General features: G+C 43.9%; 1 protein-coding gene across 6 annotated transcripts; it reads right to left on the bottom strand.

Moving 5' to 3' along the window:
* Positions 1–241: 241 nt before the first annotated feature.
* TPM1 (tropomyosin 1) lies at positions 242–21,650 on the bottom strand. 6 transcript variants are annotated; one of them, XM_032700714.1, is made up of 10 exons: positions 21,313–21,636; positions 20,249–20,374; positions 12,174–12,307; positions 10,870–10,987; positions 10,349–10,419; positions 9,479–9,554; positions 8,870–8,932; positions 8,551–8,620; positions 7,202–7,280; positions 5,629–5,847 (listed from the first exon to the last, which is right to left on the bottom strand). In XM_032700714.1, exons 1-10 carry the CDS (start codon positions 21,424–21,426, stop codon positions 5,844–5,846), a joined length of 855 nt encoding a protein of 284 aa, XP_032556605.1. In that variant the 5' UTR covers positions 21,427–21,636; the 3' UTR covers positions 5,629–5,843. The 6 variants fall into 6 exon arrangements, with proteins under 6 accessions (XP_032556606.1, XP_032556610.1, XP_032556605.1 ...); XM_032700716.1 differs by lacking the exon at positions 9,479–9,554 and adding an exon at positions 10,046–10,121 and having other exon boundaries at positions 5,665–5,847; XM_032700715.1 differs by lacking the exons at positions 5,629–5,847; positions 7,202–7,280 and adding an exon at positions 242–1,183 and having other exon boundaries at positions 21,313–21,650.
* Positions 21,651–70,041: the final 48,391 nt, after the last annotated feature.

Below are 70,041 nucleotides of genomic sequence, written 5' to 3' on the forward strand. Positions count from 1 at the left end.
GGGTAGTTCTTCCAAGAGCAAGGCCTTTAGGACTCATTTACACAGAGGTCTATGGGAGTTCTGCCATGGTCTTACCAAAACTAGTTTGGGTCAACAATGAATAATTTATAGCCTGCATTTTTATATAACCAGCACATCACAGGGTACCACACTGAGGGACACTGCACACGTGCAGACTTCACACACAGAAAGGTGACGTGATGAGAAACAAATCACAGGAGAGCAAAATTAAAAAAAAATGTCCGAAAATGTGCATTTTATTTCATATCATTATACAATGTTTACAATACAGGTATACTTTTAAAACTGCTCAAAGAAAGTGTGAAAAAAAAAAAAAAGTGAGGCGAATATCGGTTTCAGAATTCCTCCCCCTCCCCAAAATCCACACAAATAAAATACATTTTAAACAATCTCTTCCAAATTAATGTTTTGTCCTGAATTTATTGAATCTTTCATTTCAACATGAAAAATACAATCGAATGAATACTCAAGGTGAAATGCTGACCTACACTTCTGTATTGAGTTGCAAGAACACAATTTAAAACCTCCAGGAGCCTTCACTTGTCTCTGTTGCTCACACACCTTCGTTTTACTGAATTAGAAGGCACAGAAAGTCCAAATTCTCATAGATCAGTAAAATTCTGGTAAAAATAAATTACTGTGCTGGACAACTCCTGACTTGTCTGATATCAAACAAAAGACTTCAGTAGAACCTTTTGTTCAAAATAGCACCATTTCCAACTGATCTCTCCTGCACACCAATCATTCTTCTTGGGTCAAAACTGTAGTTGGCACTTGAGGTGGGACACTTTCTGCCACAGCCAGGATTCTTCAAAGACTAAGCACACTGAGTTGCTGAACTCTCTACAGAGTGTAGGTAACATTTTTGTTGGGAAATGGCACATTTAAACCATAATGTAACGTAGCTTAACCCGCATATGGCTTGCCCAGTTTGGTGTTTCCCTGACCCCTGCTTGGTACTTTAGCAGATGTTCTTGTGACTGTGGTGAAACTAAAATAAAGACACGTTTAATGGGGCTTCACGGCAAGCAGGTGTAAAAATAACAAAACAAACAATGTGGTTGCTGCTAAGAAGGTTTTCACATGTTGTTTAACTCCAGTAAAGTTTGATCCAGCATCTGATGCATATTAAGGTTTTCTTCTTTGGCATGTGCCACTTTCTCTGTTGTGGGATTAGAAAATTAAAACATGAATAGCAGTTCTTTGGAGGCACTGATTCTCAGAACATGAAGGCATGCAATCATCACTGCTCTCAGAGGGTTTAGAAAGTTAAGAAATGTGCATGCTCATAAATACCAATGTTCCCAGACAACACAACCAGAGAGAATTCCAAATTAATTAAACAAACAACAAGTAATGCAAGTTTAGCACTGTTTACAGCTGCATTTGTTAAGGAAATGCACTGCCACCAGAGATGCAATTCTTGCATGTTCTGGAAGCTCTCTGCTTATAGGAATGTGTAAATGGCTTTTTAAAATTATTATTTTTTAAAGTAGCAATAAAGAAAATAATTAAGTTCTTTGCAGATCCCTACTTTAAGTTTCATAGAATTCAGAAACGCAAAGAACGAAAAAAATAAAAATATTCTCTTCTTCAGTGAAGTGACCTTTAAGAAATTTATTTCTTCTAGAAAATAAATAAAATTGAAGTTAGTAGCTTTATGCTGCATGCACACTTTTATTGGACAGTCATTTAACACACTTATTTAATACAATAAATGAGCATAACGTTCTAGAGGTGCATCCTACCGGAGTCCAGTATAGTAATTTCACACTACTGCAAGCATACCTTCAAACTGATCAGGATTTTCAGGTGGAGCTCCCATGCTTTTTTATTTTTCCCCTCAAGTCAAATACAAGCCCAGTTCATAGAAATGCAAAGTTATGGCATCAAAGTCTCCAGACAACAAAACAGCTGTAAGGATCCTTTAAGTTGGTTTGGAAACACACAAATTTGAATCCTGGTATTTTTCTCTCATTCTAGTAAAAATCTCAGGGCCAATTCATGTTTTCTCAGGCAATCTGAGTGCCTGACTGAGGCTGTTAATTTTTGGATACTCTCAGGGAAATGCTGTTCACTGAAGTGGAAAGAAGCCACTGCCCAGCCAAGAGCTCAGTGCTCCTCCAGAGCAGGTGTGCACACACACAATAAACAGCCTCATCCAGGAGAAGCATTTTCATATTTTTCCCAAGAGAAACTGAGAATTTCATTTATCATTTTACCATATCATCAACAGCTCAAAAAAGAAAAATGAAAAAATCAATTTCTAGGTTTCTTGCTTATTTCTACTTTTAGTGATTGGTTCTTAAAGAAAATTTGGAAGAGGGTGTTTTTAAACAAGTTAACAATATGGTCACACTAAGGTTTAATCCTCATTCAAGGCCAGCTTTAGTTCATTAGTTAGGCGACTGTTTTGCTCAAGTTGCTGGTAGAGTTGGTCTGTACAGGCAGCAAGCAGGTTAGAAGGGAAAAAAAGAGGCAGAATGAAGACAGATTAGACAGAGAAAACAGTTAAATAAGAGTTAATAAAGAAACTGGTCACATGACAGACAGTTCAGTAACATACAGAGAAACATTTTACCTTTGTTTCTACAACTCTAGTAATTAAATAGCTACTCCAAGGAACTGGCTAAGAATCCTGCTGTGGGGAACAGCTGTGGGACACAAAAACTGGAACAGGAACAGAACTGCAGCCTTATTCCAACAGCTACCAAGTCCTGCTTTAGTCTTTTGTACAGTGTGTGGAAGATTTGTTTCATGAGTGCCATTTTTCTCTGCAAACTCTTTTAAGGTGTGGTGGAACCTCATCTGCCAGTGGAGGGAGAGCAACTGCATCACAACCAGCAGAAATAACAGCAGGAGATGCCAGGAGCCACCTACCACCGGGTCTGACTCAGCCCATACGCCCTTCCTAGGGAATCTGATGGCTGAAATGCTATTTTTGGTTAGGAAAATATACTTCTGTTACTGCTATCAGCACCTTTTGATAACTTTAAATTGCCCAGTTGTGCTCTGCAAGAAAACAGACCCACACATTTGGTGAAAATGAAATGGAGGGATGAAAACCTGTGTTGCTCAAATACAGCAAACAGAGTGGACGAGTCATGTTCACACAGAACAGCCAGGACTATGTTGTGACAGCACAGTTAGTGAGTTCTGCAGAGTGAAAGAACATTCCACAATGGCTTTTCACTGTCTTGTGTTCTCAAAGTGCCCATATTCTCCTCAATAGTCTAGATTCAAACTGCACTCCTGACCTCTTGATCCCAGATTATTCCCCTCCAGGAAATGACTGTTTCTGATTCTTTTCCACAAGCTTCCTAACAGCTTCCACAGAAATGCTCTTCCCCTGCAGGCACTGGACACAGCAAAGGCAAAGCTGTGCAATGAGCTGGGCTGCAGGACATGCTTGTGTGGTGAGTAACTCCTCCCAGCTTCCTCCCCAGCCCAAAGTCCAACAGCCAGCTCAGTAAAACCAGGGCACGTTTCACAGCTCTGATCCGGGACCAGTAACAACTGGGGCTTGTCTCTCTCATCAGGATAATGTCACATATATGTGGAAAAAACCATCAAAACCTCAGAGTAACTAAAATTTCACTTTGGCAAAGTGTATTTAGTTGTTATTCAAACACGACATTTGAACTGAGAACTTGATGCTTACCTCCACCACAGGAAACCCCTCCCTAACTGAGGCAGAGATTTACACTATTCCTCAATGTCCAAAATGAGACTAAAACCCCCAGGTAAAACAGGAAAGCATCTCCTGAGTGTAGAGCAAGCCCTGGATCCCCCCCAGTCTGTCTGGGCTGTCCTTTGGCACAGAGGCAGAGCCCTGTCAGCCAAGCCTGTGTTCAGGCTCAGCCTCAGCTCAGCAGAGCCCAGGCAAACCAGAGCCCACGTGGGAGGTGGAACATCACCACCAAGGGGGACAGGAGTGCTGGAACACCCTGCAGGGAGAAACCAGCAGTGCTCTGGGCAGTCAGGATCAGTGCAGCAGGACCAGGCAGGAACTCTGCACACAGCTACCTGGGTGCCTGCACTGCACTGCCCTTCCCAGCACTCTGCTCTCCTGCAGCACAGAGTTGGTCACATGTGACTGACAGAAAAGGGAAAAATTGAATACTGATGTCCAAAATTATTATGTTAAAAATTGCCAGGGTCCTACTGTGGGTTTTGGGCTTTTTTTTACTCTTCTTAAGAAACAAGAGTATTGCAAGGAACTGAGGGGGAAAACAACACTTACTGCATCTCAGCTGATGAGCAGTAACTTACTGAACTTTACTGCTTGAGCTACCTCTGACTGCTGACACACATCCTGCTCTTGGCCTCCTCCCCAGGGCCAGCAACAAAAGGATGTGTCGTGGGATAGAAAATTGGGATGCATCCATTTGCAAGCCTTATTTGGAAAACAAGTTTTGGGGAAGACAGAAAACCTAGTCTAGACTGCACTGCTGAATCATCTTGGAGCTGAACAAGAAAGACACATTTACAGTATTCTACAAGTTAAAAACTACGGTTCAGCTATAATAAGTTTATTTAGCTTTGGTGACTTAGGAACTTTAGCAGCTTATAGAGTGACCAGAAATCAATCCAGTTTAAACTGATTCACTTCAACATGAAATGGAAAATAACTCCTTTCACTGTAAAGAAAATGAAGTTAAAATAAGGCAATAAACTCCCTAATTGCAAATGAAAGTATATAAAAAAGCCAAGTGTCAGTATTTAATGCTTCATCCTAAATTAGGCACTGACAAATCAGCTGAAAGCCAATGTTCAGGCTTTCAAACTTGAAACCCATGATGTTCCACTTTGCAGCAGAATCATTACATCAATAGTATAATCCTGAGTTTTCCTACTCCAGTTTTGAAACACTTCTCATGAGTCTGCAATTCAAACTCACAAGTCTGAACTAAGCCCAGGAGTGGAAAACTACTGAAACCTCCCTGATGAACTTCCAATCCTATCATGCCACTCAAGAAAAATACATTGAACCCCCCCCAAAAGTTAGCAAGTAACATGTTTGCTGAATTAAGTAAGGGTGAAAGAGGGAAAATTTTTTTGCAAGACAATTCAAGGACTATTTTTGGATGAAAAAAAAATTTAAAATTTCTGATATTGTCCCTTTAAATCTGTCTCAAATATTTAAGTTAATGAACAAACACATCTATATAAAAGATTAGAAGTCTTCAGCACCAAGGAAGGAGCAAATTTCAGGCTTTAAAGTGAAAAATGTGGTGTCAAGGATGTAACTGTCCTCTCAGCCACGCTCCCACGACCAAGTGACCCCAAGGAAGAAGTGTCCTTGCAGATTTTGGCCTAACAATAACAACTCAAAAAATTCCCATTACATCTATTTGTCATTTTATCTGCCTCATATTTTGAGAAAAACTAAGATAATAACCAATAACTGGCCGCTTTTGACACCAAGAGTAGTACTCTCATCCCCCAGACTGCTCTCACTGGCTTGGCATTGTCAACCTTCAGGCAAAAGTGTTTGCAGATAAAAAAATGAAAACACGGGAAAAAAAATAAATCCCTGCAGGCAAAAAAGAGCATTTTTTTATTAATAACTTAAATAGTTACTTAAATAAATAAAAGGCAAGGGAATAGCAAAAGGGATACAGCTGGGATGTTTATTTTACATTGAGAAATGTAGTTTCTGTACAGCAGAGCACAAAGAGAGCATGTTCTGAGACAGGTGTAGAGGAGGAGAGTCAACTAAGCTAGAGGACAGGACAATGAACCCATGAAACATCCAAAGCTTGGGAAGATGTTTTATCCAACCCGATGGGGATGTCTTTGGAGAAGTGAAGCAAAGAAAATTATCTGCATGAAAAGAAAAAGTGAGATAAGGTAGAAAATGAAAAAAAGGTGCAGTAAAGACTTCCAAAAAAGCAGCAACTGCACAGCAGAGCCCAGCATGCTGAGAGACTATACTACAGAAACAGCACACCATGCTGGGACTGGAATGTCCTCATGTAGCAGCAGAGTATAATTTAAAGTCTGTTTTCCATTTAGGAATATCCCAAATTGAAGAAATACTGTAATCTCTGTACACAGAGGAGGAAAAGAGAAATCCATTTGCTTGATAAACCACAGAGCAAAAGCATAAGTTGGGAGGGAATTTAAAAACAAAAAACAAAACCAAAGCATACGAAGCAGACAACATCAGACCTCTACTGACATGTTGGTAGAGAGAGGGAGGAAAGCAGTGAACAGACACAGGGATGAAAAAATGCAAAGAAACAAACATCTAAAATATGGGTGCACACAAAACACACTTCAAGCTCTGAAAAAAACCTTATGCCTTGTGGAAAGCATGCCAGCCTCCAAAAAGAAGTGCTGGGACTAAACATGGCACCTCATAAGTACCTGAGAGCCACAGCCCCCTTCCCCTCTGTCACGTCAGCTGTGCAGGGCTCATGCAAGGGCAAGGTATGACCATGGGAAGGTGGATGTGTGCTTTCCTGTCATTATTTTTCTCCTTATGGCTCAAGTTGGTATTACCACATTTTTGGTATATGTAAGTTAAATTACTATTACTATCCAGAAAACATGCAGAAGAAACCTAAAAACAATTGTGACTTTTATGGGTTTAAATGACAAAGTATTTTAAATCAATTTCTGCACTTGTGATTTAGTGATAACAAGTGAAATTTTCAGAGCAGTTAAGGCAATTTAGATAAACACTTTCCACTGCCATTAAAATAGAGAATATGGCTAAATCTAAATTTCTTTGACATTTTTGTACAGAAATTTTACCAGAGCAAAAAATTGTGACAGCAGGCAGAAGAGTACACTCCAAATACAACACATACCAAGGCAATTTTCTCTGGTAAAATGAACAAGAGGGAGCTGGCAGACAATGCTTGAACAGAGGTGAACTGAAAGGACAGACGGAGCTACAAAGGAAAGGCAACCCCAGGACACACGGACTGCAGGCACCGAAGGAAGGAGTAACCATGAGCTTACAAAATCACCATGAGGATTTACCAGGCTAGGCACAACACTCACCCACACTTTGCCACGGTAAAGAAATTGTTCATGGTATTTTGTACACCTAAGTCTTGCTAAAGGAATGAGTCTCCCACTGCACAGGGGGGACCATTTCACAAGCCGGCACCGCGCAATCAGTGAGGGCAGGGAAGCGGCAGTGGGGACAAGCTGGGAGGACATTTACATGGAAGTCATATCATTGAGAGCGTGGTCCAGCTCCTCACTGATGGCTTTGTACTTCAGTTTCTGAGCATACAGCTCATCTAATGGTCCCCCAGGGAAGGCAGGTGTGCAAGGGAATGGAGCATGACCATGGGTGGAAGGTGAAGGTGGTGGCACGGGGACACCGTCCAGAAGCCGCAGGAAGAGGGGAGAGGGCACAGAAAGAGGTGTTGTGACAGACAACATGAAAGAAAATCACAAAGTTAGAGAATAAAAGAAAAAAAAAAATCAGGAGTGAACAGTCTTATGTGACAAGTTCATTAACTGCACTGCCAGTGGGGCAGCCTGTGATACAGAGAAAACCAAGGAAAAAAGGGGAAAAAATCCATGTTTTGCTGCCCTGGATTTTTGCTTTAATGCACGTTAGGAGGGTACACAGGAGGCAAGGGAGAAAAGAGCCAAAAATGGGGCTCAAGGAGGATGTTACCATTTCCCACCACTATTTTTCCAAACCACTCTGGTTTGTGTGCTGGCATAAACTCAGCTTCTTACAGCAATTTTTGTTCCTTCTAAACACTTATCCTCCTTCTCTGCTTCCTTTCTGAGTCAGTGATCACAAATTTTCAGCAGCTACCTACATATTCCACAGCCTTCATGCAGAATTCAGCCTGCCACACCAAGCAATTAAGCTTCTTAAAATCCTAGACTTGGTGTAAGGCATCTAAATAGCAACCTCCATGTAACTTCTAATTACAAAGCCCTGCTGAATTATTTTCTCTGGAGGCAGGAAGCACATTCTGCTATTCTGCTGCAGTTCTGATAGTTTTATCAAAACCTTAAAACAAACTCTCTGAAGTTAAACGAGCTGTCCTTCTGATGATGTATACAATCTATCAGCTTTACTGAAAACCAACAACTGGTCTGTGTCACTAAATGCCTGCCCTGACCCACACTTGGCACAGTATTAAATTAGGTTAGCTTGCTACATTCCTAATTATTGCAAACATAACACAGCTCTTTAGTAAGATGATAATAACACTTACCATCTGATCCTTCACCCTACACACTTATATACCTCCAAGTAGAAGAGTATAAAGCAAAAAAAATGAAAGGAGTCTTAAGAACATGAGAGAAAAAGGAACAGGCAAGAGCAAAACACTGTTCACCTGAAGCATTTAAGTTATCAATACATTTTAACTGGAAAATGTTTTGCCTATTTTGCTCTTTAGGCAGACCCATTTGTAAAAGCGGGACAAGCCAGGCCAGTAGAATTGGGTAATGAAAAAAAAACCAAACCAAATCCCCACCCCCCCCCAAGAGCAGAATAAGAGACATGTATTTCTACAGTAAGTAAAAACCAGAAGCCCATACCTTCTAGGTCATCAATGCTCTTCTCCAGCTTGGTTACTGACCTCTCAGCAAACTCAGCACGGGTCTCAGCCTGGGGTCAAGACAAACACAGACTGCTTTAGGAAACACACACTCAGTACTTAGGAACAGTGCAGCAACAGTTCACATGGGGAAAAAAGTACCATGAGAGGAGGCAAATATATACTAGTTTTTAGGAGGGACATTTAACACTAAACTCTTTCCAAAGTTATGTGTTCACTCTTAAGGCAAAGTAGTGTTTATACTAAAAGAATCAAATGTCCATTAGAAGACACATTGCAAAGAACAGCTCTAATTTTACCTCCTTCAGTTTGTCAGTCAGAACTTTAATCTCCTCTTCATATTTGTCTTCTTTCTGCGAGTACTGTAATTAGAAAGAGGATCACTGGTATTAGACCAGGTATTCTAAATACACCAGAAAACCCACATTTGAAACTCTCTTCTAATAGATCACGTGTACACAAGAATCTAATATGGGTAAAACTAAATTAATTCCAGTTGCAAGGCTGTGGTAATGCAGTTCATTACAAGAGTCAAACTTCCCTTGAGATGTATTCCAGTGTAATAAGGTGGGAACTCCAAGCAGAAACTAGTGCTACACTTTTTCTAAAGAGGAGTATTGTTTGGAGAAACTGAATATTAGTACACAATGCCAGCTGGAGGGTAATTCCATAAATAATATTTAATCCTGTCAGAGTACTTCAGAGAACGTGTGGCCAACTAATACTGACCTATTTGGAACTGGGAGATACGCTGTGAGAGCCAAATATGAATTGAGTAGTGAGTCCAAGTGCTCCTACAGCCAATGGCCCTGCTGAAATGCTGCAGTGACCAGCATTTCCATATAAAGGAAACCCCACAGGCCAGATGACAAGTAAGGGACACATTCTCACATAAGTCTCTATCCTACCTTCTCAGCCTGAGCCTCCAGCGACTTCAGGTTGTTGGTCACAGTTTTCAACTCCTCTTCAAGCTCAGCACATTTGCTGTTATTTCGGAGGGAAGGCAGGAAAGGGGCGGATGGAAGATTCAGTCAAGCAAAAGAAACAGGAGAAAATAGGGGGAAAAGATAGAGAAAAATGAAAACAATTACGGGGCAAAAGAACGGCCTCAAAAGCAGCTGATCCATCACAGATTGAAAGCGGCTCTTTGTGATGCCAAATATCACTTCAAGTGCACATTAAGACGATGACCAGACAGAAATTTCTCTACAGCCCTTGGCTTACACAGAAACATTTATGGAGCTTTTACACGTGAGACAGTTCAGCTTCTTTTGGCTGCACAGGAGATCAGTTTTAAAGGTAAAAATGAATAAATAAACAAAAAAGAGACCAAAGAAAACCACCAAAGCAAGATGCAAAGAGAGTGAAGAGCATAGCAAGGACTGATTTGTTACTACGGAGTGAGCTAACCAGCTATGGAAGCTGAAAGACTTGGGTTGCAGTTAAACCTAAGAACTGTTTATTAGTGTCAGTACCTTATCCTCTGCAGCCATTAATGCTTTCAAGGTTTGATCCATTATTCTTAACTGTTCTTCCAGCTGTCGGACTTGGCTGTTAGTGAACACATGAAATGCACAAAAGCCATTCACAAAATCAGTGTGCAGGTACAGCATGCAGTGACAAAACACAAACAACACATTTACTTCGTTTACTTCAACGATTACAGTAAATGAGCAAAACGGCAAAACATAGCTTGGAGCTGAACACAGTGTGCTGCCAACAGTCCATGCTGTTATAGTCATCCTGGGGCACCTCACAAGAGGCACTTCAGCACTTACCTTTCTGACAGCTCAGCACGCTCCTCAGCCCGCTCCAGGTCGCTCTCAATGATCACCAGCTTACGAGCCACCTACAAGAGAAGCCCCTGGACAGTCAGATATTATGCTGCTGCAGCACAGGTCACCTGCTTCTAGAACCTACTAAGCAGGGGGTTGGGCCTCTTCTCGGTTTTTTGGTCAACACATGAGTTTTGATTCTGTGACATCTTCATTATTCATCTGAGTCTCAGTTATCTGACATTTTTCAAGACCTCTCTTTCACCAAAAGGCAACTTCAAAACAGGTCTTTTTCTCCCTAAGAGCCTAGGGAACACTCTCAAACATTCTGGCACAAAGCTCGAAGCACAGATCTCCTGCCACCTTGCCCCCTGAGGTGTACAGGTGTCCATTTCTCCTTCCACAACAGCTGTGAAGAGTGGTGTTTGTGACCCTTTGAACTTAAAGGGCAAAGGAGGGAAAAATAAGGTACAGGCACAGCCTAATGGACTTTAGAAAGAGGTGAGCTGCCCTCAGGAACTGACCTCTTCATACTTGCGGTCGGCCTCTTCAGCAATGTGCTTGGCCTCTTTGAGCTGGATCTCTTGGATTTCCATCTTCTCTTCATCCTTCTGGGCTCTATTTTCAATGACCTTCATTCCTCTGAAAGATGTGAAAAACAAGAAATGCGAGGGTCAGGGCTTGCCAGTTTATCTCCAGCTCCACTGCTGGTGGAGTGAGACTTGCAGACAGCTGCATTAAGGTGAATGAAGAACATCACACAGTTGAGTCCTCACACCATAGATCTAGTCCTGTGCACTCCCACCCAGAAGTCCAAGGAACAAAACGTCTTAAGAGGAAAGAAAGTGTGATTTGTTTAGCTCTCAACCACAGTTCAGCTCTACTATCCTTTTTTCGTTTTAAACTGAATGAAAACTCATCTTACAGAAAGGTAAATAAAGGGTCTTGCTTCTCAAGACCTAATAGGATGACTGAAAACATCTGTGCTTTTACACTCACCATGAAACAGCATGCTACAACCCTTGCAGGACTGACAAGAACCATGTTTATGGGCCAGACTCCCCTGAGTTTTACCATGTCAGAGCTCTAGAACACTGGAGCTCTCTGTGTTCTGCATAAGCACAATTTTAACTCATAACATGTGTGTTGCACATCTGACCCAAATTCTCTAAGTGTTTCAAAACACACTGTGAGTCTCTGGTGTTTTTCTGTTCAACAGGCTGCACAGTTAGTGAGGCAGAAATACATATGCAGAATATGTAGGCTTCTTTCACAATGAAAGGTATTATCACAGATAAAAAATACAATCTATAGAAGAGAGATGATCTTCCAAAGTCACAAATCTTGAGTTCCTAACTCACATTATGGACTTCTGGAAAGCTGAAGGAATTATAAGCCTCTTTCCTTTGCTCACCTTCATGTACTAATCTTGCCAACAGGAGAATCAAAGCCTCTTCCAGCACTTTGCTATTCTCCAGGTGAGATTTTCTACCCACAATGAAATCCAGAGTCGCCCAACAGCACAAGAAGTTGTCATCCAAAGAGAGAAATCTGGGCTTGGTCAGCCAGTTTTCACAGGATGTGACATGATTCATCACAGGGCCCACCCCACTCAAACCTCATCTTTACAACTGAAAAGGAATTCAAGCCTACATATTTTGGACATTCCTCCAGACAAGCTGTAACTGAAGTCCACGCACCCAAAGGCAGAGTAGATTACACACGTTCAGAGACACAGGAGTGGTCTAATTTACTTCCCGACCCACACCCTGGCAATTAGGATCTTTGTCACGAGGGTAACGATCCATTCAGGAGTGGCCCCACCCACCTTTCACTCTCATCTGCAGCCTTCTCAGCCTCCTCCAGCTTCTGCAGGGCAGTGGCCAAGCGCTCCTGAGCCCGATCCAACTCTTCCTCAACCAGCTGGATGCGTCTGTTCAGAGAAGCCACCTCGCTCTCAGCCTAAGCACGGGAAGAACAGAAATTAGTTCACAATAAGGCACACATCATCTCTTGTAAGACTGTCCCATTCACCTGCTAGTGCCATTTAACAGCACTTCCCTAATGCCTGACTTCAGCCACTATGAAATCCCTACACATGGATGTACCTACTCTCATTGAATTGTGAAGTTATTGCTTAACAGAGGAAAAAGTGATTAATGCTTCCTTTCAATGAAGCACATCGAGGACTGTACAATTTGTACTAGAAAGAACTGCACTGGAAGAATTATGCACTGTTACCTGAATATTTTCTGTTATTGTATTTGCAGACATTAATCACAGACCTCTCCTTTTTTTTTTTGTTAAATCAACACAAACCAATTATGAGCCTTCTATTATCCCAAATCCTTTATTTGTGACCTTTCACCACATTTGGGTAAGAATTGTCCCAGTGTTTCCTGGAGTTCCACAAGAAGGGTTCAGCGTAAACACACAAAAATACACCTGGATCAGCTGCCACAGAGAGAGCAGGAGAACATTTAAGAAGTGTCTCAGTACCCTGAAGTTTTATGTACAGGCAAATTATGCAAGACATGCTAAAAAAGGCACCAGCAGAGGCTACATCTCAAGAAGGGCCCTGGTACAGGCAACAACCACTTAAAACACCTTCTCCTTTTGTTTTTTCCCCTATAGTGCCAACCTCAAAATTCCTCTAAATTTGCCTCTCTGGCATTATTATCTGTTCACTTAATCTTCTGTACAACCCTTGCAACTGATCTGCCTCTTACCACTACAAGCTCTTACTTCTGACATCTTCAAAACTATTCTTGTTTAAGTTGCAGACTAAGTTCTACAACAGCCTCCTCACGGTAATCTCATCATAAAACTTTCTTTCAAAACTATATTAAGCACAAAATATATATGAAAAGGTCATTATTTTAAAAAGTTAATAACTTCAAAGAATAACTGTCTTAATTAGTACTGAAAATTAACATAGATTATATATATATATATATGCTATATATGAACATACACACATCTGAATTTCCTGTGATGTCTAGTTGAGGAGGGAACCAACCCTCCAGCAAAAGCAGATACCAGAAGTATCAATTTGGTACTTTTTCTTTTCTAACCAGAGGTAGCTGGATACAGTTGGCTGCAGTGAAAATTTTGCTGTACATAACAGAAGGAAGAGTAACTTACAGACCAGACAAGTAAAACTACCTTTGACATAACAGTAACAATGCCCCGCTAGAATGACTGAAAGCAACACAGAAGCAAGGAAACAAATATGTCTTTGAACATTAATATGTATTGGCAGTGAACATGGAGAACCAGAAGAGACTTCATTCTTAGAGATCCATATTAATCCGAATATAGAATATTTTGCTGTGTGTAATCCAAGCCTGTCTTTTCAGATTTCTGGCTTTAAATAGCAAGAATTTGAACTTTCTGGTTTAAGAAAGAAAATAACCTTTCACAAACGTTACTCTTGGGAAATTTGTAATAATGTTACCAGTTAATTATTATCACGCCAAGACTCCTCACCACGATAAGAACATACAATGCGCCTGGAAAACACCGGGTGAGTAAAGTTCAAGTTTTTACTTCCTGCTCCAGTAACTCACTCAGGATTTACCAACCAGCCTTATATGGCCCAAGTTATTCTTCTGCAGAGCAGGACTTCTCTCCTTATATGGCAAGGCAGGAAAAAACCCCAGTGACATTCAGGGGCACTCCCACAGCTACCAGACAAACACAACCTCCTGTGTGTCTGCCACACCACTTACACACACCACATATTTCCACAGTGAGAGATGACATGGGTAAGGTACCACCGGGTGTTAATTATTACTATTGCAAGGGAGAGTCTGTTTTCCAGAAGAAGGAAGAAAAATGCATTTTGAAAATGCGATTTCCAACAGACCCTTGAAATGCCTGTACTGGAGACAGAACAGATTCTTTTTTAAGGCAATGGCTGCTAATCACAGTCTTGAAACTTTTAACAATCTGGTTTAACAATCAAGAGCTGTAGGCTGTGATGTGTTTTGGCCACAGCTTTAGCTTTTTCATTGTTTGCTATCTGTACCTTGCACAGGAAGAAAATAAAACCCACATAACAACCCAGGCTGGTCACATGTTGTACGCCTAAGGACTGCACTGAGGGAAGGGTCAGATTCACACCTCTGCTCTCTTCTGCAAAGCTCCCAAAGCCTCCCCTCCTCAAGCATACAAAAATACAGCTGCAACAATAAAAAACCCTACTGTAAAAAAGGCACACATCTACCTGTACCTGGGAGTTCAGTTTTCCACCTTTATCCACCCCAGCACTGACCCCTCCAAACAAAAACTTAAATACCATGCAAATGCACTCTGCAGAATTTCACATCATCCACAGGAACCAACTCCAGGGAAGACACAAACACCAACCTTTAGGGCCCTTTATAGCAATGTAGCTGAGCTCTTAAGGGAAGACTTCACCAGCGAGCTACCATCACTTCTCCAGCACTATTCCTTCTGCCACAAAGCTTCCCACTTCAATAGAAATCTCCTTATGTGTTGTTTAGAATAATATATGTTACTGAAAGTAGAATAACTGGTGTCCTTTACTCCACCAAACTTAGAAAATGAATACAAGTTTTTTTAAAGACAGAAAGTCTTATGAAACCAGTTAATGACTGTGACATGGTCCTTCACCAAAAAAAATGGATATGCCAAGTGAGCTGCAAGAATGCAGTAGTTACACAAGCATAGTAGCCGTATTTTGCTCCGTCAGGAAGATCACCTGCAAGTAATCTGCAGGCTCTTCCTCTGAACTTGCTGCCTGGAATGTGCAGGAAGCCCCATATTATAAGGAAATCTAATAATCGCCATTTTTTCTATTGCAATAAAAGACACAAGAAAGTTGTTCTTTTGCTTCCCTTTCATACAACCACAGAAGACACTCAAACTGCCTCGAAGGATACTGCACATTTTATAGCAGGAAACATTAAATTACAGCTGCTAGAATTCCCCAAGGTCAGTGGCAAGACAAACAACAGCCCTATCAGGTTTTTTTGCTGTGACTGCCACACATAACTACATCTCTCTGCTCTCTAAGTTGCTCACCCTTGATCTCATCTCTGCCTAAACCCAAGCCTGCTGTTCCTCTCCCATCCCAGCAAGCAGCTCTGAGGAGCAGCACCCAGCAGAGCTGTTCAGCCACCCGATCACACTGTTGTGCGTTCAGGTGCCGGGGCCATCTCAGGTTCAGCCCCAGGTACGTAACTTCCCAAGTGTCGCCATGCTGATTCCCAGATGAGCTCGCTTGGATGGCAAAAGAGAACTAGGACTTGTGGGGGAAAAAAAAAAAAAAATCACAAAAGCTTGCTCAGAACCTGACACAAAGCACCGAATCGCGAGCACCTCGCCTAAACTCAGGCTCGCAGCAGCCGGGCGCTGTGCTGCGGGTCCGCGGAGCGGGGCAGGCACCGCACCCCCGCCCGCCCCGCAGCCCCCGGGGCCGCCCGCGGCAGGAACGGCGGCGAAGGAAAGGTCGGGGAGCCCCGCGGAACGAGGGTCCCCCGCCCGCTCCCCCGGGCCGAGGGGCGGCCGTACCTCCTCCCGCAGCGCCCGCTCCTGGTCCACCTCCCGCTGCAGCCGTCCCGCCCGCTCCTCGGCCGCGTCCGCCTGCTCCTGCAGGCTGCGGATCTTCCTGCGCACGGCCTCGAGCGAGCTCATCGCCGCCATTCCCGCCGCGCCCTGCCCGTCCTGCCGCCCGCCCGGCCCGGCCCGGCCCTGCCCTGCCCGCCTCCCGCCGCGGCCCCGGAAGTCCCCCCGCGCCGAGCGCTCCGGGGCGGGGCCGGCACCGGCATCGGCATCGGCACGGGAGCGGGGCGGGACCGGGCACGGCCGGCGGGGAGGGGCCGGGCACGGCCGGGGATGGGCTGATCCTGCCTGGGGTCCTGCCAGGGATGGGCCGGAGATGGGCCGATCCAGCCGGGAATGGGCTGGTCCTGCCTAGGATCGTGCCGGGGATCGCCGGTGCCGCCGCTCCCGCTCGGGCCGGGGCTGGACCGGGGCTGTGCCGGGGCAGTGCCAGTCCCGCTGCGGGCCGGGGATGTGCCGAGGATGAACCAGGGCTGTGCCGGTCCCAGTCAGGGCTGTACTGGGGCTGTGCCGGGCATGGGTTTTGCCGATCCCGCCGATCCACTCGGGCCGGGGACGGGCCCTGCCGGGGATGGGCTGTACCGGGGCAGTGCCGCTCCCAGTTAGGGCCGTACCGGGGCTGTGCCGCTCCCGGTCGGGGCTGTGCCTATCCCGGACTGTGCCTATCCCGGACGGTGCCGATCCCAGGGCTGTGCCTATCCCGGACTGTGCCGCTCCCGGTCGGGGCCGTACCGGGGTTGTGCCGGGGCTGTACCGGGGCTGTGCCGCTCCCGGTTAGGGCCGTACCGGGGCTGTGCCGCTCCCGGTTAGGGCCGTGCCGGGGTTGTGCCTATCCCGGGCTGTGCCCATCCCGGGCTGTGTCTATCCTGGTCTGTGCCCATCCCGGGCTGTGCCCATCCCGGGCTGTGCCTATCCCGGTCTGTGTCTATCCCGGTCTGTGCCCATCCCGGTCTGTGCCTATCCCGGTCTGTGCCCATCTCGGTCTGTGCCCATCCCGGGCTGTGTCTATCCCGGTCTGTGCCCATCTCGGTCTGTGCCCATCCCGGGCTGTGTCTATCCCGGTCTGTGCCCATCCCGGTCTGTGCCTATCCCGGTCTGTGCCCATCCCGGTCTGTGCCTATCCCGGTCTGTGTCTATCCCGGTCCGTGCCCATCCCGGGCTGTGCCCATCCCGGTCTGTGTCTATCCCGGTCTGTGCCCATCCCGGTCTGTGTCTATCCCGGTCTGTGTCTATCCCGGTCTGTGTCTATCCCGGTCTGTGCCCATCCCGGGCTGTGCCCATCCCGGGCTGTGTCTATCCCGGTCTGTGCCTATCCCGGTCTGTGTCTATCCCGGTCTGTGTCTATCCCGGTCTGTGTCTATCCCGGTCTGTGCCCATCCCGGTCTGTGCCTATCCCGGTCTGTGTCTATCCCGGTCTGTGCCCATCCCGGGCTGTGCCCATCCCGGTCTGTGCCCATCCCGGTCTGTGCCTATCCCGGTCTGTGCCTATCCCGGTCTGTGTCTATCCCGGTCTGTGTCTATCCCGGTCTGTGCCCATCCCGGTCTGTGCCCATCCCGGTCTGTGCCCATCCCGGTCTGTGTCTATCCCGGTCTGTGTCTATCCCGGGCTGTGCCCATCCCGGGCTGTGCCCATCCCGGTCTGTGTCTATCCCGGTCTGTGCCTATCCCGGTCTGTGCCCATCCCGGGCTGTGCCCATCCCGGTCTGTGTCTATCCCGGTCTGTGTCTATCCCGGTCTGTGCCCATCCCGGGCTGTGCCCATCCCGGTCTGTGCCTATCCCGGTCTGTGCCCATCCCGGTCTGTGCCCATCCCGGTCTGTGCCTATCCCGGTCTGTGTCTATCCCGGTCTGTGTCTATCCCGGTCTGTGTCTATCCCGGGCTGTGTCTATCCCGGTCTGTGTCTATCCCGGTCTGTGCCCATCCCGGTCTGTGTCTATCCCGGGCTGTGCCCATCCCGGTCTGTGCCTATCCCGGTCTGTGTCTATCCCGGTCTGTGCCTATCCCGGTCTGTGCCCATCCCGGTCTGTGCCCATCCCGGTCTGTGCCCATCCCGGGCTGTGTCTATCCCGGTCTGTGTCTATCCCGGGCTGTGCCTATCCCGGTCTGTGTCTATCCCGGTCTGTGTCTATCCCGGTCTGTGCCCATCCCGGGCTGTGTCTATCCCGGTCTGTGTCTATCCCGGTCTGTGCCTATCCCGGTCTGTGTCTATCCCGGTCTGTGTCTATCCCGGTCTGTGCCCATCCCGGGCTGTGCCGTTCCCGCCGCTCCCGCTCCAGGTGGGTGCCCTGGGGCAGCAGCGCCCCCTGGCGGCGAGGCGCGGAGGGTCCCGCGGGCCCGATCCGGCCTCAGAGCCGAGGTCGGGACCTGGGTCGGGGCCGGGGTCAGAGCCGCCTTTCCCCCTCTAAACCGCCCCAGTACAAGCGTAGTAAAATGGCACTGAGCAACCCGCCGGATGGTGCACCCGGCCTGGCTCCTGAGACACCGGGATGGGAGAGGGGGCTGCAGCTGCCCCCTCCCAGGTGGGGTGGCTCCGGGGATGTGCCCGCTTTTGGGACGTGAGTCACACCGCTAGAGGAGATTTCCTCATCCCCTGTAAGGCGAGTCCAGCACAGGGAGCAGGCACTCCCGTGTCTTTTTCCCAAGGCTTGGAACTATCCAAACCAGTAGAGCAAACACTGGGTCAACTGCCCTAAAGATACTCTGCTTTGTCAAAAGATAAATACGTCCTTAAAATGTCAGACATATTCCATGCACACAAATAAATACAGCATTTACCTCGATGAAAACAAGCTAGACATCTCCTACCCTCCACCTGAGGGAAGACTGCAGATAAAATTGCCCTCAACTAGCTTCCAAATGCTGTTTTCTAGCAGGGGAAAACGGCATTGGGATGGGCTAGGAAGATCCTTAATTTCAAAATGGGAATCTAGTAGCATTTCTCCTGCCTTCATCCTAGGCAAGCTATTTCCAAATAGTCTGCATACTTTTCCTTATAAGGAATATCTCCCCTGGATCTATATGTGGTTCCTTTGAACAAGTTAAACAAACGTCCTGCTAGGGAGCTGCCTCCCCTCTATGGCAGCCGTGCACAGAACACAGACATCTGATCCACATTAGACAGAACCCCTCTCCCCCGTTCCTAGGCATGCTTCTGTTTGCTCAGTTCCTGAGTTCTCTTTCAAAGCCATACAACTTAATTGCCAATACTGAAGCTAAATTTTGTTTCTATCTTTTCCTCCTTTTAAAAGTAAAATGAGAGAAAAGGATGCTGCCTTTCATGCCAAGTTGTTGTTTGCAACATTTCCCCTTCTGAAAGTATCCTTCCTCCCCCTGAAATACTTTGCTTGCTTCGTCTGTGGCAACTCCTTTTTATTATGGCTTTGAGGTTGATTTTTAAAGCTGAGCTATAGGAGGAGAAGTGTCATGGCTTTGGATGTACTGTAGTTTCACCTATTCCTGTAATTCAGACCTGAGATTTACTCCGACAGAATCAAGCTGTCCAACAGCAGCGACAGTGACCAGGACCTTAACTGCAGAGAAATATACTCTTGTGGCTCCATGCATGCAATACATTAAATGCATGTCAGGGGCAGACAGGTGGGTGGGATGAGGGCCTGGGAGAGGCACAAGCTCTTGCCTTATTACCATATAAAGTGCTGAGCTATATATATCTCCCAGCTTGCTCCTAGGATTCCTGTCCTCTGAACTGCAAAACTACCAAGTGTCATCTTCCAGACAATTTTCTGTCACACAAGACTGAACTTTTCTTTAACAAGTGAAACAGTTCCACTGATTTCCAGGAAAGAAAAACAACAAGGAAAGGACCTTTCATCTCAGGGATGAGTGAGCCAAACTAGTATCTAGCAGCAGTTCTAACACATGCATGCCTAGGAACAGCTCTCTTTAAGACAGAACTAGCAGTCCTTGCTCTTCTGGATCTCCCTCTCCTGAATCTACTTGCTATTAACTCTCTGATTCTGTTTCACTATCAAGACAGTGTCATTCCAGCCTGAGCCATTTTCCCATCACCTGAACAGATAAACCACCCTTTCTTTACTTTCACGTCTACAGCAGCAAATACACATGAAAAGCACATGTCAAGTGAGCAGTAACCCAATCAAATGCCTCTGATAGTGTGCAAACCTCATGCAAGGAGGTAGTGCTGTGTTTCCCACCCCCCTGCCCAGGAGGTGCCCAGACCCTGCCATCAGCAAAGCTTTGGAGTGCTGCAGGCAGGAGTCCTGGCTGTCCTGTGCAGGGGGAGTGTGTGGGTTCTCTGCTGGGCTTGTGGTGAAAGGGATGGGGGTAACTTACATCTGTGGCCTTTTTGTCAGCCAGTTCCAACTTTTCCTGGGCATCTTTAAGGGACTCGGAGTATTTGTCCAGCTCGTCCTCAGTGCCCTTCAGCTTCTTTTGTAGAGCCACCAGCTCGTCCTCCAGCTGTGATACGGGTGAAGGTGGTGCAGAGGGGAGGGTGGGCAGGAAAAGGTGCAGCAGGCAACGTGATCGTGCAAAGGGAGAAGTGAGGGTGCAGAAGGGACAGAAAAGGACAGACGGACAGAGAGAGAGAGAGAGAGAAGGAGAGACAGTTATTCTCTTTGCTTGTGGCAAGGGCACGATACCTTGGCAGCATTCTCCTCTGCGGAGAGGAGGCTGTCCTCAGACTTGTGCAGCTCTTCCAGCACTTGGTCCCTTGAATCCTCCGTCACACGCAATTGCTTTTCCAATTGCACAATGTCATCCTCTAACTAGGTGCACAAGAGGAAATACAACGCACAAATATGTTTCTCCCTGGGCTTAGGAAAGTGGGAAATTAATTTATAATCTCCGTCCCTTCCTCCCTCCTCCTTCAGGATCTTCCAAAAACGTGCAAACAACGTGTCTCCCTCCCCCAGTCGAATAAAGCCCCAGGTGTAAAGGAGGGGGGTTGGGGAAGGACAGGAAAATGGGACGTGCATCCGGAGGAGGGTGGGGGGGCAGCTGGAATCGGACAAGTCTGCTGGGTGATGCTGTAGTGGGCGAACACAGCTTTAAGCGTCCTTTGCCAAGTGGCAGCCCGTCTGTCCAGTGCTAACGAGGTAGCCTTCCCCGGTGACAAAGGCACGGAGGCCACGCGGCTGTCCCAAGGCCCCGCTCCCCAGCGGGAATGGTGGGAACAGGGGGGACCAACTCCCACCGGGCACCCGGGGACCTCCAGCCAGGAGCTGCCAGGCTGAAGCTCTGCCTTAGGGAAAGTTCAACCAGTTCTGCAGGGGCGCGGGGGTGGAATACAATAAGGTACGGGGAGTGGGGGGGAAGAGGAGGAGGGGAAAAAAAAGAGAGGAGTCCGGAAAAACTTGCGCCCCGGCGCTGGCTGCGCCCAGGCCCCCGGTGCAGACCTGCTTGCTTCTCTCCTCCGCTGCCTTCTTGTCCGCCTCGGCTTGCTCGGCTCTGTCCAAGGCGTTCTCCTTGTCCAGCTTCAGCATCTGCATCTTCTTCTTGATGGCATCCATGGTGGCGGTGGGTTAGGGCGCGAACACGCGCGAACTGCTCCCGAAAGTCAAACTTGTAAAGCTGCGGGACAGCCCCGATCCGGACGCGGGCGCGGCCCCCGGGGGAGCGGAGCGGAGCTGCGGGGCTGGTCCGTGCGGGACGGGGCGCCGGCCGAGTGCAAGCGGCGGGCACGGAGCGCCTCACAGATATGTACTTTCCCAGGGGGCTGACTGCATTCCTCAAGACATCCAATACTTTTTTGGAAAGGGTTTTTTTTTTTTTTCTTCCCTCCCTCCCTCCTCCGTTCGTCCCTACCCCTTTCCCTCTCTCACTGCCCCCCGGCTTTTTTTGGGAAGCGCAGCCCTCCCATTCGCTGCCGCCTGCCATTTGACCGTAGATATGACTATATATGGGATGCGATGGGCGAGGTGAGGCGGAGGAGCAATTTGTTCCCATTTCCAAATAGGCAGGACGGGACGCTTCGCTGCTACTCCTGGGAGAGAAAAAAAAAACAAGAAAGGCAGCAAGCGGGAGCGCGGGGAGCGGAGGAGACGGGCCGCAGGGTGGGGGACACCAGCCCCGTGCTGGAGCCGTCCCCACCCCTGGAAATCAATGTTCTACAGCACCAGGGTGGCGGAGCCGACGGGGGAACGCGCGGTGCTGCGGGGCAGGGGGGCTGGCAGAAGGGCAGGAAGGGGTTAACCGCATGCACGTACGGAATGAACGCGTTCGGAGACCTTCCCCCGGCAGCTGGAGGAGGAGGAGGAGAGGAGGAGGAGGGGGCACCTCAGCCGTCTGGCTGCGGCAGATGCGGGCGGCGGGTGCTGGGCCGGCCCCACAGCGCCGAGCACGGAGCCCAGACTTCGCGGCGAGACCCCGGCGGGGCTGGGCAGGGGTTCGGCCGGGACCCCCAGCGAGGGGAGGGTGCCGAGGTGCGATCCTGACCCCCGGGGCAGGTGACCACCGAGGGCACGGCAGCGCTCTCCACTCCTGCCCCGGGGAGGGCAGAGCTGCCAGCAGCTCCCAGTGCTTCCCCAGTGCACCGCTGGCTCTGCAGGGAGAGATGCCTCGGTGCTGCCCATGGAAGGGTCGCCAACAGCGGACCGAAAGGAAAAGGCAGAGAACCACTGCAAGGCTCAACCGGGCCAGCGGCGGGGTGGCTGCGCTCCCGGAGGTAGCCAGAGCTGCGAGGGATGGAGCCCAGGAGCGGCTGGGGCACAGAAACTGGCTGCAGAGGTGACTTGCACCCTTCTGTAACACCAGCGAGAGACAGGCAGCAGAGACAATTAACGAAATAACATATAATTAAGTAGAGACCTATTTAATTCACTTCTGGCTGGTCTCTCACAGGTTCATCAGCAGAGCGAGCAAGACACAACACGTTGTCCTCAGGACACACGCTCCCCTGTGCAGGGTAGGGAGTACATGGATGTGCACAAGTCCCACAGGATCTGGGTTGCACAAAGTGAAAATTAAGTAGCTCTTTGTCTGTGCTTGGTACTTGCAGCAGGGAATTCCTCCCTGGTGCTGTCACTGGATCAGCTGAACTGATGTTACTTTGCAGGAGGAGGGAATGTCCTGCAGCTTCTGGCCCATGGTACGTGCCAGGGCAGTAAGGGCTGGATTTGCAAAGCAGGCCTTGGAGACCAACTCCTGGAGCGCTTAAACAAACTGCACCACGAAGCTTCAGCTCTACAAGATTGCAAAGCCCCCTGAACAGAGTTCAGACCTTCCCCTAACTCCCGAGAAAGGCCATGCTCTGAATCCAGCTATGAACTATCCCAAGTTCAGAGAGGCTCACAACCAGGCTCGGGGATTCACGTACAGTGCTACCAGAGAGCACGAGGCCACTGCTAACCTTATGCCTCCTTAAAGAAAAGATGATTTCTCACTGCATTCCTTTCTCATTGCATTGGTTTAATAACCAAACTACTATAACAATAATAGTAAAATAATAGAAAAAGTAGTCAAAATTATTAAGTGAAACATGGCACTGCCACAGAATGTTTTAAAACACCAAAGAACAGAATACGGAAAGAGTCTGCAGATTTAGTCACAACCAACCCCAAAGTGTAGTTTTTCTCTTTGTACTTACCTTGCTTTGACATTTTAGTCAATTAAAACATATTAGGGCCTTCCTGAGGTTATAGTGAATATTTAAAAGATGCCTAGTTACATATTGTTCAACAACCAGACTGCATTGTTAAACATATCAGTAGGTTTTGTTCCTAGTTTAGAACTTACTCCTCTCTCACAAAAAATTCCTTAAAAAGCATGGAGTATCATGGCTGGGAATTCACTGAGGTAGCTCTTCTCACTTTGGGGAAAGCAAAGACTTGCAAAATTAAACAAACAGTATCCTGTCTGGCTAATTTGGGAGTGGTGCTGATAGGCTCTTAAAATATTCCTGTGCAGCTCCATTTTTCTAAAAGAATGTTAGCCTTGACATGGGAGCCTCTGGGATACATGAGAAAGTATGAGATACGGGCAGAAGGAAAGGAACTCCAAGTTTTTTATAAAAAATACCTGGAGGATGCAATCACCTCCACAGAAAAACAAGATCTTGAGGTTCTACTTCCATGAAAATGTCCAGTTAATAAGCTTTGTTTATAGCAAGATGACCCTGTACCCATGGGGCTGAGCTGGCTGATGGTGATTTAATTTTTCTTTTCCTCAGAGGGAGAATATGAAAAATACAGACACGTGTAAACATGCCTGCTATATGTTTCATTAACAATTTCAATTACTTGGAAATTTCTGTTCCAGCTGGCTAAGAAAGATAGGCTTGGAAATCTAATAGCTTGTGTAGTCTCTCCCTCTTTAATTGACATGTGAAGACAGACTATACAAATTATTTTTTGCATACTGAAAAATGAAGGTAGCACAAACTTTGTTTTTCTGACATAATATCAATTCTCTACTGGTACTTGTTACCTTTCATTGTTTTTCACCACAATGGCTAATCTCATCTCCATCTCATCTCAATCTCATCTCATCTCATCTCATCTCAATCTCATCTCATCTCTCTCACTGAAAATGGTGCAGGAACTCCCTAACAGCAGATTCACTTGTTTCTGGGGAGTACCTGCTGCACTCGTCTTGAATTCTGTTAATCAGGCTCTTTAGAAAATCCAGACAGCCAACACAAAGAACCAGAGCGGGATATCTGGTTTTGAAGTTCACAGCTCCTCCTAAGAGTAGGTGATGTTGCCCTTCAGGCTTACTGACAGCACAGCACATTTTCCCAGAGTAAGGCTGGAACCTGTTTATGTCACGGTGTTTCTGCCACGTCATGTATCCCTTGACAAAGGCAGAAATTTGCCTTAAGGAGGATCTGGTTTTGGGCACAGATTGGGCTGGTCAAAGGGGGATCACACTGTTCATTCTTGGAACAGACAGAAGGGTAGGTGGACATCATCACTTGGAAAACTTCTAAGATGCACCTGGAGTTGATTTTTCTTCTCATTGGTCTTTTTTTTTCTTTTCTTTTTTTTTTTTTTTTTTTTTTTAAGGAATATGCAGGAAATGACACCTAACTTTATACTACAACTGGTTCTGCCAGTTCTATAAAAACCTGTTTCTTAAAAGATTATTAAGGATTCAAATTAGGTCAGTTAGAGTGAACTTGTAGGCCTGTATGTGCCATTTCAGAAGTGGAGTGTTCCCTCATAGGAAGGCAAATATAAATGAAAGACAAACTAATTTCTCAAAGGTCTCTCAGCTTCTGCAGCCTTTGTAAAACAGGAAGGTTCATTTTGAACAAAGGGAGCAGCAACAAGACTGTAGCATATCATCCAAAAATAGGAAATTGAAAACATCTGTATTCACCTAGAGAAAAACCAAAAAACCCAATAGGTACTGAGGAAATTAGGCAGCTTTTACTACTACGGTGAGTGTATTTTAACCTGTGAGGCTCTCCAAGAACTTTGCACTAAAGAAATTGAGGGACAATACTTCTAAAAGAAGCATAAAAGTGGCAAAACTTGCCCTGAGGGAATGGGTCATGTATTCTCCAGCCATAAGGCAGGAGAAGGCCCTAAAATAGAAGGTAGGAATCCTGACAGTTCTCTGCACAGCTCAGGAGGCAGCAAACAAGTACAGAAATACTCCTGAACATGCTCAACACATGCTGTAACTCTATAAAGGGTTTGCTGTAACATTTCCCGGGTAATGGTGAAGAGCAGTTCAGCTTTTGTCATTAAGAACTATGGGATGATTTGTTGGAAAATAAAGATTTAACTTCTTTTTAAATTATTTTGATAATTTTCCTCTTCAGAACTTATGTTTCTGTCTGGTTTGTCATTCAAGAAATTAGTGAACTCCTTAAGGAGAAAAGTATTTTTAGCACAGTCTTCTGCACCTGCCCTGATCTATAATCCAAGGGTCTACTCAGATACCACACCAAATGCTAAGAAGCTCATGACCTAACTCATGACCTAAGATCTTAAAATAGCTCTGAGGTATTTTTTTGTCCTAAGGCTCCTTTCACTCTAATTGCACTACTGTTATTCACTAGTTTTCAGCTGAGCAAACATGTCTCCCAAGGTTTTATACTATGCTTCCTTTTAAAATCAGATTTGCTTTAGCTGGTAGTTATGAATTACTAATGTAATTCTCTGAAAAAAATAAATAAAACCCAAAGATCACTCTTGGTAAGATACTTTCCTACATCCTTCTAGACCAAAAAAGATTAATAGATCATTTAAAACTGTTTGCCTGTATTGCTGGATTTACGTTCCACTCAGTGAAGTCTCTATTCAAGTCACTTACTTAAATTTAACTACAGTAATGTAGTGTTTTAAAAAGCAGTGTTTAAAAAAATCAGTCTTGAAAAAAAATACCCAGTTCCCTTTAATTCAAAGTATGGCATTGTGCAAGAGAAAAGAAGAACCATGAAGAGGACAAGTAACAGAAAAGGGCAAGTAGTATGTAATGAGGGGGAAAGAAAAAAGACTAAAATCAACTGTACCCAAACATCAAACTAAAGGAACTGTGAATCAACAAATCCAAAAAGAAGTGACTCTCTCCTGGTGAGAGTCCAGTCATAACCTTACACTGGTGCAGAAATTTCATTAAATTTTGTGATCTCCTCCTATGCCAAATGATATCAGACCCAGTTCTACTGAAAATAAATTGAGAAAATGTTGTAGAAAGACCCCGTGTCCTGTACAGGAAGGCCAACACCTTCAGAAGACAGAGTTCCATCCTTGTGAAGCAGCTCCTTTGCCAGTGCTTTGAGCTGTATATAGATAAACACATTATCACTGTAACATCTGCCACATCTGCAAGACCACGAGGTGTCCTGCAGTTTAACTTTGCAGTGTTGTTGGGGATTTTTTCCCCTGGCAGAACAAAGAACAATTACCATTACAAACCCCTAACAGATTTGTGTCACTGATCCTATTGGTACAGCAAGGTATGATGACAGTAAATAGTGGAACAGAGCAGGAATGGAAAACAGGAGATGAGAAACCCAATGGTATTTCTGAAGTCCACTCCTTCATCCAACAGCAGAGAGGGAGATGCTGTAGAGAAATATCAGGGCAGACAGCTATTTCCCTTCTCTTGGCTGCAGCTGGGAAACATTCAAGTGTTTCAGGAATGTCCTGAAATCATATCTCAGAGTTCAGAGCAGTTCATCCAGCAGCAGCACCTCCTGCAGCACACGAGGCCAGGAAAAACCAAAGCTGCTCCAGTAAGTGAATCAGCAGAAGCTGCTGGGCTGTGCATGTGAGGGCTCCTCTCCTGACAGGACTTAGTTTGTGTCTTGGGGAGGTTCTCAACTGTCACACATCCATCTGAATTTAGACAGGATGTAGGAAAATACATCCACATTCATGCAACCTTAATTTAACCTTTCTGCCTGTGACTGATGACCCAGGAATCTGGGCAGAAGTCTTAAGAGATTCCTAACCAAGAAGAAATAGCAGCATGGGGATTTTCTGCTCTGTGAATCTGGCTCTTGGAAAAGCAAATTTTCTGATAGCAAATAGACCCCACATTACACTTTATCTCCTGCAATTACTCCACTGCAATCAAACTGGGGGTAGACCTCAAGAAAATAAGCAAGTAATTAATTTGTGAAGATGTAAGACTAGAAGATAAAGAGATTACTTTTGGAAGACAGAAAACTTCTTACTTCATCTGAATATTTACCTTTCTGGTGGGAAGATCCTGAGAACCTAACTGACAGCGTAAATTTTTGTCAACAACCAACCCTGCCAGGTCTGGCCAAAGTTTTCCTATTGGCATAAAAAATACACTCACTGGGGAACAACAAAAAAACCCCAAACAAACAACAACTTAAAAAGAACAGAAAAAATTATCTACTGAAACCCAGAGAAGTTTTTTTTTTTCCTCTGATCTGAGTCTTTTTTTTTGAGAGGGGAGAAGGGGAAGAAAGATGTGTGCAGCTGTATTTTATAAACAATCATTAATCATGCATCAGAACAAATAATACTTCATCCCCTTCACTTCAGACCTTATATTTGTACAGCCTGAAACCTGCTGCCACAGCAAGAGAACTGTGCAAGTGTTTAGTCTCAGTTCCTGAAATAAGAGTGTAGCCCAGGTGCTGATTCTGTCCTTCTGACCTCTCTCTCTCCACGTATCCCACAACCTTATCTTGGTCTTTCCTACCCTCCCTGACAGCAAACATGCATTTCATATCACTGACATCTTTGCAACTTGGCATGTTATTAGCATGATGGATGAGATGCAGCAATGGTAAACACAATAAATCCAATCCACTGGAATAACAAATACATATTCATCTGTCCTCTCATTAGTTCCTTTTCCTGTCTCTGAAACATTTCACTAATTACTTGGCAGTTAATGTTTTTTATTGTTAAAGAAATTGGTGTTCCCACTAGTCTGCATGCTATTTTTGCTATGGAAAGCTGCTTGGACCAAACTCATGGGTCTGTACAGTTTATATTTATATACTGCTCCCTGCCCCAATGAAACAAAAAATAAATTCCCAGATTGTTCTGCTGGAATTAATCCTGATTTGAATGTAACTTCTTCAAAACACATATATTTTATGTTCCAATGTAAGAACCAAATTGCCAGATGCAAGGGAGGATAGGAAGCTGACAAATTTGATGAAGAATACTATTTTTCTTTAGAGAAAATGATCTTTGAGTTATTTAAAATTATCTCACATACCATGATGCCAAAATTAATGGCTTTCCATTTGCTTGGAGAAGATACTCAAGAAGATACAAGACTGCCAAGGGATTGCCCTACAGCAGCCCTTGGGTGAGAGCAGAGACAAGAGCACATCCATCACCAATGTCCCATAATGGTTAATCAGTGTATCACAACATACGTATTTCAGCATGCAGATGGCAGTTTCAAGCACTAAGATAATTTCAGATAATTAGAGCTCACAGCTCCTTTTCATTCTGAAGGTAAAATGGCCTCTGTACTCCGAATTTCCTGATCAGTTTTACTGAGTAGCACATGGGCCTGAAATCTGTGCAGAACCTGCTGTCCTGGCTCTCCCAGCCCATCACCGGCACAGGAACAGTGGGAGCAAAGCAGCAGTTTGCAAGTGTCAGCAATCAAATTCCCCCTTGGAAGTGGTAATCCTCTGTGTGTCAGTGTGTTTAACATCCATCTCAGCCCTGCCGTGGGCTGCAGGAATTGTTAATCAACCACAATTGAGAGCTGGCACTGCAGTGGCCCGGTTGCTACAGCTGGATGGCAGGCTGGGAGCCAGCCAGGAGCTAAAGTTTCATTAGGAGCTATTCTAACATTCATTTGTCTACAGGAACAACAAGCTTAGCAAACAATTGTCTGTAACTGGAGCCCTCTGCCAGAGGGACTGGAGAGCTCGTGGAGAAGTTCCCGTGTTACAGAGAACCAACTGCGCACTGCCCAGGGCAGCCAGCAGGGACCTTGGCCAGAGGCACAACTCCCCAGTGGCCTTTCTGCAGAGGTTTTACTTTGCTGATTACAATTTCAGTTCAGCAGTTTATGAGAGAGGATGATGATTTCTAACAGAGGCTTCACGTTCTGCCTCTGACACCGGCACATGACACGCAGATCCTGAGGAAACTGCTCACAACGTTTCTCCTTCAGCACACAGCTCTAGAGTAAGGGCTTGGAAAATACAACTGCTGAGAGTTAGTGAGGTTCAGCTCCTCTGGACTTGTTTATCCAGGCTCCAGAGGTGAGTGGGACTGTACATTCTGACTCATTTCATCACCGACAGGACGAGGTTCTGCCAACAGCTGCTCCTGCTGCAGACCTTGTTAAAGCTGACAACTACTGCAAGTCCAAGCTGTGTAAAACAGAGGCAGTCTTTGCATCCCTGACAAGTTGCCAGTTCAACTTTTGCACAGGCAGCTTTTGGTTCTTGCTGTTACCCCCAATAGACTGAAAGATTTTCAGGGCAAGATCCGGCAGCGTTCACTCATTTTTTCCTGCTTTGATTACTAAAGTCAATCCCATTCAGCACACATGGAACGTGCACACTGAGGACAAGGGAACTCTGAGGAAAACAGGGTGACTTTTTAACCATTTTGCTAAAGTATTTGAACCTGAGTGTCTAACAGGCAAGTTGCATTTTAAGATCTGTTGGTTTTCTGAAATAAATCCTGAGTCAGAAGGTGGGGTTGGTGTAGCACTTAAACCTGAAGCAGAATTAGAAAAGCAATACACAGGTTTTTGTCAGGGCTATTCTTTTGTGTGTTATTTTCCTTGCAAAAGCAGAGCACTGGTTTCATTCTACTGTCCACAACTACTCAAAGTATATTGTACACTTCACACTTGAGCCCTTCTTGTTCACACCAAGTACTTCCCAAATCACTTTGATGTAAAGCAAGATACAGATGCCTGTTTCTATAACACTCCAGGGTATAATTGCATTTCCTGCACTCAAGACAATGATCTATTTAAAACTTCCTGGTATGGTTATTATTTATTTTTTCTCCTTCCCACAGCATCAGTTATTCCCAGGTTCACTTCACAGATCCTTTGGGCATTTATGTATCATAGAATGAGCACCCTGTAAAAATCCCCAAGGAGTGCCAGACAAGTCAGTGCCAGAACTGAAGGAAGTTCAGCTGCTTCAGTACACCAAGGTAGAAACTCTAATTAGCACTACCAGGACCAAATTCTGCTCAGGATGTATAGACAAAATACCTGTTGAGTGCTCAGCATACAGGGAGGATGATATACTCCTGCACCAAAAGTTAAAAAAGAAATAATAAAAGATAACTTGGTCTGAAATGTTAAGTTTTTATGGGCTTTTTAGTGACAAATCAATTTTAAAACAAAAACAATGGGATTTTTCTTCCTCCTATCTTAGGTGAATCAATTCTCAATATTAGTGTAGGGGCTTGGTGTTGAGAATAAGTTCTTTACATTTCTTTTTATCCTTTTTGAATGTTGTCTGACATAAAATTTCACTCCTTCCTGCATGTAGTTTATCATAACAACTGGTTTTCCAAGCACGAAGACCTTAAGCTCTCAAGAATTCTGAAATAAAATGGTTGGGGGAGAATGTTTTTGGCTTTTTTTCACCTAAATAAATAATTTGTTCAATAAATGACAATGCCAACCTTCATAAGATCTCTGAAACATATTCTTTAAATTTAAATACAGTAAACAAAGGACAAATTGAACTATTTCAATGGATTGGACACTAAAAATATTCCATGATTTTTTTAATTTAAAGAGAAGTTTTAGAAAAACTCCTGTAACATTGTAGGGATCAGATGAAAGGAAGGAAGCCTGTTGTAAATGAGGGCTTATCACTGGTTGCCAGTTAATGCCTTTGCCACAGCCTGCTTTGTGCCCTGGTTCTGTGGACTGTGAAAAACATTAAAACAGGGATTACAGCACCACTCTTCCCCTTTTGTGTTTCAGATACGAGCACTCAACCCTCTTTTCTCAGCTTTTTTCCCATTTTACACACCCATTTTACACAGACAGCACCAAGTAATAAGTAATACTCAAAGTTCATAGGCAAGGTATGAAGCAGAACCCAGATGCAGAACAGTGGATGCTTTGTTACCTCATGGCATATTTCTTGGTTGAACTTACAAAAAACCCCTCAGGGTTTGTGTTACTCAGTACTGGAATTCAGCATAGAACCCACACTGCTTATTTTTAAAGCAAAACTAGACACTCAAGATAAAAAGAAAAATGAACAAGTCACTGAGGGATTTTCCCTGCCAGCTGAGCATTGAGCAATTCACAGTCTTGAGTGAACCCTGCATTCAGGAGTTCTTAATTGATAAGCAAGAAAATGTCCTAATTTTCTTTTTCTTAATCTCTCTCTGAATTAAAAAGATATTTTTTAACATTCTAAACGTTCTTCCTCTTCTGAGTTCCTTTATTATTTTAAATTAAGATGAAGCATTTGCTATGTTAAAGCTAAATTTTTCTCCCCAGAACAGCAGAAATTTGGCAGTAGAAATGTGATACAAGAGAGCTGGGACTAGAGCAATTTCTGCTCTACTGTCCTCACAATAAGTCATTTACTCCAGAAACAGCTGAAAACCTTTCTGTTGGGAGACAATTATGATGACTGGGGAAAGATGACAACTTTCAGGACATTATGGGGTGCTTAATTTATTTATATTACATGTGGGCATATGAAACAGTCACTGAGTACAGAATATATAACCAAGATGTAATTTTCCAGAAGCTCCCAAAGAAGCCCTCAGCTGCTATCAAGAGTCAATAGGTGTAACCAGTCACAGGCTTTTACTGAATGAAAGAGAAAAATGAGGAGAATAAAACTAAAACTGCGCTTTTATCTGTCCCTATCACAGGCTGTGATAAAGTGGAGAAGCATAAAACAAAACAGGTTTGCTGAAGAGAGGCAGAATGGGGGCAAGAGAGAAAGTAGAGTCCCATGGCCCCTGTTAGTTCCCTAAATATTCCCTGTGAAACCAGAACTATGTCAGGAATCTCTACTTTCAAAAACATAAAGAATTTTCGTACTTGAAAATGGCCTAATTCAAATTTAAGGGAAAAAAAAAAGTCCTGGACTGCATCTTTTTAATGCCAAGTGTCTGCCTGGAATAAATTTTTGTGGTTGCATATTAATCCCCTAAGAACAGCATAGAAATGTTGACAGCTGTGACAGTTATTCATACTGGTCCTTTACTTCTACAAAGTTGCTAAAATCTTGTATTTAATTATCCATGCCTAATTATAATTTTAAAAAAACCCACAAAAACCCCAAAATAAAATAAAAAAACCCAACCAACCAACCAACCAACAACCCCCCAGTCCATTAATTTTCCAGAAAAAGGTGCAATATGTGTCTGTAACACAACTGGGGGGATCTGTGACCTCAGAGCCCTGAGCTCTTCATAGGCAAAAGTGCAGGACTGGGTGAAAACCTTTTGGGTTCAGGGACACTGGTGGCACAGAGACATCAGGTTTTCCTGGGAGTCAGCTGCTCCCAGGGGAGAGGGGGTCTCACTGCTCTGTTTGTGCCTTTGAAATCCTGCACCTGACCTAATCCATGTCTTTCCAGGTGGTGCCTCAGTCTCCCACAGAAGGTCGTGATGTGTGAACCAGCCAAAAATGCTGCTGAGAAAACAGGTTTAGCAGAATAAAGGATTCAAAGACACTGCAGGCTTTTAGTTTGAAAAACCCAGTGTAAGTCAATTTGAGTCTTTACCTGGCGGGGTCAGATGCATTTGATTATCAGCAGGGAATTCTCCAAGGCTGGGGACAGTTTCCTTAAGAACAGCTGACTGGGAGTCCCTTTTGAGATGAGGTTCTGGTGTACATCACTTGAACTACTTTGATAAATACAATTTATCTACTATGTTTTAACTACACTTACTGGTAAAACAAAGTATTTCTTTACTTATGTGTGGCCTAAGGTTAAAAACAGGAGCAGTGCTAAAGCTGTCACACCAGCAAGGTTAATAAAATGATCTGGAGGGCCAGGAGTGTTTGGTTCCTTATTTTTGCTGACTTTCAAAGCCCATCCAAAGGAGCAGGGGATGCAAAGCTGGCAGGGAGGAGCTGCATCAGTGTCCATTAGTCATGGGACAGGAATTTCCAGGTTTCAGGTTGAGCTGATGCGAGAAAGCAGGAGAAGGATGGAGTAGGGATACACCAAAGGCAGCTTGTAGCTGAGATGCTAAGGGAGGGTTTCACCAAAGCAAATTAAATTAAACAGCTTCCAGCACAAACCCAATAAGGGCAAGCTAATTTTTTTCTGAACACAAGCTGCAGGTTATGTCCTGAGGGTTAAAGATTCAATATTTGAGATGTTGTAATTCCTAATTGTAGAGTACAATAGAACACACACTATTTGAACTTGTCTTGGTTAACACAGAGCACTTTGGGTAAAGCAAAACCACACCAAAAATTAAGCAGCTGTCTCTTGGTGAAATGGGCACTAAACTTTTTACAGAGGAATTTACCCCAGGGTAATGCAATTGAAATCTGAAACATCTGCAGTAATATACATGTTATCACAATGTAAAACTGTTTTCTTCTTCTTTTCCGTTGTTATTTTAATGCCATCAATATTTGACAATATCATGAAAGATACTTGGTATTTTTTTCATTATGCTGAAAATTTCAAAATCTGTATTTGTTTTTTGTTTAAATAATTTTTTTTTTTTTTTTTTTTTTTGCTTTGAAACATTTCTACTGAACCAAAACTTCTGGAACAGAGTTTCTGTTGGCAAACAGGCTAAGAATGATGACATGCTCTGGGAAGAGAGAAATCATATCAACACAGAATGTTAGAAAACCAATTAAAAATTAGGAAGCTCACCAAAGAATACTGATTCTAGAAAAACATGACATTATTCTGATTCATAATCCTAAATTAAGAATTAAAAGCCCACAGATCAAAAGCCCTTAGATTCAGCTATTTCAACAATCACAACTTATTCACAGGAATCATCTGAAAGCGTTAAAGTTAATGTCCCAGTTAAATGTTCTCTCCTGTAATTTTAACTGGGTAGAAATGAAAAAAAGTAGACAAACATCAGCCAAGTTCTTTACTTTACACAGAGAATTAATGTATTTTGGAAAAAATGTTCTGCATTTCACCTACTAATAACTGAGTAAAACTGCTCAGGGGCTACTTGGTGACAGTTCTGTTGAAATCTCTGTTCATTGGGCTGGTGAGGTTAGAAAGATTAATATTCAAATGGAAAAGAAAATAATTACAATATTCAAAGGCTATTTGAAAGTGAAAGGGATACTTCCCCTGTATTAGTGGCTACAGTTCTGGTGAACAACTGGGCAAAAGCAAAGCTGAGGAGAAGGGCTGGTGAGGGAATTAGATGAAGGAAAGACTTCTCTGAAAAAAAAATGGAAGAAAGAAACCTAAGTGTTTATTTTACAAAGAAGGCTAACAACAATTAGGCTGTATAAAAATAATCAATGGTACAGGAAAAGATAATCAGGAATTTCTTTTTGGCTACTCTCACATTAGAAATAAAAGGAGCTGGAGGACAAAAAATTTAAAATGGATGAAAACTCAGATAAAACCTGGTTAATCCGTGCAAATTCCTGCTGTGGATAAAACTGAGGCTGATAGTTCAGCAGATAAAACTTAGGACCAGTTAGGAGATGATCAGGAATCCAAACACCATGGGAATTCTGCACAGCAGTTTTTTAGCCTTTCATGCCACCCCTTGTCCCCCTCCAGAGAAACAAAACCCAACCAAAGACACAAAGAGAATATAGAGGGCCACGTCTCAGGGAGGAAAATCAAGAATGAAAAAGAAATCTAAACCATAGGCAGGTTATGTGAGAATTGTACTTTACAGGTTTGGGGTGTTCCCTTTGGAACATCTGGCCCTGGCCACAGAGACAAATGTGTGGACCACATTCCTCTGAGCTACCACAGCAGGTTTGGCTTTGGCCTTTATATTGTGTGTATTTTACTTTTCTGTCTCCCTATCTGTTAGAGACACAGTCAAAGCTTCCTGTGTTTATGGAATGTCTGCAAAAACCACTAGTTTTTTGGGCAGGGAAAACTGACCACAAGTGCTGAATGTTCAGAGGTTTTCTCAAAATTCATCTGATGATTGAAAACAGGCTTTGGGAATAGAAATCTCTCTTCCTTCTGCAAAATCAGTGTGCTGATTTAAACACATGCATTTTAAAAGGAAGATGAAGGATGGTGGTGGTGTTTGTAGGGGTTTCTGTTGTTTGGTTTTGGGGAGGGGGGTTCTTTTTTTTGTTTTAATAAAGGAAAAATAGAGGAGCCTTTCCCCCCCAGAAGCAAGAACTTGGATTGTGTCAACTTTGAATTTTGTGAGTTCTGTTTCATTTGTGTTTGGATCTCAGTTGGGCACCTTCCCCCACTGTGCACACACATGCAAAGAATCTTCAGTATTTTCTGTGGAGAAGGAGAAATAGCAAGCAAAAAAAGCCCACTTTGCCCACAGTACAAACTCTTGCACCAGTCCTTTGAAAAACAGGCACCACGCTGGCCTGGGTCTCTCCCTTTCTTATCCTCTCTGACTAGAGAAGTGAGAATTAAGTAAAGTCTGGGATAGCATTTGCCTAGAACCACAGGCAAACATTCTCAGTAAAAAGAGAGGAGGTGCAGAAAGTGAGACCATTTATGTGCTCTAGAAACACACCACAGAGAGGGTAATTACACTCAGCTCTCCTAAATGGGAAAGTAGTGAAGCAGTTGCTGGAAATCTCTTCTGGAAGTTCTATTCACTCCCTACACTTTGCTTTTATGACTTCTTTATTTAGTTGAAGGCTTCACTCAGATATAGAAAAACATAATGTAATATTGAAAAAATAACCATTCCTTTTTTTCCTTTGTACCTTTTTTGGATGTAGCTGAAAGAAAAAAACCCCAAAGAATGAAAAAGGAGAGAGGTCATTTTTCTTTATAAGGGCTTATGAACAGAAATAGGGACAATACAAAGCTCAGCACAGGAGGACAAATTCTGATGAGGCTGTGAGTCCACCAGCTTTCTTTCCTCATGACAACTGATCACATACTCAATCTCAACTGGATACTTCCCACTGGATTCCTTTCTCATTGCAATGAAGTTGTGTGCTGGGCTTTATGAAGAGCCATAGGGAACAGTGCCACCAACTAAATTTACAGGGACAAACATTCCCTCTCTCCTCTTTCTCAGGGAGTTTCCTCATCTAAAACAGAGCTGAGAGTTGGCACTTCCCACTTGGCAGTTCAACTCAGGAAGTCGAGAACATGTTCAAATGAATCTGTAGAGCAATTTTAGGTACAAAGAATCTGGTTACACAAACTGGACTAGAAAGCAGGGTTTATCAGCATCAGCGAGAAGTAGTAGTTACCTTATATTATAAGAGAAATTGGGCAAGACATGAAACATAAGTCTCTCAGAGCCTTCAGCAAGGATATGCCAAGGAAGGAAGACATGGGACTTTCTGCTTCATATTTGCTGTTGGTTCCATTTTCAGACCATTGTTATTACTGTCTTTGTTTCTAAAAAAACAGAAAAACATTAAAGGTGGAACTGGGGGAGCAAAGCAGTCCAGTGCTGCTTCAATTGCTCAAAATCAGAAGAGGACGTTAGCACACAGGTCATACCCTGAGGATAAAGGGCCCTTCTGCTACAATGGTCCCATATCCCTTTAACAGTCTTGCAAAAAAAGGCTGCAGAAGCCAAAAGTATAATTTGTTGGAGGCTTGGGTGAAAGCAAACTTGACTGTAAAGGGGGAGGAGATTAGAATAAAATAACAATCTGTCCTGTTTTTCATGTAGTGCTTTTTAAAAAGTCAGTTTTCCTACACTCCAGCTATTGCTCCCTCAGCAGCCTGCCTGTGGAGACACTCACTGACCAAGGGTATTTTGGAGCAGTTGGTTTCCTTTAATACTTGCATATAAGAAATTGGTGTTGCTCCCTCGCTTTCCCACTGTGACTCGCCTTCGAGTTGGTCTCAAGTGCCTTAGCCAACTTAATTAGTCCAGTCCTGGCCAGACTCATTTCTCTGGCACCAGGATTTACCAGCTCTGGTCAGCAGGCAGATATTTGGGGGTAGGTTTCATGTGGTTTAATTCTGAAATAATGAGACAGCAGGAAATTTAAAAATGAAGGGAATAGAAAACAGGAAGGCAGGCCTGTGGGGGTGGTGCCATCCATCCATCCATCCATCCATCCATGATATAGTAGTGTGCAGATTGACTTGACCCCACACTTCACACTTTCACTTCTGCAGTGCCAGAGCTCCTGTGGCAGCTGCCAGCAGGGAGGGCTGTGTTTTCTGCAATAACAACCTGCAGTGCAGCAATTTCATTGGAGATGTGGAAAGAAACAACACTTATGGAATGTATCCTTGGACCAAGTCATGCCAGGAGATGCAGTGCTGTTTTTTTAAAAGGCAAGAACCCAACACAATAATTCTAAAACTGCAAAAGCTGTTACATTAATTTTATTTCCCATTTATAATTATGTGAAAGGATGAGACAGAACACACCCTGAAGATCACAGATACTCCACAATGGCCTTGCTATTTTCCATGGAATATGTTCACATTCTGCAGGGATGGGGAGCAGCACAGGCCTCTAATAACTGAATCTGTTTTAACACCTTCCAGCCCTCATTCTTACTAACGTATTTTTTTTTAAATATAGCTATTCTTTCAAATACTTGTGTTTCTGGAAAACATAAGACAAGAATAAGAGAATTATATCTTTAAAGTGATAGGCCTTCACAATAGGAAGACAAAAATAATGAAAGATTTTTCTTCTGGAACAATCATCAGGGGTAGGAGGGAGAAACTCATAAAAGAAGTACTAATGGAGAAGGGCTAGAAGACCAACTATAGGATGCATTCCAGATAATGAATTTTTGAGAGACTTCAATTAGATTATTCCCAAAGAAAAGCTGTCTACTAAAAAAAAATCATAATTAGATTATCTCATGATAAGTTCCTGTGGAAAGAAATCAGTTCTGTAACACAATCAACAATGAAAAGACAAGAAAGACCCTCCCACCTGTGAACTTCACAGGTTCCACTCTGTGTGTCTTCTGAACACACACCTGTTTCCTTTGGGTTGTTCTGAGGGTGATACCATGTTTTCAAGCAGTACAATTAATTTCTTGGAATATCAATGGGATTTTGTGCCGAACAGCTTTTAGGAACTTATGGCTTGAGCAATACAAGATGCAAAATCATGAAGTCACAATATGCTGAAGGCCAAACCAGAACCTTTCTCTTCACCAAATATTCAAGTGCAAAGTTCTCTTTTGGGATTCAGGGATTTTTGTGCCGTACTGTTGTTGTCCTTAGTGACAGAATTTAGTAGGCAGAATGAATTCAGAGGGTTTCTGGTTATACTGAGGGTGTGTTAGCACAGTGTAGAGCAAGCACAAGGAAGAGCTCTTTGCTGTGACCCTGACTGCAGAACTGCCAGTGACTGGAGACATTCCAGGTAAGTCAAGCACAAGGGAGATGACAAAGGAGACAACAATGGGGAATCTCACTAATAATCTCAAAGCACTTGGAGACCTTCAGGCACAGAGGTCTCTGTAAAATAACAGGGGGTTGTATTCAAAGCAGAAGCTACAAAAATGTGTGTGTTTAAAATGCCGATAGAATTGTTCAAAGGTTTAACCTCTAGTGTCTCTTGGCTGTGGACTGTGCAATACAGGGTTTTATCAAAACAAAAGCCAGTTCAGATCTCGGAAGTGGAAAAACTTGCATTGTCCTGAACCACACCAGCTCATAAACTGTGTCTCTCAGCATCTCTAACGCCCCGGGAGGAGTGCAGCCTTCCCGGGCCACATTGCATCACTGCGTGGGTGCATCCCCTGCCTGGGACAGGCTGGAATTATGAAAGAGGGAACGGGAGGTTTCCACCCAGATGACAATGCAAAGCCAACAGTGCCAGAGCTGGGACTCCGAGTTTGCCGGAAGAGAATCTCCCGTTTCCACTGCTCTGATTTCCCTCAAGCCAAACCCGCACTTTGACACCACTTTTTAACACCAGGCTGAGTAGGTGATAAGTAGGTGTAGGTTGAATAAAGTGACTTTTAAGCATATGAATGCATGAGCTAGTCAATTAAGATGGGTTTGGAGACAAATAAGCAAATTCTAAGGCAAACTACATTTCCTCTAAGTATTGTGATCCAAATAGACATAAGTTAAATTTCACAAGAGCAAAAACAAGAGAAAGACTTTGGACAAAATGCTTAACTTTTTTCCTCGACCCTTAAACTAAATTAAAGATTATAGGAGAAATCAAAAAGCTGTAAAACAGCATCTCCTGCAGAAATGTCACAGCTAGATAAGAAAGATATATCTTGCCTCAGGCTCTTTATTGCTTAAGACTCTCTAGAAATCTCAGCACTTGCTGCAGGGATCCCATGAATTTCCCACAGCAGGCAGCGGGAATGACAAATATTCTTTTCAAGGCTATCCCCAGCAGTGGACCCCTCACACAGACTGCTAAGAATCCCTTAATCCCCTGCCCTCAGTGCTGACCTAAAGGAACAGAGGATCAAAACACAACCTCTGGAATGACCTTAGCTTGCTCTGCAACACCTCACCGAGGGTCAGGGCTGTCAAACAGCTCCCTATGAGCCCGTGCTGCTCCCTAAGGAATGTGCTATTTATCACATCAACAAGAAAGCTCCCTAGGAAATATGCAACACATACATGAGGACTGCTGGCCATCTTCCTCATGAGGTCTGCATGCAAAGCAGAAGGCCAAACTCATATGTGCACAATCAAGACACTGAAAAAAACCCTGCCCAAATCCAGAGCTGAAAAAATAAAACCTCTCAAGGCTGCAGCATCAACAGACTGATTCCATGTACTGTTCTCCATTTCTCTGTGCTAGAGACATGGAGTGAGGCCTAGGGCACAACTGCAGAGGACTCAAGACCACTACCCCGGTACATCCTGCTCTATTCCAAGTATGGATACATTTGCACAACAAGAAGTCAAGGAATGCTAACCCAGACCCTGGAAAACCTTCAAGGCTAACAGAGCAGTTGGTTTTTTAATCAGTTTGGTGTCAGGAGGAATTTAAAAACGGATCACCATGCCCACTAGACTTGGGGTTTCCATTGGCAGAGCAGCAAACAGCACAGTCTACCTCCAAAAATCAACTTCTGGATAAGCTGACAGAATGCCAAAGGGAGCTGCTGCTTTGGACACTGTTGCTTCTGGAGATGCTGCAGGGTCCTGCAGGCAGGCCAGACCTGCATACCTGAAGTGTTTGGTAAGATCAAAGTCCAGAAGAGTAAGGCAAAGGAAGTTCTAAGTGCAGTATCAACTAATCACACAACTCAGCAATCTGAGATGAATTCTGACTGCTGATCACGAGCCACTGGAATAAAGATTTTTATGTTTCTCTTTCCTACCTGGTTATATGCTAGTCTAAATTTACTGGAAGTCCTAAATTAAGATCATATTTGCATCCCAGCATTTATCACAAGCCACACTCCTTGTTTCCCAAAGAGGCAGATGCCACTAGATTGAGCTTTCTGCACTTAGTCACCCTGACTCTCAACAAACAGAAATTAAAATCTAGATCTTCCTCAACAGCTTCGACATGCCAAACCTTTCTGATGCTCATCTGAGTTCAAAACCAGATGGTTTATCCCCTCACCAACTGTGTTTTAAGGTGCTGAGGAGCCTCAGAAATTATCTGGCCATTTCCTGGGATGTCTTGTTTGAGGCACAGAAAGAACACTCCCTCTCTGGCAGAGAGGAAGACTCTGAGCTGTGCTGCCATCATCCCTGTGGCATCAGTTCCCACAAACATCTGAGCTGGCTTGGCAGCACTGCTGCCACAGTGGTACAAAGATAGCTCAAGACCACAGCTTAGGTATTTAGGTAGCTTCTTAAATGGATTTTACAGCCTATTTTGCCTTAGCTATACCACTCCCAGTGCTAAAATAGCCTGTTTAAGGACAGATGTATTCAACCTTCAGTCAGTGCCTTCCATTCTAATTATATTTTCTCTAGTACAGTCTCTGAAGGCAAATGTCTCCAGGAAATCCATTTTCTTGCGATTTTCTTTCTAAAATATAAAAAGCAGAGATGGAGAAGCAGAATCATGTTTAAAGCAGCTTAAAAGGAAATGCTGGGATCCCCAGAGGGGCTGGGAAACATGTGGGTTTGGGATGAAAAGAACCAAGCCAAGAGCTAGCTGGCTACTTCCAGCTTTCACACCATAAATCCTCATATTCCTTAATGTCCAGTCGTGTTTCACACGTAGAAAGAAATGAATACAGAAGGATGCAGCAGATAAGACAGAGCTTAGGCAAGGGCACACAGTGTCAGGGACCTTTAGGACTCTGCTGGCAATGCAAAGGAAAAGCTGGCCCAAGGCCCAGCATCTCTGTAAATCAATACAGCTGTTTATTTAAACCAAATGGCTGGCAACCACAGCAAGCTTTGGTTGTTGGAGACATTTCCAAGAGGAAATTAATAACATTTCAGGAGATGACAGCAAACCCATGTAAGAACAAAAGAATTCTTTCCAACTAAGCTTTTATTCATTATAGGGCATGCTTTCAGTTCACTGCTTGAAGCCAAATAATAGGCAGTACCCAGCAGAATTATCATAAACCCACCAGACAACCAGACAGATATTTCTCCCCAAGTGCTCCTGACTGCAGAAAGTTCCTAAATATACTTGTAGTCATGAATGGCATGGGCTTAAGCTCCTTGGTAATGTGTGAGAATCCAATCCCTAGATTTAACTGCCAAGTGTTAAAGACTGGCATGGCCATGTGCAGTGACAAGAATCCATGGGGTGAGAAGCCAGACCTGGCACGACTCTGGCCCCAGGTTCTGTCTGTGCACAGGGGCAACTGCAACAGGAACGCTCATTTTCTGCCATGTGATATCTTCCTCTAATCCATTTTTTCCCTTTGTGGCCACGGCAGCAGATACATAAATCTCTCTGTCACAAAAAGGTAGGAAAAAACCAAGAGAAGGAGAATTTGCACCTTTTTTACTTCCCTTCCCACCCTATCCTAAATCACACAAATGTCAGTGGGTTTTGTTTGTTTATGTTTTTGCAGGGATTGCTTTTGTACAGGTGCTCCCTTTCTATCTGTTTTCAAGGTTATTATCTATTTTTTTAATAACCTCCTAAGAGATGAAAACAGATACTCTTAAAAAAAGCTACAACCTTTGACATTTTTAAGCTATGCTGTCACACTTCATTGGAAAGAATTTAAGATGACAGGGCAGGATAAATTTGACAACTTCAAGTGAGCTCTGGGAACATGAGACCGAAGTCTCTTCTTTTTACACTGGGTAAGAAAACTACTTGACTGTGGGTCAGACTCACAGCTGGTGCAGGAGCATAACACAGACATCACTTTGGCCCACTGTCAGTAAAATAACATGAACCTCTCCTTGAGCATTCATAATTGGGTGCTGGGGGACTTCTGGTTTGAGCAGCACAGATCAACAGTGAGAAAGTGGTAGGTTGAGCAAGTGTAAATTATTCTGTAGCCTGCATTTTGTCATAGGTGCTGCAGAAGTCAAAGATTCCAAAACATTCATATACTTTTTAAAAAATCTGTGATTCCTGACACAGAGCAGGCTTTATCTATGAATAAGGTAGCAGAACTGACATATTTTCATGAGAGGTCTCCTGAGTTGAAAGCAGGCAATGTTAGGAAGATAAGAACAATTACTAAGATAGCAAGGGCCAATAACCTGCACTACAGAGACAGGACTCCTTTCATGCAGTGTTAACCCACTTGATTAAGAAGCATCTTGCTATTTTTAAGTCTAGTTCTGCAAAGAAATAAAGCCTATGTGGCTGAGGATTGCTGACTGCTAAAAGGTGGTGGAAGAAAAGGTCTTTGTCACTGTGTAGTGGAGAGCTGTAGGGCACAACAGCCAACAGGCAGAAGTGTTTGGTACGTCTGTCATTCACTCCCACACTTTCACATGTGGCTGGAGCCTCTAGCACACAGTGATGATGCTAAAATTGGTCCTTTGATTCTCAGTGAAAGATTCCTACACTTCAGGTACAACTCAGAGGCTCACAGTGAGAGGTGCCACAGAGACAGCAATCTGTCCTGCATTCTTTTCTGTTACTGTAATGCCACGGGTAGAAATTGTGGACAATTAGTACAAACATTTTTCTTTGGCACTTTAAGCCTGATTATAGCCATGGTAATGCAGAAGAGGAGGAGCAGTGCAGACTTGCCCACAGGTAAGGGCTGCAGGACTCCCTGTAACCCATCCCTGTCCTGAGCAGGAGCTCCTGCACCCACGGTGATGGGTGTGCACCCTATTGCACCTGAGCACAGCCAAGAACCTGGAACCATCAACCTCTGCCTCACACAGGCAGAACTGAGGGCTGAATTCCATCAGCAAATGATTGTTCTGCCCTACATAACACAGAGTTGGCAAACAAATGCACTCCATACCACAAACAATCTCATGTTACCTTTTGTCTTCTCTTCCAATGCTTCAGTCGTGGATGGGTCTTTGTTTCAAGAAAAGAAGATAGAACAGGAAATCAGTCCTATATTGTTTCAAGCACTACCTGAGCTTGGGCTCAAAATCCTAGCACTTGAGTAAAGCCAAAGCTGTATCAACAAACAAAAAAGGGATTAGAACATGAAGCGATTAAGAACAGAGATTCAGAATCTGATTTCAGATACCACCACATCAATCTGGAAAGGAATGAGATTACTCCCTTCCTTGGGTCAAAATAATTGTAATGTTAGTTCACATAAACCTTGTCAAACTCCATGACAGAGAATGTAATACCTTCCCTGCCCAATACAGCAATGCATAATTAAGTACAGTAATGCATAATTAGGTCTGGTATTAGAGGCAGGAAAGCAGTCTATACCTTTTCTGGGATAGAAGTTATGTCCTGAAGAATCTAACTGCTGCTTTCAGAAGTCTACTCCCTCAGGAAAAATGTGCTTGTTCTGGTCTTTGGTGAGGCTGTTGCAATATTCCTAACCCTGTAATCAGCCATGAAGTACAGCTGTAACCTTACTGCTGCTCTGAAGATATGGACTTCATCATATTGCACATATGATCAAGCACATGCAAAAATCTGCTTCCCAATAGCCTGAAAAGTATTTAAAATCAACAGGAGCAGAAAATATGTAAATGGTATCAAGGAAGGCTGAGTGATCTTAGCCACTAAACTACAGAGTAGGTCCTCACATCTAAATTTTCAGCTCCTCTCCTGACACTGATTTTCAGGATACACGCAGCTCCTACCACAGAAGGTACTCAGGGAAAAATCACATCACTCCAACCACTGCAGTCTCTGAAGCCTGAAACTCAGGATCTCACTATCATGGTCAAACCCAGTGTGATCACAAAGAACAGCACAGGGGTAATTCACAGACCAAGGACATTTCTATTTCAGTGTTTAGACGGTGCAGGGGGACACACGGCAGGAAATGTGTTACCTGCTCACCTTCACATCAAAGCAAGCACCTTGCTTCCATTTAAACAAACAGGAGAGAAAGAAACCTGACACATTTTAAATACACATTCTTTAATCAAGGAACCACAGGAAATTTTATCCTGACTCTTCAGAAAGGCAGTTCTAGAAGTAGCACAGGTACATCCATCTTGCTCTACACGTGTGTCCTACACTCAGATTTCTCTTGATCTTCATGCTGAGAATATGCTACAATCCCTGCAAGACATGTTGTAAGGACTGTCACAAAAAAAAGAGCAGAGTTCAATTTTAACATGTTTTCAATGGAAACAAGCTCATTCTCACATCAGTTGGGCAGCTGAAGTTAAGAACAGGAGCCAAGAGCAAAAGGACACTGTTGGCTTTCCAACTGTGCAAAATGCTGCAGGGTTTGGTAAGGGTTTGGCAAGCTCTCTGTTCCCATTTCTGTCACACCTCTGAGTGCTTTCTCAGCCTTTCATCACTTCAAAGCTGGATGCCAACAGTTACAACATGAAATTCAAAAGTCAACAAACATGGGAGTTCTGAGGACTAGCTGTGCACACTATTTCCCTAAGATTACAAATTACTATTTCCCTAGAACCATCAGGTAGGGCCCCTGCCTCCTTTCCCAGGCAAAACCAAAAGAGTATTTTCAAAGGCAACAGGTGGAAACCTGGTTTTTGACAGCACAACTTTTCCATGTTGTGGAAAAGTAATGGAACATGTGGAAGACTTGCAATGGGCTATAATGCTGCTGTGTCTTCAGGAAATCCCACCAGTGCTGAAGGGCACATTGATTCCAGGAGAGGAGGGGAGGAGTTAAAAAAGAACAGAGAGAGAGAGAGAGAAAAAATGAAAACAAAAGACCAGGAGTTGGCTTAACAAAATATTATTTCTGGATTCTATGCTAACAGATACATTAGAACTGCACAGCTTGCAGAGCAGAAGTACTGGAAACATGAACATCCAGATACTCTCCAGCTTGAGAGACAATCCATGGGAATTGTACAGAAGTTGGAAAGATTGATTTTGAAAAAAATCAAAAACCAGCTCCCATCACATTTACATAGTGTACAAAATAATAACGTCTGATATCACCATTTATGTAGAAGGTTGCTAAATTTTCTAAACTTTAATAAGAAATGACAAAGTGGAAGACTGGTTGTAATTATGAAGAGCACACTTCCATGCTTATGAAACCAGTATTTCTCAACAGGAAGACTTTCAAATCTGGAGTTAGTTCTCGCACTGGCAACTGTGCTTTCTTTTTATATTTCCTGTAGCTGAAAAAAGAAAGCAGACTTCTGTGGCCCAGGGCACTTCTACTCCCAATTGCCACACACTATTGTGTTAGGGCAACGTTTCTTGCAAAACGTTGATTTTATTTGTTCAAATTATTAAACATTTTCATGGTTCTTTTTTTTAAAAAAACCCTGTTGATAAAAAATCCAACCAAACAAAAACCAAACCACCCCAAAACTACCCCAAACCCACCACTCTGTATAATCTACTACCCCTTTATCTCCTCCCCAGCCCCTTTTACAAAGGGCTACTTCCTGGGCCATTTACTCGTAGTTCCCTTCATAAACCAAGGAAAAAGAATCACGTTGAGCTAATGATCAACTGAGACTGCTCCTTGTCCCCCAGACTGCCTAGAATTGGATCAATGATCAATACAAATTGTTGTATGGTTGCCCAGTTGGTAATAATAGTAATTAGTAATAACCCTACACTTACTTTATTAGCAATAACACTACAGTGTTTGGCTGTACATCCATCTGGTCACTGTTAGAGAGCAGTAAAGACAGATACCAGCAAAGGGCAAGGGGAATGACAGGAGTTGGTCAATTTATTTTCAATCAATACATTTTAGAATCTGTGGACACAGCAGCAGTAGAGGTGATGATGGTGAAAGGTTTTTCCTACCACTTCATAAGAATTCCGAGCCCTTATTGCAGATCTAAAGTCCAATGCCTACACAGAGAAAAGATCCCTTACATGGAATGACATTCTGCCTCTTCCACTCCTCTGACTGGATGTAACACTATCATCCTTCCAACCTTTGCAAAATTGTAAGCAAATACTGGTAAAGAAGCCTTTTGTGTAAAAAAACCTGCTCAATTTATCATATTGATCATTCCAGAAAGTGGATTCAATTCCTTAGGGACATGCCAGCACAGGAAGGACATGGACTTGTTGGAGCCAGTCCAGAGGAGGCCACAAAAACGACCAGAGGACTGAAACACCTCTCCTGTGAGGAAGGGTTGAGAGAGTGGAGGTTGCTCAGCCTGGAGAAGAGAAGGCTCCAGGAAGGCCTTATTGATGCTTTTCAATACTTAAAGGGGTGGATTTTTAGCAGGGCCTGTTAGGACAGGACAAGGGGGAATGGTTTTAAACTAAAAGATTTAGACCAGACATGAGGAAGAAGGTTTTTACAATGAGGGTGATGAAACACTGGAACAGGTTGCCCAGAGAGGTGGCAGATGCTCCATCCCTGGGAACATTCAAGGTCAGGTTGGACAGGGCTCTGAGCAACCTGGACCTAATTGAAGATGTCCCTGCTCATTGCAGGAGGGTTGGACTAGATGACCTTTAAAGGTCAACTCAAACCATTCAATGATTCTACACTGAAATATGGAGCTTAAAATGTTGATCTATAATGTATTATTTTATAATATAATATAAATATAAAGAATTAAAGGAAGTACCTGACAGGTTCTTTACTGAGGTGGTATCCAAATTATCTTGATAAAAATTGGAGGGAAGACACAATGGCTAAAAGACAGGTACTTAAGTCTGTTGTGTCCTTCTTTCCCTGGACACACCCACCCTTCCTTCACAGGTAGGGGATGACCCTGGACCAGCCTTTTGTTTCTGACAGAACAGTCATATTGGCTGGCACTCTGCATATGGAACCTGGAGTCTCCCAAGCTGAACACAGGAGCTACCACAAGCCAAACTCAGGAGCTAACACTTTCTGGCTGGGGCAACAGCTGACTGATAACATTTTGTGGGTTGGGCACAGAGGGAGGCTCACACCACAGTCCCACTGACAAGTTTCATTTGGGCCACTTTTGAGTTTACTGTTGGTAAATATACATGAAAAGAATGTGCTGTGGAAGATTTCTGCCAAGTTGCTGCCCACTTGGGTAAAACCAGAGGCCTTGCAATAAAACCCGGAGCTGGAGCAGGCAATGCATGTTCCAGTTTGAAAGCCCAGTGAATCTTCTCTTCCAGCCCAGTCATACCACAGGCATTTACTTTAACAAGCAGTTTGAGATATACATTTAAAACACTGATTTGCCTCAATCAAAAATTTGGGGATCGAGGCTTCTCATTTTATATTGAGAATGACTCATTGTACCTTAAATGTTTGACCTGTCGAGGCATTATTTACTATAGATTTGTAACTAGCAAAACTACATAAGTACATATATCAATTATAAAAAGGTGTTTGCTCTGTAAATGCAGGGAGGGGTCTCAGATTTCCAGTAATTCCCCTTTACCCAGTTTTTCATGTTCACCAGGTCTTTGTTATTACAGCTCCAGGGATTCCACACATCCAGGCCCTGATAGCAAGAGGATGGGTTAGAGACAAGACCAAAGGGAAGTGGAGGCCAGTGTTCCAACATGCTTCTCTGCTTGGGGCTAATTTAATTCTAAAGACTTGGTATCAGTTCAATCGTGTTTTTAAACAGCATGGCTTTCAGCTAACTGTGCACCAGCATGCTCATGATTCCCCTCCAGAAAGCTCTTCTACAATGTACCTGCTGGTCACAAAGGCATTTTGATCTCCTCTGATGCTCTTTCCTATGCTACTGGAGAACTCTAGGTCTAGGTGTAGGAATGGTGCACTGTGTGTGCATCAGCTGGAAGCTGCTCTCTTCTAATGGTTTGCTACGTCTTCAGCTTAATTCTAAATACCATCATTTTCAAGGGTTGAATCCACTGCTCAGGATTTGCCATGGGCTCTGTCAAAGTAGCATGGTAGGGATCCTACTCTGGAAGCAGTCATGCCTTTTACTCTTTGGGAAGATCTCCAGCTGTCAGGGCTGTAGATAACAGCAGTGAGCTTTGAGACAGAGGCCTTCCCCTGGGTTATCAATCTGTGCTTACAGAAGGCCAGGATCAACCTGAAATAATTTGCCTTGGTAGTCTGGCTGTTTGCACAATGCCTGTTGACATTACACCTGCCTCATACCAGCACAATGAGCTACTCACTTTCATTATCACTAAATACATTACCAAGCTTGAAAGAATGTGGCTGTTAGAGATCTAGGAGGATCCCGTAGCACTCCTTTGTGGAGAGTAATAAATTTTCCTCTGCAAAGCACCTGTACTTTTCTAAACCTCAAAACCCAGAGCCAGACTGAGCAGAGATAGGAAAAGGGGGGTGTGCAACCTGAAACCACTCCACTTAGGTAAGAGCAAACACCACTCACACAGGCCTGAGGACTGGAAGGCTGACACTCATTTTACCTGCCAACTCAGCTTCTTAGCTTGCTCCCACAAAACCTAAAACTCCTCTGCCAAAACCTACTGGGAGGGTTGCGTCACCTCCACCCCAACATCGTCCGTTCCCATAATAAGCTTGCAAAATACCACGAATATCTGAAGAGGAAAGTACTTATTTAAATGCAAGCAATTGATGAAAATACAGGTGCTAGACAAGTAATTTATGAGCTAGGCATGCAATCTGCTTTGTGGTAAGTGTCTCCCCACCAACAAGTGCCCTAGAGTCGACTTGGCCTTCAATATATTTAAAAGGTTTGTCACCCAAAAATCTTGAGTGAAGGTCAACATAACAGTGTGTGATGTGTTTTTAACAGATAGTTGTTTGTGATGAAGTCAGAAAGCACAGTTAACTCCTGAGCCCTTCTGTACAAGAGAAAAGACACAATGCGGGATCTCTTGGATCTGGCACTGACCTGGGCTGCTGAAGATCTGGACTCCTTTCTTTACTTCACTGCATCACCTCAGTTCTTTTGACTATTAAATAAGTTAAGTTTACTGGTGTTTGCATAAACCCCTTGAGGCAGACCCTCTCTACTCAGTGCTTCTACAGCTCTGAAGGAAAGAAAGGGTTCTCTCCTTTGTAGACTCCTGTGCAACCAAAGTAACAGATGACTAGAGATCTTGCAAAACCAAACCAAGGCAAGACTTGCAGGGTGTGGTCCTTTCTCTCACCTGTTTTTTGAATGACTTCACCCACCTGAAGGACAGATTCAGTGACAGACAGACATTCCAAGGCTTTCCAAAGAATGGAAGAAAGTGAACTCAGTTCTGATTTTCTAGGTTTTGGACTAGCTAAGCACATGCACCCCTCCCTTCTACATTAGTCTCATGACAGACTTGTTTAGCTTAAAAAAACCCCAGATAATGCAAACCATAGAACCCATTTATGTGAACCTGTGCTATGTGCCTACTAAATAAGAGTTGGCTGGATATATGGAGAAGTTATTGCATGAGATTGTAGGGATGTTGCTGATCTCCTACATCCTAAGTCAAACTCTCTCACAGAGGTGAACAGTCTAATATTCTAATTTCTACAACTTCATAGAAATAATAAATTGAAGTTGTTTTTCTTTCCAGATTTTGAATTTCCATGACCCTTCCAAGTTTTTTGCCACACATAGTAATTTAAACAAGCAACCTTCCCCTGCCAAATGTGAGATTCTGACACCCTGGGGTTACCCCGGGAGCCAGGCCTTACACTGCTCTAGAGGTTGGATCTCACTGAAAATCCCCTGGAATGCACGAGCCAAGCTCACACTGAGCAGGCTGGCAGAGCTGGTACAATGGGGGGAAATGGGCTGTGTTTCAGCTGCACTTTTTATTGCTCACCAGGCACAGCAGACTATGAATCTCTCAATATTTATTTTATTACACACTGAAGAAACAGGAATGCTGCTGTTTCCACTGACTGTGGAACCTGGACGCCAAACTGGCCTCCCAGAAACAAGCAGATTGTACATTCCCACGTCAGAGAGGGGACAAATTCACAGCAGGCAGTGACAACTCTGCTTATTTCCTGCACTGTAATTGTTTGGGAGTTTTCAGTCATGGGAATTCTGCTGTCTGTCATTGCAGGCATGAAAATATTAAACCAGTCAACTGAAGGAGCTCAGGAATACAGGTTGCTTTATCATATCACAACCACGTCCTGCAGTCCTTCCCTCTCCCAGAAATAACAAATGTTTATCTGTGAACACTGCAGGTGAAACTAGTGGGGATTACCTCTTAGACATTCTTGGACAGTGATCTGAAACACTTATTGTTCATTTATTGTTTTCATTTGTTATTCAATCATTTTTGAGTTTTGGTTTATTTAAATAGAAGGTGCTATGAGGTGAGAAGGAAACTTGAAGCTCCCTAAATTCTTTCTGGATCTGGCTTCCAGCCTGAAAAGAACATCTAGTATGGCTTTATTTTGCCTGTTTTCAAAGCTCTTTAAGCAGTGTTTCCATCACAATAGACCAAAGAGACAGAAATTTCACAGCCCCAGCTCATCTTCTGTCAGGAAAGAAAGTCTCAAGGCTATCTCTGATATTGTAGGACCATCAAATTTACCGTAACTGGCTCCCACCTTTGACCTCACCAGCCACTCAGAAATTCCTGTCTGGACACTTTCCCTCTGGTTTCCACGTGTACAACTCCATTTCCTGTCAGGTACAACTCAGAGTGCAACCCTCCCATTTCTGATTAGTCAGAGAGCTGCACACATGTTCACAAAATAAAACCCCCAAGCACAAGTGATGCTATTTAGTCTTGAACATGGTCTGTTCATTACTCCTAACCTGCAGCTGTGCTACTGTGTTTAGTTCCCTCCACTGTGAGATCTGGAAATAATTCTTTCCTTTGTCTTTGTTTAAGGTTTGTCACTCTCTTCAATTCATAAATGCCATGTCAGGTGCCTCTTGCTTCTAACTTGCCCCTAGGCATTGAAATTTGCTCCTGAAACTTTTGGAGAGGGAAGTTCCCAAGAAGTCATTTAAGCCCAGGAGGGGTTTAATTTACCCCCTCCCTGTTCCCCATCTCAGAGAGCTGGTTCACGTGGCACTGCTCTGAGGGACATGATGAACCTGCTCCACCTGGCAGAGGGCCCTGTGGAGGCTTCTGCTCCCACTGACTTTCACACTCTTCTGGAACAGGCACTCAGAAGAATTGATTCTCTCCCTCTGTACCTTGTTCCATCAGCCCTGAAACTGCCTCTTCTGCAGATCTTTAAAAAGCTGAGGTGTTGCTTTTGCACCACACTCCAGTGCAGAGTCACCGTGAGTCACGTTTCACCACAGTGAAAAATTCTGTCCAAATTCAATGCACACAGCAAAATAAAGAGCCCTGCACTGACTTCTTTTGGATGAAATGTTAATAATATTGAACTATTGAAATGAATTGCTTTGATATTTCTTGCTTCAGAACCAGCATTCTGCACCACAGGTCAATGAAACTCACAATCTAAGAAAATCGAGACTGAACAAAGTGTATCAATATACCAGAATCATCCTCCATCCTCTTCTCTCTCTGGCCCAGACACCTAGACATAAGTGCATCTTCTTACTTCAAATGGTAAATAGAGGGTCACAAACATATGAAAAAAAAATCCTTGCCACTTCAACTACCTGTCAGCAGATGCAGGAATACATTGCCCATTTTCCATCCAGCAGTGTTTCAAGCATCCTCCAATAACATCACACTTGTTTTCTAACTCCTCCATGAGTTTGTTCTTTGCTTCATAATGCTCTGACTTCTAAATTGTGAACTATTCTGAAGCACAAATTACTCTCTGAGTTACTCCATCCTGATTAGGTTTTCTTAGCATGATTACAACAACAGTTCAGGAACCAAAATGTCAAAGCATATGGAAGATTTACTTCTAGAGAAGGAAGTGGCTACACCACAGTGATAAATGTTTCTTGTTGCATTCCTGGACATGAAGCTAATCTGCTGCTGAGCACTGGGGATACATTAAACACAACATGACTTGAAAAAATCCTGCCTTCGAAGCTGAAAAAAACGCAGGGACAAATTCTGGTAGATTGTATAAGACCATAAAATCTATCACAACATGGAACTTCCTGCATCTTCTTCAGGGGAAAGACAAGAATGCAGATCACTTCAGACTTTGAGTTGCCTCTGTGTTTTAAGCCTGTCTAACTGCACTGATGCAGGAGCTGTAAAAAGGCATGATTTCTTCTGGGCACACGTCATGTTGACACGAGCAGATATAAATAGCTGTGAGCTGTATCAATAGCTATTTTCAGAATGGACAGAATCAGGCACAGTGGTGAGAGCAGGAAAGGGAGGCAGCATAAAGAGCTTAAAGGAAACACGAGAAACACGTAAGAAAGACTGGCCAGTGTCTTGTAAGGAAGAGCTAAAAACCCCTGCAGCTTCTCCAAGTGAGGTAAGATCAACAACTGTCTGGAATCCCAGCTCTCTGACATCACCAGCTCTTCAAGACACAGTGAGTTGAGGGAAAGGAAATGCTGGCAATGCTTTGATGCCATCACTGATGGCCTCCTCTTGTGACTTGCCTTCCCTAGAGGATATAGAGGGTTCATTCCCTTTTAAAAGGAAGAATGGTACCTTACTACTCACGCTCTACATTTTTGTTTTGTCCCTTGAGAGTTGGCATATACAACTCCTCCTGCTTGAGGTGATACTGAAACAAACTCAGAGGTGCAGTAGCAGTTGGTATAAAGGCTGAAACTTAAGAGGAGGCCTTGAGCTTCTTCCTCACATTTCCTCTGCTTCCTGTTTTTCTTTAGGCTAGCAGTGCCTGATTATGGCTCTGTATCTCTTGGGCAGAACTTGGGAGCACACAGAAGTGAAGGGTCCTGGAAGATGGAAGTTAACTGACTGTGACCGACTTGAGATTTAGCTGAAGAGTTTTTACTTCTGAAGAGTTTTTCTTTCGTAATTATACTCCAGTGTTTGTTGCACGGTGATGCCCTACACATGCCAGTTCAGAAATCAAAATCCTGCATTATAGTTGGTACTGCCTCAGCATATGAAAGTGAATGTCAATGTCTTGATGCTGTTTGTGCTGATGAATAAATTCCAGGAGGTTCCTTTCTTCTGACCAATGTGTACACAGCAACAATGTTTTGCCACATTTCAGAGACACAGAGTCACTGAAAAAAACCTTTAAGAGTCAAAACTGACTGTGAAGATGGAAGTCAATCCATATTATCCCTCAGATTTCATGTTATCCTAACCTAGCTGTACCAAGGGTTCCTTTCACAGAAGTAAAGGAAAAGCAGAATAGCACTTACTATCTGGCTGAATTTACAGCTTAGTCACAGAAATCAGAAGCTTTATTCTATTCTAATACTCAGCACAGAAGATTCTATTCTCTACCATATTTTATGGCAGTGGTCTGGTGAAGCTCAGCTCTGTTCTCTTATGGCCATACAGCTGAAGGGAACCCTCCCTCATTTGCACATTCAGCCATGACTTTGAAAGATATACCAAGGAGGTCACTCAAAATGTTCACCACCCAGGGCAGGAAGGAGAAAAATCCTAACTACAGACCACTGCCCAACCCTTTCCTCGGGTTCTGCTTCCAAACCCCATTTTCAAATCTAAGACAAACCAACTCAGAGGGCTGATCAACAAATTCCCTCGTCTGCCCTTCCTGCCTAGGGAGCAGGAAGGGAAGGGGAACACCCTTCTCCTGATAACCTCAGCCCCAGCTTCCCCTCTGGGCTCCAGCTGAGCCCACAGCAGCCAGGTCATCAGCAGGACTGGTGGCTGCTTGCTTGGAGAACACCTCTAACTGGGCTGTAACAGGACCCTGCTGACTGTTCACTGGAAAGTCACTGGCTCAGTCCTGAGCATGAAAAGCAACACGTAAATACCTTGCTTAATCATCCAACTATGCAGACACAGGATCCTTACAAGCAAACCATTCTGGACAGAGAAGAAAGAGAAGACTTCATAATGTTTTCTAAAAACACAACTACAGATGTTTCCTCTAGAAAAACGAACAGTCTTGCCTCAAACTGGAAATTAATATAGTAATTTTTATTTTTGAAATGAATCCATGTGGTCAATCTATAGCTTTGAAAGGAAACTTAATCCATATAAAGCTAGGAAAAATGTGAAATATAATCTAAGACCTTCTTCCAAAGCAAAAGGTAGGTCAAAAGAGAGATCCTCAAGGACAGAAAGGGCCTGTGAGGAATCAGTGGTAATCCATGAAGCAGCTCAATTTGCTTCATTATGCACAAACTAAACAAGAAATCCCTGGAAGGGGACTTGGGAGAGCTGCTTTGCTGGCCCCAGTGTCACATGGCTACCATGGGCCCTGCTTTGTTGACATTTCATATCAAATAATGCATTTGAGAAGAAAATGAAACTGTACCTGATGAAAAAAGGGAAGAAATGAGAGAACTGCTTAGTGAAAACAAAGGATGAAAAGAGTTCATTTTTCCTCTTACATGGCCATGAAGAAATTCCAGTATCATTGCTAGCTTATTTTACAGACAATGTCAGTATATGACCCCAAACTAACCATGAATAAGCAAACAAAACGTATTCCAAGCAAAAGACCTCGAAAACAACTCAAATTCTTACAGCCAAAGTACAGAAGTGTCTCTGGAATCTGGGCTTTAATTTATGAGTCTATTACCATGCTAAGAATTATTACTCATGCCTCCTGAAAAGAGGACAGACCTGTTACACCCCTAGTGACAGGATTTAGAGTTAGAGCAGATTAGTAATCATTCAAATAGAGACTTGTCATGAACTGCACAAACAGAGGCAGCTCATCCAACACTGACACACCTTAAGAAAAATCTGTTCTGTGATTCACAGATGGCCTCTGATGCAACCTCTGCTGCCCTGCTCCCAGCTCACAGTGAGTGTCTCAGGTGCACCACACAAACAGAAAGTCTCATATCTTGTTCCACTGCTACTTTTTTGATTCACCAGGGTTTATAATGGTACTTTTGGAACAGCCTCAGGGCCCAAGAACAGGCTCTTACAAATGATGCTCTGTCAGTGACAGGCTTTCTAAGGGTTACCAGAATTTTGTCTTGTTTATCTGAGGAAATCAATTGGAATAGATATTTGGAGAGAGTAGTATCCTACACAGACATTAAAATAACTCAATTTTCTTATCCTAGGACCTGAAAGAAGAGTATCAGTCCAAGGAAGACCCTGGGGAGGCTGAGCAGGCATGAAGAATTGGCAGCATGAGGGCTAATAATTTGTCCCTGTATAGTTTCATCCAACAGTTTTCACTTAAGATTCTTTTTCCCAGGAAATCTGAATACACATACCATACCTCCTTTATAAGTGTCAGCAATTCCAGTTGCCTGCATGATTTCTGAAAACCTGCCCATTTATCCTTGTCAAATTCCCCAATACAGAATTGATGTGGTTTGAACCTGACTTTCCTAGTAGCATTTAAAATTCTCTTTGATGCAGAGCATGTCTTGCTGATTATACCTGAAAGACATCTTGTAATTTCTCTAAGTCAACATAATTGCATTTTTTATTCATCTGTTTGTTTATTGGAGTTTTGATTTCTGCATGGAGTAATTGAACTGGTGAAGAGAGGAACAAAAGAACATGCCTGTGAGGATTTAAAGGCATTGCCTTTCTTCACCTGCTTAACATTTTAATAAACTGTTAACAACTGGTCTTCTACCTGTAAGCTAAATCAAGGCTCTGAAAAGAAATATTTGGGAGATCTGGAACCATTTCAGGTCCATGTCTGTCCATGTCTCACTTTTCAGATGTGTCACAGATGTTAAGGTGTGATATTCTGGGTTCCCCTCCTTCCTCAGTGAGAGCCCTGTGAAGCTGCTGATGGACAAGTCCAGCATCAGGTCACCACCCTGAGCCAGGTCACCACCCTGAGCCAGGTCACCACCCAGTGCAGAGCTGTGTCCTCTCAACCAGCCCACCTGCTTTTAGCAGGGTGGCTCAATTCCTGGGCAGGCAACAGTGCTGTTTACCCTGGGGATTTTTCTGCCTCAGTAAGACCTGCCTCCAGCTGGTAACCTTGTGCCAACACTATCCACTCCTCTTTCCTTGGGATGTTTATCCTCTGCCATTGCTTGGAGAAGTAAATCACACTGCCCACAGGCTGAGGAAAAGAGGCCCTAAATCACTACTCCCTGCTGGCAATTTTTGAAGGTGTTGCTCACCATAAAACAATCTGTACCAGTGAGCTGTGCACAGCACCAAATCTCAACAACTGGCAATGGATAAAAATTAATAGCTCATTATCTTATCATTTTCTTTGAATTTGAGCTATTCAGAACTCAAAAAAAAAAAAAAGGGGGGGTCTTCCTTCCTTGGAGAATAATCAAGAGACCTGCCTGACAGCAGATCCTGATTCTCCTCATTCCTATCTTGCCTGGGACAATACATTGAGAAGGGCTTTATGGGGCTGAGCTAACACACAGCCACCAGTGTAGTGTTCTCAGGAGCACACACTTCAAGCTGTCATCCAGATCCTCACATCCCAGGATAAGGGAAAAGTGCCCGGTCAAACTGTCACTTACTAAGGACAGTAATATAAAGTATTCAACAGCAATGAGGATCCACTTCCCTGTCACAGCTCTGGGAGTTTTTGGTGTGGTTTGGTTTTTAATAAGGGGTAAAGGAAGACCTACAACTGGGCACAGTCTCTCTGAATTGAGAGCAAATATCTGTGACAATGATACAGAGGAAGGTGATGAGTAGGATGGGTTTCTGTTCAGGTGATCAGACATTTGCTTTTTAATTAATCATTTCTTAAGAAAGCTATTTTCTGCTATGACTCCATACACCTTCCATCAGTAATAAAATCTTTCACTTGCCCTTAGCAAACTGACTTAGAGGTTATGAGGAATTTAAACAGCTCACAAAGAATGCAGTAAATCTCTTGCCCCTTCTCTGTTTGAGGCAACTGTTCTTTAATTGCTTAGCAGAACGATGCTAAATATCCTTTAAAAAATGCAGGAATTTCAGGCTCAAGCTACAACCTCATGTGTAACTAAGAATGGAAAATTCAGTTCCACTGTCTAGGAATTTTTCCAAAAGTGTAAATTTTACAATGGTAAATAAAACTTTGCTTTGAAATAACAAAAGGACATGACAATTTTAATCAGGGGTCCAGTAAAATGAAGTTACACAGCCTAAGTTTTGGCAGCACAGAGATGATCTTGAACATCACTGGGTTAATCTGTTTCTGGGAAATAGATTGTAGGCTCAGAGCAGCAAGATCAGGGGCGGCTCACTCCAGGGGCTCTCCCAGGAAATCCCTGACCATGGGACAAATTTCTGCTAACAAACAGGGTCATCAGCAGACCAGATTTTTCAGTGTTTACCTTTGGCAATGGTGGGGCTATCCAGGAAACAAGCAGTCAAAGTGCAGGAGCTGGCTGGAGGCTGGTCGAACCCAGCAGAGGGACTTGGCAGGGGCACGTCCTGTCTGTTGCCAGGAAAGGGGATCCCATTTCACAGGTCTTTGCAGCAACACCCGTGACAGCCTAGTTGTATGAGCACACTCTGAAAAAAACTTGGGGCAGTCAACTTTACCCAGACCTTGAAAGAAGAGTTTTGACTGCAAAAAGCCAAACCAAACAACTTTTTTTTTTTTTTTTTTTTTTAGCTTTTTCCCCCCCTCCTCTCTATCAGGGAGAGCTTTTGCAACAGAGTGACCTTTAGGAGCTGAATTCATCAATGTCTCAGTAATCCTATACTCACCCAGAACAACTTCTGCCTCTCCTTCACTGATAAGAACCATGTGGGGTAAACAAGACTGATTTAAATTAAACACCAGGTCTTTTAGAAGGGCATCTCACAGCACAGTTTGGACTGCACATTCATAAACAAACTAAAGATATAATCACACAAACCTTAGTTACCAGATTAAAACTTCCATATCAAAATAGGATGAAGCTGGAAGGAAAAAACCCCATGCATTTATGTTCCAGGATAAGAGATGCACTGTCTTGCACGACTGTTTTAAAGGGTATGACTGCTTGATCTGTAGATATAAAGTTCCTAAAAATAACACCAGGCATAGGAGGAGTCTTTATAAACTGGTGAAAAAAACATCTGGCTAAGCCCTCCCCTTCCCAGCCCTTCCTCACAATTAGTCTTTCAAACTGAGGCTCACCTTTACACTTGGACCTGTCTATGAGACACTGCCCTGCTTTTCCCTGCCCTGCTGGGGTGGGTATGTAGGATAATGCATCCTACTTGGCAGGTCTGTGGGAGAGGGAGGTTGTTTTCCTCAGGAGACTGGACACATTTCACACACAGCGTTCTCTGCAGCTCCAAGTTGTTCTGGAGAGGGGAGAAAATACTTCACCTCTTTGTGCAACTGTTTGCCCTCCAGGTAGATACCTGATAGGGGAAAACTGCTCAAACAGTGGATAGAAGGAATAAAGTCCAGGTTTTCTGGCACTGCAGACCAGTTCTTTGGTTCTGCCTCTTGTTAAACAGGCACAGGATTTCAGTGCTCTGGCTTATACTTAAGGGACTACTCATACAGGAAAGGAAAGTTGAAGCTTGACAGAATTTGATTTCAAGACTCTCCCAAAGGAAACAGTTTATAAAGAATAAGACCCAGTGTAGAAAGATACTTAGTATTGACTCAGGAACAGTTTTTCTCTCCCCTCATCACATTCCAAGGAAATTGAAGGCACCCTGAGCAAGAGGGGTGATGCAAACTAGAGATCTCAATCAGTCCAAATCATTTGGAGAGAGTTCAGGAACAGAGGCTGTGCAGTGATGCTCTGCTGTGGGCTCTGTGTAACGTTAAATTTTTAACCTGCCAAAGCCCACCACTCACAGAAGCCCCAAAGCAATAAAACAGCTTAAACTACCACAGCAGCAGCAGGCAGAGCTCCAGAACACCATGACACAAGAAGGAAGCAGACAAACCAGCAAAGTACACTGCATATAGGGTAGGGATGGGCCAAAAAAATATAATGAAAAAATGGAACCTTCCAAAGATTTAAAAAGCTACTGCAATAGCACAGATTTTTAGATTTCTAGATCCTCGGGCAAAAAGATCAATGTGGTTTGGGGGGGCACTCTGTTCAGAGGTCAGCTCACATGCCTGTGTTGTCCAGCTTGCAATCCTGTCCTTCAGAACTGTGCTTGCAAAGCAGAGGACGTGGAGCTGCAGCTCCCATTTCCCCAGCTCTCTGCAGGATGGGATCTCCAGGCCCAAGAACATCTCTGGCACGGCAAAGAGCCTGAGCACAGAAAGCCTCGGCTGGCTGGGCAGAGGGGACACAGTGAGCCTCCAGACTCCTGGATACCACAGCTCTGATGGGAGGCTGGCTGGGCAGAGGGGACACAGTGAGCCTCCAGACTCCTGGATACCACAGCTCTGATGGGAGGCTGGCTGGCCTCAGCTCTGCTGTCACAGGCAGAACACCACCATGACAGCAGCAATGTTTTCTTCTCATGATTCTAAAACTGTAATTTTGAATTTGCTACTGCACACGTTCAGAATCACAGTATTGAGAGGTGTTTGCACCACCACTGTTAAGCCAAGCAGAATCATGAGGAAGATCTCCAGTCTGAAATTTGCTCCACCCAATGGAATTACCCCTCACCTCCTCCTTAAAAAAGCCTGTTCCAAGGCCTGCTGAAATCTGCCAGTTTTTCCTGTGGCTTCCAAGGTTTCTTCAACATTTCAAAGCCTCCCAGGAAACCCATATTAGAAATTTCTTAGCAGAAATGGAAGCTGAGGGTAAGCTCCAAAAGTCAAATCCAATTTTCAGAAAAAACTCTGCTGGGGAACATTAAGAACTGAAGGAATTTCTTGGGGTCTATTTGCATTAGAACACATGGCAAAGTAGAAAAGAGGTAAAGAAAAAGTAGTGGTATTCAGCTGAGATTTGGGGTTGGTTTAGGTGTACACCTGGTTTTCAGCACTTTTCTACTCCCCCCCTCAAAAAAGGAAATTAATGTATCAATCACAGGTCAGCACTCTGACAGAAATCACAGTTGAAGTATAGTACTGGTGGTGCTGCCACTGAACAATACATAGCAAAAATGCCATTTTCACACACAAAGGCTGCCAGTGCAAGCTGCTGCTCTGAATTCAAACCAGAGACTATTTATTTGGCATGACATCACTGCTGAGGTTGTTTTCATTCCTTCATTTTACTTGGAGTATGACAATTGGTGAATCATATGATTTTAATGGCATGAACTCTTTAATGGGGAGATGTTAGATCCACACTAAAACTGCACTCCAAAGCCAGCCCTTACTGGATGGAAGGGCCACACATTTCAATGCTATTTACTAAAATGCTCTAAGTTAAGCAATGTGTATTTTCCTCAGTTTAGACTCCTCTCTTCCCACAGGTTTGGTACAATAACAAAGGAAGGTAATAAGAGATAAAAAGATATCTTGAGTTTTTCTCTCCTAGGCTACTTATTTTCTGTGTTCAGAATGCCACTCATTTTTAACTTACATTGCTGATGTGTACTAATTAAGGAGACACCTTCCTCGGTAGGAACGTGCCAAATGAATTGAACTATTCCTTTCTTAACTAGATCAACAACTTTTAAGAGAGTGGAGAATTTTGGGGAGCCATAGACAGCCAGTTATAGCTTGTTATAGGTTGCTACGGGGACCGTAATTGAACAGCAACGAGTTTGTTTCTGTGAGAATTTCTGCTATGGTACAAGTCCTGCACTGCTCACTCCTGAATAATGCTTCTACTCTGGAAGTCTGAGGACAGTGCAGGTCAGTGCCCCTCCAGCACTTGCAGTGAGTGTGCCAAGAAACTGCTGTGGCATAGAAGTCAAAGAACAAGTCAGCACAAGGGAAAAAGTCTTCCACACAGCAATTCCAAGCAGAGACCAGAAGCTGGTGCACTGGGTAAGGATTTGTGACAGAAAAGAACAATAGATATCTCATTTTCTCATGATAAACTAGGCAGCAGGATACAGCTCTGCATCTGAGAGATGATCTCACATTTTCCTTTTATTCTTACCTTCTGTGTTTTGCCAATTCAGTGTCTGCTGTGCTCCTTCCTTAGGGGCCTGTGTCTGCTCTACTGTGAGATCCAGACAGACAGAAGAGCAGCAGCTTTTCCCTCTTGCAGCAGGCTCCTGAAGTAGCTTTTCTGAACACTCTGCTGCTCTTCCTTCATGCTCTTTGCTCCGTTAAGCCACATAAAAAATAAAGGAAATAATGCATGAGTTACCTTCACAATAGTTCATCATGTGCCCGGCTTGGAGAATAAGGATCTGCCTACAGGTGGGCCTGGGCTTGGGAAAAACTCCAGCATGCTCTTAGTAAGTCGTCTCTGCCCCAGCAGCCCAGGACAGTGTTAACAGCACTTGCCACCGTGTACAAAAATCCCCGTATAGCATTTTATAACCCTAAGCCCACCCTGATCCTGTCAGGCTGATGCATGTGAGCTGCTGGGCCAAACCCAGCCCTGTTCATTGGTGGCCATGGCAGCTGTACAGCCTCCATGCAGCCAGCTGGTAGGATTTCCTCCATTTCTTCACGGGGACACCCCAAATGCCAGGGATGGAGAAGGAGGAGACAGGTCTGCCAGCTCGAAGGGCTCCCTCATGAACCGGAAAGCACCTTCTCCTCTTACTGCTGGGCAGCCACGCTGCAGCACTGAGGGGTCACCTACCCTTGGTGAGGGGTGACCCACATGTGGTGAGGGGTAACCCACATGTGGTGAGGGGTAACCCACATGTGGTGAGGGGTAACCTACCCACACTGGGCACCTGCCCATGGTGATGCGGCCCTGGGTCCCCGTGTGGTGCACTCACCTTTTTCTCCTGTGGTTTCTGCTTTGTCCCCCCCAAAAGGGAGGGAAAAGCCCCAAACCCCCTCAGGCAGGGCTGCAAAGGGCAGGAGGAAATGACGGCCTAGAGAAGACTGCTTTCCATCTCAAAGAAGGGAGAAAAAGTCCGTGTGGAGAAAAGGCATTAGACTTGTTTTGATTGGAGCTTGAAAAGAGGTCAGAGGAAGGGAACACTGCTGCCAGAGCCCCTTCCTCACTCCGGCAGAAATAACCACTGTCTGCCTGAGGAGCTGGGAGGCTGAGGGTGCCCAGAGACTGAGAGTGAGCTGAGGCTGAGGGTGCCCAGAGGCTGAGGGTGCCCAGATATTGAGGGTATCCTGAGGCTGAGGGTGCCCAGATATTGAGGGTGCCCCAAGGCTGAGGGTGCCCTGAGGCTGAGGGTACCCAGATATTGAGGGTGCCCAGAGACTGAGGGTGTCTGGAGACTGAGCGTGCCCCAAGGCTGAGGGTGCCCGGATATTAAGGGTGCCCAGATATTAAGGGTGTCCCGAGGTTGAGGGCTCCCTGCCTGTGGGCAGCCAGTCCTCACTGCCCAGAGCCCGCCAGAGCCAATCCTGGGCACACCTCGGGCTGCACGGGCTGCGAGCACCCACCAGGGTGTTCACACACCAGTCTGAGAGTGGGGGTACAAAAATATCGACACAGAGAGACCCATGTGCCGACACCCACCTAGGAAAGGGCAGTGAAAGCACCATTTTGCTCAGCAACACGTGGGTTGAGTTACACAGCATCAGCCACAGAACCTTTATAATGTGTGTAGATAAAGCAGACTACTGTGCTGTTGGTAAAGAGAGCTCAGTGGCACAGGGAGGTTGTGAAATGGTCCCCAAACTCTGATTGCACTCCAGTGTAATCCTCACCACAGTGGTTTGAAACATTATCAGCCTTATCCAAGGGCCCTGCCTCCATGCCAGTGCCAGCATTCCCCACAGCACAGAGACCAGGAGAGGTGTCCTTGCACTCTTCAGCAGCTCCAGGATGTAATTCAGCATGGTTTTCCACAAAAAAGAAAGTTGATGGAGCAAAGATACCAACCTGTGAAAACAACAGGCTGAAGCACAGCCTGTTCCTTCCTGACATCTGTCACAAGGGCAGTAAGCTTTGGCAGACGGTCAGAGTAGACGGCAGGACAAACAGAATTATGAGGCTTTAGTGAGGTGTGTCCTCACCTTGCTTTAGTGGGATGAATCAATGCTGGCCTGTCCAAGTTCCCAGTCAAGTAAAATATGCCAAGCATATTTAGGTGAGAGGTAATTATTATTCAGGTACAAATGTGCCAGAACCCTGCTCACCTGAAGTCACCTATGAGACACCTTCCCCCAGGGAAAGAGCAGCTGAGGTAGGATGTTGAATACTAGACACAGAAATCCCATTATTTGTTCTATACAAACTTGAGGCAGTGTCTATCAGTCCATCTTCTTTCTCTGCTCTGGTGTAACTTGATTTTTTCTGTTTCCTGTGAGGTAGGATAAATATCACTTTAAGGGTCCCAACCTTTCAGAGAGTTTTGATCAGGTATGGCAGCTCAAAAAGTTGTACTGAAATCACCTGCTCATATCAGAATGATATGACCCACAAGTTGATATTCACTCAGCTGGCTAGCTCAGGAAGAACAGCAACAGCTCCTCAGAATTGGTAGAATAGTCACTGAAACAGTATCAGGTATTTATAAAGCCTAATGTTATCACCAACAAAACATAAAGCTTTTCTATATTATATTACGGTTACTAAAAGCAGTATTTGTGCAGAAAATCACTTTATGGTACCTGTAGAATTATGTAATACAACCCCCCCTGCAAATGCAGGGTAGGCTAGAGTTTTGAAACGAAAATACAGTGATTTTTTCATTATTAAGTACAATTTTACAGTCGAGCAGGGATGACAGACCAGGTGCCAGCAGGCAGCACTGGAATGTGTGAGGCACTGCCAAGCACTTCTATGCAGGCTCCAACAAAACCAGTATGTTTCTAGACTGAACTCGTGCAAAGTGAAAAACAAGTGCTTTCAGTGTTTTACATCTTTCATCAGAGATCTAATTCCTGTCTCCAGTTTAGGAAATCTTTTTATGTGTGCTGCATGTGACAGAAGAACCACATAAAACAGCCTCTTTCTGGATTTAGATCAGGGTTGAGGTTTTCTGCTGCATTACTGATAAGCAGAACTATGTCTTGTCTTTTTTTTCTTTCCCCTTGCCTTGTTCTTGGCTCCTGGCAACTGAGTTCAGGAAATGGAACTGGAATGTTTATGGGTTAAGAGCTCTTTTTAAAGGAAAGCTTTGGCTTCCAGCCCCCTATTTTTTACTAAGATCATTGCAGTAGGTTACTCCTGCTGGTCTTAGGAAATGAGTCAATCATCTTCTACAGCTTGATTTTAATTAACAAGATAGATAGCTTCTGTCCCCTAGAATATTGCTACTGGAGTCTAGGAAATGCTTGGAAAGAGAAATCAAGCTCTGCCTATTTATGTGGCTGAGATTAACCTTCCTCAGCTCTGCCAGCTAACCTTCTGCTTGCATGAGCTAGAGACTTTGGTTGATGTGAAGGATATAGTTATGTCTTAGAACAGAGGCTTGAAGTAAGGAAGGGAGCCTTGTTACTCCATAATTCATGAAGTTAGCCTCTCAGCTTGCTGACAAGAACTTTCTTCTATGATTTATACCTGGACTCTGGGGAATTTATTTTTTCCTACCTTCTTTTCACACCAAAATTGAGTTGATTATATCCAACATTCTTATACTCTGGAGTTTTCAGAGTGCCTGAGTCATACTGGTCTAATATGGGCAGGTAAGAAAGAAGTCTGTCAATGCCAGCAGCATTTTCCAGAACTCTCCCTGTAAGGCTTCAGACTGAATATTAAAGTCTGGGCTAAAGTCCAGCATACTGAATCCACAGAGGATTCATAAGCTAAATGGAAGAATTAAACATTTCTGCAGTTTCAAGTGTATCCATAGCACTGGGGCTGAGTGTGGCATGTGAAGCTCTTTGAAAGGGTCATATTTATTTTCCAGTATAAATACAGTTGTAGGGTGGTTAACGACTTAGCATTTAAATTGTGTCTGCTGAAACCTTGGTATACAAGTTAACATGAGAGTCTCTCTTCTCTTTTGGTCTCAAAAAATGGTTTAAATTGGTAAAACCATTTCAAAATATTTTTGAGGTTTATTTTGTGGGGTTTTGTTTGTTTAATAGCCCATGAAAATAGGACTCAAATAGGAAGCTGACACTTGCATACTGATCCATTCCTCTGTAAGAACGTCACAGAAGTGAGCTCTCCACACACACACAAACACAGCAGCTCTCACTTCCAGCCCACTGTGACATGAGCCTGCACAGAAAAATTTACTGCCTGTTTTCAGAGATTTCACATGCCACTCAATAATGTCTTAATTATTTGGATTTAATTACCACAGTTCTAGCTGGGATACACTTGTGGGTGGCTTTTCATCCAAACTGTGCAGCTGTCCTGACTGAGGGAACAGTTGTTCAAAAAAAGGGACTGAACTAATTAAAATAAAAACACACAGTTGACAATGGCACATCTGTGGTTATACTGGCCTGGGAACTCGTGCACTGAGATTCAACTCCAAATCCAGCTTTCTGCTCACCTTCCAACTTCTAGCAAGTCCTGGTGTTCTGAGTTTTCCCCATCTCAAGGTTTGGTGCTTCCTTCCCCTTAAGGGTGGGTCATCACAGCTGGAAATTCTAGTTAAACCAAACAGATTCACTAAAGGTATTCAAAAAGCTTTTAAGCTCTTGGCACTAGTTTGTGCAGTCAATAAGGTTGTATGGTGTGGCTCTAAAGCCCCCACAGTCAGACTGGGAGGTAACACATCCTGTGGCCTGAAGAGCTCCCCTCTCTTGGAGACAGCTGATCCCTGTGGAGCCTCTAGGACCCCTGGAATGCTAACACCAGTTTTGACTGTGTTTAGCAGAGTCATTCAGAAGGAAGTTTGGGGCCTCTGTTCATTTTTGTCTCCAATACTTCTGAAATCCTGACCTAATTTTTCTCTTAAAATTAAGGGCCTGGTTGAAGCAAAAGCAGTAGGTGAAACAGGAAATGGAGTGGGAAAGTAAAGAGAAAGCTAGGAAAGAGTGGAATCCCACTGGGCAGATGAAGACTGAAGAAATACTGGATAGACATTGAAACATAGATATACTCTGTAGCCATAAGAATGAAGTTCTAGGCCAGCAGTGAGCGTGTACAGGACTCAAGTGGAGAATGGATCTATTCTGAAAATCAGAAGCATGTTAGGTTAGGATTGAAGGTAAGCTCTTCAGGCCTGTCATGGACTCTGAGAAAAGACCAGACAAAAGAGGGGATGGTGTGAGATACAACCAGCACAACCAGAGATGCCAACTGGGCCAATTAAGAGGTATGGAGGACAAAGCTGAAGCAATAGGAAGCAAGCAGAGGGGACTGGATACTGCACCTGAGAGGGAGACCATCTCTCAGAATGTAGAACAACCACAGTTGTTGCTACTGAAGGAATAAAAGCACCATTCTGAGAAAGAGTATAGAAGTTCAGCAAAAGCTCGGTGAAAAAAAGAATAAAAGGTTTTATAAGTCAGATTGGATTTTGTAGAAGAGTAACTATACATAGAAATGGAATGCAAGTTCTGCGCTGGAGAAGAGGAGACTTGTAAGAAAACTGTGCACGTTTTCCCAGATGCAAATGCCTTGCATAGTCAATAATCACCTTGGGCTATAGGGTGATCTTCAAGCATTTAGCCAAAAGGTCACGTAAGGCAAATGATCACTTGACTGGAACTCGTAGTGGAGAGGAGGGGTCCAACACTTGCATCAGAAGCTGACTCTCCCTCGTCTGCATTTGAAATAAGCTCATTCTTTCCTAAGGTAGAAAGAGAAATCCAAGTCTTTCAGACTGTTTGCTTGAGGCAGAGCTTTGCCCTTGTTTTTATTTCACTTCCCTTCTGATGAGAGGTAGCTCCAGTTAAAATGCCTTAATGACAGGGTGAAAGTCTTGGTTCTGATCTCGGGAGCCATTTCATGCCAGGATGACTTATGCTGGAGACTTCAGAATTAGGCCCAGGCTGCCCATGACTCCACACTTCTCCAGGATCCTGAAGATGCACATTTTTATAACTGACACAGGCATGTGCAGGAGTCGGAGCATTTCTGGAGATCACTCCAAACAATTGCTCTGGTGGAAAAACAGTTTACAAACAGCCACAGTTCATCGCACGGGTGGGTTCTCCCCTCTGTGAATGCTAAAAGGGTGCCTGCCCATATTAAAGCTGCTGCTGGCTGCATACATAATTCAGTGTTTACTTTAACACAAGTGAAACAGCTGCCACAAATGGCAACACACACGATCATCAAAGCCAGCGAACGGCAAACACGCACAGAAGGGAGAGAATCCTCTCATGGAATTCAGCCTTAAGGACACGGCCAAGAGTCTCACAGCCTGTAGGATACCAGAGTGAGCCATAGGTCTTGGCAGGCAGCTTCTGAAGAGAGGCAAAAGCATCAGAGTGAGCTCACAGCTGCAGCCAGCCCTGGCAGATAGGATTTCATAGCCATACTTGGGATTTCTCACTAGGTCGAACTTCTGGCTGCTGTTCTCACGCTGAATAAGGAAGTGTGAGTGAGCACTGGCTCACGTTGGCCTTCTCATGCTGGAAGGATCTCATCCTGGACAATGACAGGACAAGTCAAAACTAGCAAAATACTGTGATAGCAATTTTCATTTTTGACCACTTTCTGTCTCTTTTTGTCTGAAATGACTTTTTTGAAGGTATTTCTCCATAGTAGTGTAAGTGAAAAAAATGTAAGTAACTACATCTGAAATGAAACAGCTATCCTCAAAACCTGCTGTTGAGGAAAACTTCAGGGAAAGTAAGACTGTGGTCTTTTGTCATTAACACCTTTTATAAATTGACTCTCACACCTTCCCACATTTCCTTATCCAATGTTAACTTGCCTTTTAAAGGACAGTGAAAATTCTCTTGTTCATTGTCACTAATGACAAATATTACCTCATCCATTTCCAACATCCCTATTTGTAAGCTTGATTTTTAACATGTCCCTTAATATGGAAATATTTTTATTCCTTCTGAAGGTTTATCTGGTATTCTTGCGACCAGGTTTAATCCTGACATTCACTTTTGCACTCAATTAATCCACTTAATGGGAGACTGAAGAAACATTATATCGAACTACTCCACTCAGTCCACATGAAGAGGTGGACATCTACACAATCTGCTGGTCATGTCAAGCTGGACTGCACAGAAGCAACCAGAACACACATTTCTCTGCCAACTATGTTATTTGAATTTAGGTTTCCTCAGCTTTGGGCTTGTGAATCCCACAGGTCCAGCTCTCTAACCCTGGGCTTGCTGCAACTCATATTTTAAAGAACATGGGACAGTAGCTGGTAAACTCACCTGACTATAAGGATACTGTTTAATATTTAGGAAACACTATTTGCTGATATTGGCAGTTTTGTGTTTGCTAGATATCAACCCAATAAATCTAAAAGCATGACTGAGGGAAGCTATTTATATACTTACATATTCATAGATGTGTGTGTAATGACAGTCCAGTACAAGTCTATCTGCAGTAGCAAGTAGAGTGCTGTAAACCCAACAGTTTGGAGCAACTAATCTGGTACTAAGCACCACAGCTGGCCCTATGTACACTTTAGGCAGTTTTCTTTCAGACTTTCTCTGGTTTCGTGTGGACTGAAAGTTTCTCTGTGGTCTGATTGCACCTTCTGGTTTCATCTAGAAGGTACCCAGTTTGTGTGCCTCAAGGCACCCAGCTGTACAAATAGAAGCACAGGAAGTGAGGGGGACAGAGAGATCCATGTCAGAGCTACAGCCCTGATCTAAATTAAAATGCTCATGAAGACAGATGTTATGTCCCACTGGCAGTGCACAGTGCAAATGGGTGATGCAGTGCCATTCTTCCCATAACCACCTGCAGAGGAACCCTCAGGACCATCAGGCACCAATCACAGCTTGTCTACATCAGCCATTTCTCCTCCATACATACAGCCTGATTTTCCCTGCCATTCCAAATTTATTGCTTGCTAGCAGAGTTTTAAATTATGTTTAGCTTTCTTGTGGCACCTGAAGGTTGTCATGCCACACCATAAACACACTGTGCTGCCCATTGTCTGTAGAGCTGAGAAACTCTTTGCTTCCCAGTATTTTTCGTGAACAGTCTCTAAGCCATTAGTGAACTTGGCCAATCTCTATTTTCCACTGGCCTATAAACTAGAAGAGAAAAAATAAAATATGCTAAGTTGATGCTAAAATACCATGACATACTTCACTGATTTAGTAGGGAATAAACAAAGGGCAGATCTTGCCTTTTATAGATGCAAGCTTCTCTGTGCCAAAGTCATATAATCTGCCTTTGCCAAAGTTTAACTACACACAGTGTTTGTGGGCCTTTGGAATCACAACCTCAGTTAACTCCCATCAAAAAAATAAATCTGTGTTCA

Source organism: Chiroxiphia lanceolata, chromosome 12 (assembly GCF_009829145.1).
Source record: "Chiroxiphia lanceolata isolate bChiLan1 chromosome 12, bChiLan1.pri, whole genome shotgun sequence".
Classification (NCBI taxonomy): Eukaryota; Metazoa; Chordata; class Aves; order Passeriformes; family Pipridae; genus Chiroxiphia; species Chiroxiphia lanceolata.

Coding starts and splice junctions, on each gene's coding strand:
- TPM1 (XM_032700720.1), bottom strand. CDS start 21,426: ATGGATGCCATCAAGAAGAAGATGCAGATGCTGAAGCTGGACAAGGAG. Junction 10,988..12,173: donor GCTGCAGATGAGAGTGAAAG/GTGGGTGGGGCC, acceptor CACATCTTTCAG/AGGAATGAAGGTCATTGAAA. Junction 8,621..8,869: donor TGACTGACAAACTGAAGGAG/GTAAAATTAGAG, acceptor TCTTGACCCCAG/GCTGAGACCCGTGCTGAGTT.